Source organism: Sebastes fasciatus, chromosome 5 (assembly GCF_043250625.1).
Source record: "Sebastes fasciatus isolate fSebFas1 chromosome 5, fSebFas1.pri, whole genome shotgun sequence".
Taxonomy (NCBI): domain Eukaryota; kingdom Metazoa; phylum Chordata; class Actinopteri; order Perciformes; family Sebastidae; genus Sebastes; species Sebastes fasciatus.
This window is the reverse complement of record NC_133799.1, coordinates 12,613,195-12,684,861: the sequence shown is the minus strand read 5'-3', so window position 1 is coordinate 12,684,861 and position 71,667 is coordinate 12,613,195. Positions and strand designations below refer to the sequence as shown.

General features: G+C 39.1%; 4 protein-coding genes and 1 long non-coding RNA gene across 10 annotated transcripts in view; 4 read left to right on the top strand and 1 right to left on the bottom strand.

Annotated features, from left to right (window-relative positions):
* The first annotated feature begins 11,288 nt into the window (after window positions 1–11,288).
* Window positions 11,289–18,264, top strand: LOC141767634 (uncharacterized). Of its 2 annotated transcripts, none has more exons than XR_012593902.1 (3): window positions 11,289–11,580; window positions 16,006–16,172; window positions 17,254–18,264. It is a non-coding gene; the product is annotated as an uncharacterized LOC141767634 (long non-coding RNA). The 2 variants fall into 2 exon arrangements; XR_012593903.1 differs by lacking the exon at window positions 11,289–11,580 and adding an exon at window positions 14,934–15,346.
* A 16,218-nt stretch (window positions 18,265–34,482) lies between these two features.
* LOC141767633 (regulator of G-protein signaling 21) lies at window positions 34,483–39,487 on the top strand. Of its 2 annotated transcripts, XR_012593901.1 has the most exons (6): window positions 34,483–34,637; window positions 34,772–34,870; window positions 34,961–35,016; window positions 35,199–35,365; window positions 36,520–37,763; window positions 37,810–39,487. XR_012593901.1 is itself a non-coding variant. In XM_074635128.1 (5 exons), the coding sequence occupies exons 1-5, from the start codon at window positions 34,561–34,563 to the stop codon at window positions 36,703–36,705; spliced, it is 585 nt and encodes a 194-aa protein (XP_074491229.1). In that variant the 5' UTR covers window positions 34,483–34,560; the 3' UTR covers window positions 36,706–39,487. The 2 variants fall into 2 exon arrangements, 1 of the variants encoding a protein (XP_074491229.1); XM_074635128.1 differs by having other exon boundaries at window positions 36,520–39,487.
* Window positions 39,488–42,540: 3,053 nt separating this feature from the next.
* LOC141767631 (regulator of G-protein signaling 21-like) lies at window positions 42,541–45,701 on the top strand. 4 transcript variants are annotated; one of them, XM_074635125.1, is made up of 5 exons: window positions 42,542–42,860; window positions 43,216–43,275; window positions 43,587–43,648; window positions 43,812–43,978; window positions 44,121–45,701. In XM_074635125.1, exons 1-5 carry the CDS (start codon window positions 42,781–42,783, stop codon window positions 44,307–44,309), a joined length of 558 nt encoding a protein of 185 aa, XP_074491226.1. In that variant the 5' UTR covers window positions 42,542–42,780; the 3' UTR covers window positions 44,310–45,701. The 4 variants fall into 4 exon arrangements, with proteins under 4 accessions (XP_074491228.1, XP_074491227.1, XP_074491226.1 ...); XM_074635124.1 differs by having other exon boundaries at window positions 42,549–42,860; window positions 43,584–43,648; XM_074635127.1 differs by lacking the exon at window positions 43,216–43,275 and having other exon boundaries at window positions 42,541–42,860.
* A 12,119-nt stretch (window positions 45,702–57,820) lies between these two features.
* On the top strand, window positions 57,821–59,967 carry rgs2 (regulator of G protein signaling 2). The gene is made up of 5 exons (XM_074635123.1): window positions 57,821–57,971; window positions 58,089–58,178; window positions 58,543–58,604; window positions 58,796–58,962; window positions 59,068–59,967. The coding sequence occupies exons 1-5, from the start codon at window positions 57,877–57,879 to the stop codon at window positions 59,260–59,262; spliced, it is 609 nt and encodes a 202-aa protein (XP_074491224.1). The 5' UTR covers window positions 57,821–57,876; the 3' UTR covers window positions 59,263–59,967.
* A 5,752-nt stretch (window positions 59,968–65,719) lies between these two features.
* Window positions 65,720–71,667, bottom strand: part of uchl5 (ubiquitin carboxyl-terminal hydrolase L5) — a 7,616-nt gene continuing 1,668 nt past the window's right edge. Inside the window, exons 4-11 of the mRNA XM_074635122.1 lie at window positions 71,083–71,208; window positions 70,356–70,417; window positions 69,767–69,897; window positions 69,458–69,521; window positions 69,014–69,116; window positions 67,759–67,872; window positions 67,449–67,547; window positions 65,720–66,110 (exon numbers count right to left, since the gene is read on the bottom strand). Of these exons, the coding sequence (XP_074491223.1) occupies window positions 66,066–66,110; window positions 67,449–67,547; window positions 67,759–67,872; window positions 69,014–69,116; window positions 69,458–69,521; window positions 69,767–69,897; window positions 70,356–70,417; window positions 71,083–71,208 (744 nt within the window). The 3' untranslated portion in view covers window positions 65,720–66,065. The remainder of the gene's footprint in view (window positions 66,111–67,448; window positions 67,548–67,758; window positions 67,873–69,013; window positions 69,117–69,457; window positions 69,522–69,766; window positions 69,898–70,355; window positions 70,418–71,082; window positions 71,209–71,667) is intronic.

Sequence of the window (71,667 nt, the reverse complement as noted above, 5' to 3'; positions counted from 1 at the left end):
CCAGAGAGAGAGACGGACAAAGAGAAAGACAGAGAGACAGAAAGGAAGTCAGGGCAAGAGAGAGAGAGAGCAGACACAGAGACACAGCTCCCCACAGTGGAGCTACATTGTACAGTCTACAAAACGCTAAAGGAAACATTAAAAAAAGAGATGTAAAAGCTTCAACACAGAGCTTTATTTATGTCACCGACAATCCAGGTTTTCACTCCTGCTCCTCACAGCGGCGGCTATAGTTCAGTTAGATTCATCTATAATGCCCCACATAGGTATTATTTATTGAATTCCAACAGAATGACATTGCAGCTCAAGGAAGAAGAAAAAAAGCTTTTGTAGGACACTATGGGCCCCCGAGATGCATTTTCAGAGTCTGCGGCATCAAGATTTTCCACACAAAAGTACATTATTAAATTATAATGTTTTTTGTTTTTGTTTTTTTGCTTCCTGTTTTTGTTATTGTCTTGACTTTTTATATCAAATCACATACTGTTTGCATGGGGTGGCACATTTGCAATTCAGCTAGGAACAGGGCATGCCCTGTAAGCTTTCACTGAAACTTAATGAAATTAGAGAATACGCAGCCAAACAGAGGTGAGGAAGGCTAATCAACTGTCTGAGTCGCTCTCCAACTATAATCAGAGGGAGAACTGAGCAAGAGAGGGAGATTAAATTGATTAAACATTGAAATCCCAGACCAAATATTTCTCTAAGAGAAGTTAATTACAATTAAATTGATCATTTTATTTAAATTTTTGCATTAATTTCCCCAAGCTCTGCATCCACTTTCTCCTTGACCTCAGCTATAAGCAAACTGTGAGCAAAAAGTGTGTGGGCAGCCCAAAGCTGGAGGCACATAGAAGCAATGATGCACACAATAAATATGTTCTTTTCACAGTTCTTACAGTCACACCAGAGTTACATGCATGTCAGTAAATTATTAAAATTGATGACCATAAAATGGTTAGTTGTTATTTAAACTCAACACGTTTTGCTTATTATTTATGATTTGGCACATGGCACAATAGTTAAAGGTCCCATATTGTTAAAAAACAATATTTTCATGTCTTTTTTTATTATAAAGCAGGTTTAAATGCTATATAAATACTGTGAAAGTATAGAAATGCTCAATCCATGGAGAAGTACACACAACCTGTATTCAGAAAGTGACTTTGAAACATGTTTTCAGGATTTCTGTAATTTTGTGATGTCACAAATACACAATATTTAGACCAATTCACAGTTTTAAATGTAAACATTCTAAATGTGTCCCAGTTTATTTCTGATTGCAGTGTATGTAACTGACATCAGCTGACAGGAAGTAAACATGGACATAAATTGTTGCCTAGCAACGCAAGTCTGTTGCAATTCCATTGAAATGCACTCAAACTGAGCATTTCAGAGGGTGAATACAGGTATATTCAGGCAAACAGTATGAGGAAAATAAAGATTTTTTTAACATTACAGCATGTAAACATGTTCTATTAGAAACCCCAAATACAAGGATGAACCTGAAAATCTGCATAATATGGGACCTTTAACGTGTGCTTTCTGATTAATATAATGATATAGCAGCACATCTAGTTATATTCAAAATGGACATTATTATCATTCTTACTATGCAATATAAATCCTTATTAGCATTTTAGGTATAGTGTTACCATTATTACTTGTTTTATGTCTCATATTAATCATTGTCAGTCATGCATTTCCCCAAAGACAACATTAACATCGATCTTTATGGATCCCACCGGCATCAGATTGCTAAACTGTTGTATATTTTCAAATAAACAGCCATTATTTATGCTGGGACATTGCTAAACACTTTGAGTTACCACAAGTACTATAGCAGTCACCGTGGGTCTGCTATATGTAAAGGTGCGTATTTAATCCCACAGAGGGGACAAGCAAAGTCAGACCAATGTGTGGAGAATAGTCAATCATCTACTAAGTATGCATGAGCTGCAATGGCATTATTCAAATAAGAAGTGACCGTGGTGAAAATGCAGGGAGCTAACCTGTTTCTGGGAGTCTCTGTCGCCAGTTCAAATATTTGTTAATGGCTCTTTTGTAATCCCTTGGCTATACACTGGACCTTTGGATTTGTTCTTTTTTTCTCTGGGGTTGAGGGAATGTGGGGTCACTGGTGTTAGATGGCTTGTAACGTAGAACAGTGAACAGTATTGTGCCTTGCATTGATTTTTAGTATCTGTCTGATTGTGTGCAGACATCGTTTTAAAATACATTTTTGAAAATACTTCAAAAGACTTACTTTTGCTGCTTGGATAGCAAGTCCCAGTGTACAATATGTGTTTCACACAAGTGAAAGTAAACATACAGCAATGCACTTAATAATGAGAAAGCATAGCCAGCTGCATTCCCATTGTCAACAGTACTGTCAATGCATAAATAATAAAGTCAAACTGCTTTTATGGGCAGCTTTTAATAGCTTGTTGTGAACCAAGGTTGTCATTATGCTGTGTATGGCCCTCCCACGGCCTTCACCAACCAAATCATTGGCATCTTACAATAATGGTTTATGTAAATGAACATTTTGTATGTACAGTGTAATTATCAAGGACTCATAAGCAAAGGTGGGTTATTTAGGACAGACCTTGATTCATACTTTATAAACAGATGTTCTCCCCATCCGCAACTGCTATATCACGTCCCCACTGCACAGTGTGTCTCATAAACAGGGTCCTTCAGCAGCTCTCACAGTAAAAACTCTCATTTGAATGCTTTGGGAATGGAAGGCATCCAAACAATTTAAATATCTACACAATAAAAAGACATTTAAAGTCCTTGGTTGTATCAGAAATTTGAAATGTACCATTAATGTACTATATTTTAATGTAGATGAAAATTGTTGTGAATACATTTCACGAAGCTGCCCTCGTCCATTCACTTAACCCAAGGTCAGGTGCTTTACTGTAACTTGAATTAAGCTTATAATATATTTCATTAGTTGCTCTTAAGTGTCATTATATGTGATTTTCACTAATGCCTGGACTTGGGGACAGCGGAACAAGCTGTAAATACAACACTCACGTATTATCATCTTATAATGATGAGCACAATAGCAAATGATTGCCTATTTACACATCCAGCAGACACAGGCCAACATTAGCATTCATTAGGAGTCATCTTTCTAGTGAATTTATGAATTTAAGTCCAATTTTCACTCTCTTCGTTGTTCAGTTTTAACCTCCACAAACTCATGGGAGAAATATCTGGCTCTTTGACTGCTAAATGCTCCACTGTGTTCACCAGCTAGCCGCCCACTTTGTTAGTCTGTCTTTTGATGCTGGGAAGGGAGTGTAAAGTGGGGTAATCAGAGCTTTTTTTGCTGAAAACAGCTGCCTCTTGCTGCTGGGAATTAGGAAACAAATTATCAACTGCACTATACTGTGGCTGCTTATGTTGAGGCAACATAGACTGTATATAAGAAATGGATGTAATCACCGTGACGTCACCCAGTGGCTTGTAGACTGCTGCTTTCAGCTGTGTGACATCTTGATTTGAGAGGTGACGCGAGCAGGTGGAGCTAAGTAAAACCGAAGACCATAAACTCATGCTTACAATGTTTACTGAGGTAATAACTCAAGTGAGAAGTAGGGTCATTTTCTCATAGACTTGAGAAAATCCAAGAATCCAAGTTTAAGGCACTTCCGCATTGGCTTCACTTCTCAAAGCCAGAGGTTGCCACCTGTGAGGCAATGGTACCGAATTGGACGCCAAGTCTGTTATAACATGGGGTGCGTTATTGGAGTTTTAAAATAGCTGCTTAGCACAGACTAAAAGGGAAGTTGTATTAAAATTGGCAACATTTCGTGTTTGTTTCTAGTCCATTTAACCCATGGTTAGGGCCGTTTCACCAGTGAGAGTGAGATTAGCAGAAAGCAGAAGTACTGTTGCCATGGTTACCTGCAGTTTAATTTACTTTGATTACAGTGTCCTGCTATATTTTTTTTGGACACCAACAGTATTAGTCATTAGTAATACACCAATATTCATCTAAACTAAAATGTTGCCCGTGAACATTAAGCAATTAACATGCAGTTCATAATATTAATGTTTTATCTGATATGTAATTCAGGCAACATCATGTTTCCCAAATCCAAATAACTGAGTATGATATATTTTTTTTTTATGTGAACAATTTACTGTACAGTAGGTTACCCCTCTGATGTGACCCACAGATTGGGACCATTATAACAATATTACATAAGAACAGTACAAAACACATAACAGCAGGGATGCTCATGCACAAGAATACAAATGACATGGAGACCACACTGACCCAAGTTGCCATAGAGATAACATACACTACAGCCTGTCTGTGTCTGTGTATGCCTCGTCAGACAATAATATTTGATCTTATATGTAACAATCTCACTTCCTCTCATGGTTACCTGGGCTTTCATTGGCTATCTATTGCTCTTGAGCTGAATCTGTAATCTCCACACATTGGAGGGACTTGTTCAGTACCCTGCAGATGTCTGGTCATAAATATGAAACATATTTGATGGTATCAGGGAAGCTCAGATGTGTGAGTCCCTCAATCTGGAAGTGATTGAATTTCTAAACCCCTCACGCTCAGCAGTCATGAAATCTTTTCAAACTATACATGTCCGGAGTGTATTAAAGCTAGGGTTGGTAGTCTGGAGAAACCAGCAAAAGTGCTGTATGCTAGATTTAAAAAATGATCCAAGATCCAAATGAACCCAGTTGCTAAATCTAGCAAAGAAAGTTGCCAAGTCGGCAAAACTGAAAACCCGTCCCTTCAGGCCTCCCTCCAAAGCCATTCCCCCAAAATTATCAAACAAAACAAAACAACAAAAATGTTTTTTTGAAGACGACTACCAATAGCTTTCACCAGGTGTTTTATATAAAATCATTATTCAAAATCATTAAACAGTCTGATTCTGCCAACAAATGAACTCAAAGTTGAGGACATTGAGGAAAAACACTAAGACAAACAACACGTTATTGTGTTGAGAAGACAAAAAAAGCTGTTTTCCATCATCGTTAAGTGATAGGACGGCAGATAGGTTGCAGCTGAGTTGGTGATGAATACCGCTCGGAGTGCGTATCTGACAGGTTTTTGTTGCGAACATCATACTCTCAGCATTTCCAGTGGGGTCATTACAGATGCAAATCCCAGTCGCAGCGGTGTTTTATGACACCTGTTCTTGTTTTCTAGGCCAGCCCCGGCAAGTGTCCCGTCGAGGACTTGCAAATCAAGACGGAAAACGAGAGATAGGCGGACAGGTAGGCCCCTTCAGCTGTCAGCGTTGTCCCTCGTCTCCCTTCACTCCCCACCTCCCCTTTCCTCCCGATCACAGCGCTGCCATTTGTGCTCCCATCAGTCATTTTCATAGCCTCATCCCTCTCCCCTTCCCTCTCTCTCGGTGTTAGACGAGGACATTGCACCCCACCTCTGCCTGATACTTGAGCATCTGCTTCTTTCTGCCACCGGTTGTCTCCCGAGAGTTTGATGTTCATGGGGGTTCTGTGTGAACTGTGTCAAAGAGCTTCTTCATTCCTGTAGAGTGCAGATGTCTGGATTCATGCAAAAGAAAACCGGTCCCAATAACATGTTGAGGAAATATAGTGCCACAACTAGAGGTGAGTAGTGCAACCATGAAATGCTGAAGAATCCTGCAATACCTGCCAAGCACTGCATGTCTGAAAGACAGAAATGATATGTAAAAATGGTCCCAGACCATTGTTATGTCCCTGAATCACAAAGTGAGGTAGCAAAAACAAGGTCCAATATCCCATAGTTGAGATGACATAGCATTACCCTACTTATAGACACTGGTGGGAAAAAACTTTATAAAGTAGAATTCAGAACAGTAAACTTATAAATTGCATCTGTTTATTGGACAATTCTGCACCTCCCGATACGTCCACTGACAATATTGAGTGTCAATTCCAGAAGTAGTGTGTGCATTATGTAGCATGGCAGAAAGGAAAGGTGTGAAGGTCTGCACGTTCGATGGGTTGGATTTTTCGCGTCATGAAAGAAGCAACACTGTCAAAGACCAGCAGTTAACTTTTGCCTTTTTATTAACTTAATGTACTTTATCCTGGTGTTTTAGTTGCCTAACCCTTCTCATAACTGTATCATAGTTTATTTTCCATAAACATTTTTCCCAACCATCTACTAATATCATAGAACAGTGGGAATTTGAAAAATGCTGGCATTTGACACACGCATACAAAAACGCTTTGAACATAATCAGGGTTTTGCAAAATTGTCCACTATCAATGTTCTTGTCAACATAATCCCCAACATCCCCATATTGTTTATTGACATCTCATGCTCAAATGTCTATGTAATGGCCGGACACTACCCGAGGCTTTGTATATACCTGTACTGGCAGGTGTAACTAAAAGCATCCAACCAATAAGGTCATCATAACAAATGTTTTCAGCAATCAAATAATCCCTAAAGAACTAAAAATAACGTAGTAACCTGCAGTAACCTGCACCAAACTTGTGACCAAAAAGATGATTTGTGAGAATAATAAATTCGGAACTAATTTAAAAACTATTTTACGCCTAGCAAAGTGGAATCTTACTTAACTTACTCGGAAATTGAAGTGTTGTTGATGTTACAGAGCTGTCCGCCATTGTCTGTTACGAACGTTGTCGTTACTACCACATTGCATTGTGGGATATTTATGCAGCTGTAGTGTCCAGTGTTTGCAGACTATAATATTTCACCGGAAATAGAATTACTATTGGTTTCATACTAAGGTTTTGGACATACAACAAAATCTCACGTTAGTTAAAATTTCGGACACAACCAAATTGTCCCCAAATGTTCTTGTTGAGAATGATCTGTACTCTTTTTTATTACAGCTGTTTTATAATTGCTGATTTGCAATTTAGTTGAATTTATTTTTTCTATGATCAGTTTACTGCTGAGCTAGCCACAATAGTTTCACTAGCAGCTTGGAGCTAAAGTGCTGCTAATGCAACCTTCAAATAACTGTTGAATTACTGTTGGGTGAATGAAATGTAATTTGGTCTTTTTACCTCTCTACTCTTGTAGACTCTCTATGTACGTTTGTTAGACGGATTACTGTGTTGTACTGACTATGGGTGTAATAAATGTTGCTTACACTAAATTTAACAGTGACCTTGCCACCTCATTGTAAAATATGCACACTTTTCTGAGAACTGCACACATCCAAAGTGATAAATGAATATCTCCAGGAGCCAAAATCCAAATCCAAGCCAAACAAATGTTCAGGCCTACAGCAGTGTTATCAGGGCAGGGTTAGTCGCAGCCCTGTTTCCTACTACTTTGCATTGTAAACTAATGATTTGCTTATAGTTTTGTCTTTTTTAAATTTCCATGAGGTTTGTGCGGTCACTGGCTTCAGAACACACAATCTTCCAACCACAGAAAGCAACAAATTTGGATTTCTACAGTCAAAATGCTGAGGTAAAACTTATTTTCGGTGGAGGGAGTTTGAGGTTAATAAGTGAAGAGTTGACATTTCTGTAAACCCTGAGCCTGCCTGTGCTACAACTCAACATGCATGGGCTTGTACCTGCAGGGTAAGTCAAGTATGGGAAAAGAAGCCTGGGCAGCTAAGGATCAGTGTGTGTTGTTGAGGGCATATTCGATCAACATTTTGGCAACAGAAAACGCATGTTGTAAGTATGAGCTCCAAATTGGCTTTAAGCTTCGAATCTTTGGACAAACTGTTAGTCTGGCACTGAGGATTTTGAGACTGTTGAGCATTTTGAATGTTTTACTTCCCCTCCAGTCTGCCTTGTTCTTCGGTAATGACAGACTTTCTCTGATCTTGCCCAGGCAAAAAAAAGCATGTTGCTAAAATAAAACTGGGATGTGTTTTGCGGATGGCTCTCTCTTGTCTCCGAGTTTATGAGCAAGTGTTTCTGATGGGGCTCCTGTGATCTGTGCAGTTTTTATTGGAAGTTTCTCCCTCTGTGCTTCTCTGTACTTCTCAGTATGCCTCCAGCTCTCTTTGCCTTCCTTCCTCTCCACCCTACGAAAACATGAAAAAAGTCCAGAGATGAGTGAGAATTCTTTGAGCTGGATGTGCTCAGCGCTCCATATGATGCAATTCAAAAAATATGTGGCTGCATTAGGATACTAGCCTTTTCCTCTGATGCCTTGTCCCTTACTTCTGAGAGACTTTTTGATAACACATCTCTTAAAAGTACAGCTCAAAGCGGTGCAGTTAAAGCTGTCAGAAATTTGTAGCATTTTCGTAGAACTTCGTTGGATGAACTAATTTTAAGCAATTACATTTTTCTTATGAAGAGGGACATCAAACTCTTTTTTTTTTTTTTTTTTTAGGAAGATTGTGATTTAGGAGGACAGTATTCTGGCAAGTGAGCTAAATCTCTTCAAAGCCAAGGAACTAGAGCACTAAACATTTAGATCGCTGCTTCTCTGACTATGAACTATATCTATAATATGTTACCAATCTATTTCAAGAAAGCAGCTCAGAGTTTGTGCACCTATACAGACAGTTGTATTGTGTTTTACATATTCATCTAAAACAGGAATTGTACCAATATGCCTAGAATATGCCAACGTGTGTAAACGTCAATAAAAACACGTGATAATTGTAACTTACAAAAAAAAACACTGGTAAACAACAGTCTCAAACAGGGGTCTCCTACTTAAAAGTCTTGTATTTGTTGGACACATCCACCAATCCCCAACCGCCCACCATATGTGGACTTTCTCGCTTTTTATTCTATGTCACCAACTCTTACCGTAGCATTTATAGGCAGATGCATTTACATTGCAGTTAGTACAGGATACATGGCGTACAAATGACACGCGGAAATCAAGAAAGGCGTATTTATTGCACGCCAAACGCCTTGAGCATTATCGTGGCATTTATATGCCTTTTCGTGCGAACGGGCTGCTCATGCACACCCCCTAATGTTCTATTAGGCACATTTAGCAACCAAGCATTGTGGACCATATTATTTACGAACATGTAATTTCATTGAAAGAAAAGCCAAGTCAATGTGTGTCTTATTGCTTATCTTTATCTTTCAGGGACATTTCAAGCCACCTTGTTCCACACAAATCCCCACTGAATGAGCAACAGAATTGGACAAAAATTGAATGGGATTCTGTTCACCAGAATCAGTTTGAAAAATAACTGTATCTCTGTAAACTCTCCAAAGATTGTATCATTAAAAGATGTGTGTAGTCACAAACACACACACACACACACACACACACACACACACACACATCAGCTCTAGTCAGTTCTTCTTAGTTAGTTGGACAGCTGTCACACAGCAGAAAGAGCTGTGTGACATTCAGTCAGCAGTGTTCATTTGATAAGGCAGGCTGCTGGACTGTGGTTTTCTGGAGCAGTCTTGTTCCAGGTACCGGTGCTGACGACTAGCCGGAGAGGTCAGCCCGGTGCTGCTGGCTCCTGACTGTGTGTATACCTGTCTGAACATGTAGCAGGGTGTTACCCAAGATAAATAAAGGTTAGAAAAGCATGCTAAAATATCAGCAATAACATTACTTCCGTGTTGACAAGTGGCGCGCAGCTGCACCCACAGCCAGCCCTCACTGCTGGTTTTGGCTTGGCTTTTAGGGAAAATGATGCAGTCTTTCATGCTCATTACCTAAGATAAGACAAAAATGTGCATTCCTTAAAAATGCCTGTCTTGTGATTAGTGATAAAATTCATCCATAAAGTAGGCCTGCTTAAAATACTTCAGCAGAATTATGGCATGTTGCCACAAATTTGAGATAAAAATGGCATACCTCTCTACATACAGAAGCTGCTAGATCTGCCTGCTTACAATGCATGTTTATATACAGTATGTCACAGACATATTCTGTACAGTAGTTGTTATCCCATCCACACATCAGATTTTGTGAATAGCTCTTGCACATCCACTCCACCCTGTCTCTCAGTGCAGATGCTGGTTCTCAAATAAGCTCCGCTTTCCAGCATGTTCACTTGCTGTAGTTCCTTGTATTACATCCACTGCTCTGACTTTATTCTTATCTGATTCTCTGCTTCTGCTGCAACGACCCAGTTCACCCACAGGGATCATTAAAATTTCATCTAATTTAGGATTTCCGAACAAGCAAACGAATGACAAGGGGATACTGATAGTTTGGCTGTTAGCTGCCAACAGAAATGGGATTTTCAGTAAAGGTTAGTGAACCCAATCCACACAGGGCTTAAGTGATTCCCACAGAATATTATAATAATATAATTTTATTAAATCATCAAGGTAGACCGTAATGTGCCTATTGAAACACAGAAAAAAATTTTTTTATTAAAGCCTAATGTGTAATTATGGAGAGTAACCATTTACTCATGTGCTAATTATGTTAAATTTTGATTTCTTGCTACATTATACTTCTACCTCACTGTATTTCAAAGGAAATTATGGCACTTTTTTTTACCACTACATTAATTTTAAAGCTATAATTTATAACTTCACCCACCTCAACCAAGTATGACATCAAATGCTGCTTAATGTGTCCATAATAATAATAACCCAGTAATATATTGCATATAGTAATAAAGCACTGCAAAGAGAAATTCAATATAATGAGTACTTTTTTTGAAAGTCAAGTAAATTAAACTTCTGTATGTTTGCTGAAATTAAATTTAGGATACAGGACTTTTAATTGTAATGTGTAATTATTTTACATTGTGATATTAATTTGACTTTGGCAGGTTCACACCTAAAAGGTCCGGTTCCTGAATCGAACCAATGCGATTGCATTGTTTAAATTTTCCAACTGGTCCAGTAAACAAGGCTGGTGTTAACACACCATTAAAGTTTGTTTATTTCGGCCACTTGGGAGCAGCAAAACAAGCTATAAACACAGCATTGACATATTATTAACTTCTAAAGTTGATGTGGACACTGAGCAACACTAGCATTTATTTGGAGTTGTGTTTCTGGCCTGATAGATGTCACCCTTCTTTTATCTCTGCTTTTGAGGAAAATAGGCTCTTTAGCTGCTTAATGTTCCACTATGTTCACCACTAACCTGTCGCTGACAACACTTTAAAAAAAATGACGTGTGCTAAAAGCTCTGAATACTTCCTTCACCAAACATAAAGTGAAAGAAAATAACTTTTAATTGCTATTTGTATGATCTATTTCCATGTAACCGTGTGTTCAGGAGGGAACCCACCTTCAGTGGACAGCACTGACTATCTGATACCTGGTACTCAATTAAGAGCCAATATGTGAGTTGTTATCAGTATCATCCTCTAGAATTTGAAATATGACAAAATGGAGGTGGCCATCCATATTTTTTAATAAACCCATAATGTCAGTTAATTAAAAAATGTAATTTAACTAAAACATTAACAGATTCTAACATTAAACATCAATTACTCTGATGTGATAAATAAATAGATACACGTTTGGGTTTTAAAATGACTCACTGACAGGATATGCACCTCTGTCCTTTACACAATATGTACGTCACCTCTTTGACAAGATGCTCGTTTTTGCTTTGCAGGGCTCCTGTTGATGATGTTGTGTCATGGGGAGAGTCAATCGACCATCTTCTGGAGTGTAAAAGTAAGCTCACTTGTGGATTCAGTCCTCTCACTCTTTTGTCGAAAGGCCACTCCCTCAATTCTCCATCCTCTCTTTTCACCCTCGCAATTCTCTGCCGCTCGGCCCCACATATCATCCTGAATTGCCCTCGGGCTTCTTTTTAGAGGATCGGGGATATATTCTTCCTTCAAGTTTATCAAATCCATTTGGAGATATATGTAAGGAGGATGAGACTGGCGGAGATAAGAGGCCTAATCTGAGCTGCCAGGGTAGATAGGGTGATTCCAGCCAGCCCTTATTCATTTATAAAGCCGGCACTCACTGATGGCTTTCACCTGACCATATTCCCGGCCTCTATTCGAAAATGACTAAACGGGCAGATGGGCTCTTTCTCTCTCTTTCTGCTGTCTCTCCCCTCTCATTACTTCACTGAAATGAATTCAGCTGATCTGTAATATTTCAGCCTGTTGTCTCCTGAGTGAAGATTAACTGTCCTCCAGAAGATAAATTTTGTCTTGCGTCCCAGTTGCATCCATTTCCCCCGTGAAGAAATGCAGTGACACGTACAGTGTGAGAAATCGGTAAACAATAGCAAAAAAAATAAATAAATAGCTGTGGATGTGGCAGTTGCAATTTGATGGCATTCATATGCCTTTACGTCTGATTTTAAAGGGTCGCCGCTGCTATGATTGAAAGCTCAGATATGGGGCGAGAGTGATTTGTATACGGGAACAATTGGCCCCCGGACACATTTTGTTTCCTGTCAATTACTGTCAGAGCACCGGCTGTGATTTATGCAAAGCAATTTGTGTGAATAACTCCGGTGCTCCCAGTTAGCTCTTTGTTTGTGCTACCGGAAGACGTGCTAAGTATTTTACACCTGCGTTAGAATCACAGCTCCATGAATACTCGTCCCCCTAACAAAGGTATTGGAGAAAATAACAAGAAATATATGGTAGGTGTGTGCAATTATATGATGCTGAGGCAGTGCACTTCGGGAAGCAGGGTTTGGTTTTGAAGGTTTTGAAGTTTAAAGCGCCTCCAGACATCCACCACAATACCGTTTGCGGCGCCGTCTTCTTTGTTCACTGACTTCTTTGAGCTAACAAGGACTATGTTGAGGATGAGAGAATGTGAGTGAAAGATAAGAGAATGGCTTAACCTTTAGCTACAGCTCATTGCTCTCATGTTTTTCTCCTAAAATGCTAAGAATTATTTTCTTTTTAAAAGCAGGTTATTTTGAATCTATTTTCACCTGATTTTAAAACTGTGCGCACAAATGTGCGATGCTTCCTGCTGCAGGAAGACCTTGATCAAGGTAGTTTACAGTAAACAGGGTCCCTCTTGCAAAAAGCACAAGGTCAGGAATCTTCTGGTAATACAAAGTGGAGACAAAATGGGGAAACCACAAAGCTGCTGATTCTGAGAAAAAAAACTGTGTAGCATGGAAGTTCTTTAAAGTGCAATGTGTAAGATCTGGCCAGAATTTTTGTTTAAAACCTTAAACAAATGAATAAACATTATCATCAGAATTGGAAGAAGTTGCAGTGTTGACGTTATGTCAAAGACGTCTGTGTATTGTGTTGCAGAGATCTACTGATATGAGCATGCTAAGCAGCTAGCCCCGGCCCATCATGTCTTGTAATACCACTTGTAGAGAGGCGATAGTGAGTCACTGTGGCATCCAGTCTGCCCTCGTTTTGTCACATTATTTAAGTTACGAACATAATTTAAACAAACCGACGTTGACTTTTGGTTTCACACGGGACACAAACAGCAGTCTCCTGGGTGAAAGTCCTGTGTTGACCAACCCATCTGACCCAACCAACTGCCTACGTGAACCTCCGCGGACTATCATTTGTTATACGTCAAAAACAAACGTAAATCTGGAAGAAAATATGCTTCCCTTGAAATGCTGACAATGCAGTCTTGTTGTATAGGAACGTTTTTTTTAGGAGACCATGTTATGTCAGTGGACTTTGATGTATTTTTGTTTTTGTCAAATGTAAAATGTCATATCAACAATATTAGTTAAATCCAATTGTCACTCAATATTTTCTATTTTTAATGAGACTTTCTACAGAACCTCCAAAGTCCTGAAAAAATATATTTTTTACAACCCTGTGTCTTACAAAATTATGTTCTCATACAACTGAACTGCATTCTCAAATACGTTTCAAGGGAAAAGTATTTTCTCCTGGATTACGGCTGCAGTTTTAAACACTTTTAAACACATGGTTAACATAAATTGTTAAATTGACTTTTAAATTCACACAGGACAAAAAACAGCGGTCTTCTGGTTGAAAGTCCTGTATTTGTTTGACCCATCCACCAACCCTCCTCCCTATGCAGACTTCCATGGACTAGTATTACTTATAAACATATTTGTGATACATCAAAAACAAACATAATATGCGACCAACTATGTTTCCCTTGAAACATAATTGTCAATGCAGTTTTGTTGTTTGGGAATGTAATTTTTAGAAGATGGGGCTGTTTTTTTTATATCTTGTGCGCACAAGTGAATTGGGCTCATACAAGAACTACTCAGACAACAGATTAATTCTTAATCGGCATGTATGAGTGATTTGAGAGAAATCTGTGACATTCATCAATGTTCTCGTATCAGACCTGTTATACAGATAGTTTGCCTTTTTTTTCATAAGCGAAAAAAACAACTCTTGTTTGATTTAGTAATCATGATTCCTTAATCTGAATGCATTTGGAGGTTAAATATGATACCGAAATTAACTTACATAAAATCTATAACTAAAACAGACTTAAAGGAGCAGTGTGGGTCTGGCGGTTTCGAACAGTGAGGTTGCATATTGTAGCTGTAACTGAAGCCTCTACTGTGTGCCACGTGTGTAGGTGGTAAGTGAGTGGTGAAGCAAGAGAGAGAGTGCGACGGTGACAGCAGCAAGTAATGTTATCGACTCCGGCCCAAACAGGAAAGATAAGTGTTTGTCCGTTCTGGGCTACTGTAGAAACATGGCGGTGCATTCAAATTGATCATTCTTGTTGACATATCTCAGCAGAACAACTTGTAGAAGTTGATAGTGGTTTGAAAATTCTCTGACAGCTGCTTCAGGCACTTAATGCAGGTCTCTGTCCTGTCCTCCTTTGCACTATAATATTCGCCAGTCTGATATCTGCAGGACTGTCACGTCCCCCTTGACCCACCTCTCACATTAGTCATTATTTAGTATCTAACTTCATGTCAAACCATTCCCTGACTGTCACAGTGCAGCACTGCTCGTATAATTGTTCTGGGTCATCTTTTATCACAACTGGAACAGCTGAATGTGTCTGCTGATATCAGTCCAGTGTTAAAAACCCCCACACAGGTGTTTTCAGTTATTCTGGCTGATTACACCTCTGCTCAGGTTGAAGGTAGGTGGAGCTATGATGATAATCTTTTCAGTCAAAAATCTTCATCTATCAATAAGAATGATAAAGGAGATACTGGAGACTCGGGAAGCTGTAAATCACTTAGTCTAAACACGTCCACACAGTCCTGAGCAGAGGTCGGATCGACCAGATTAACTGAAAACACCTGTGTGGGTGTTCAGAGGCTGTAAAGTCTTTTTACTCTTTGGTAAAAAAATTTTGTGAGTGAAACTTTCCCACAAATGAAACAAGTGGCCTTATATGGCAATTTTAGGGGCGTCAGTTATGCAAATGACTAAAATCTGATCAGGTTTGATCATCAAATCTCACAAACACCTCCTCATGAACAGCTGCCTTTCATCAGGCGGAAACAAGCAATTTACGGCAAGTTCACGCAGTTAAGTTGAATCTAACTTGGAACACTCATACGAAGAAAACTTTGAATTTTGGGATAGCAATACAAAAATGTTCTTACATGAGGACCAATATCTTGACATCACAAGATTGAGCACACGAGATTAAAAAAAATATTGTCCTTCAGGACTTCAGGGGCTCTGTAGCTTTTTACTCAAAATGGAAATCATGAGCACAGTTATGAACAATAGCCATAATAGTACAGAGCTTGGGTAAATAATAGGCTGGTAAATGTCCTATATTACATAGGATATTGTGATATGCGACAGCGTGTGGCTGGTATTGCTTTCACCTTGTGAGTCTTGTCAGCCTGATCTCATTCCCAGGGTGTCAAATACCGAGGCTTCGTCACGGCCGCCCCTATCCCATCGCATTAATCCATATGTATAGTGGATTTGGTTACACTACTATAATGCTCTGTAAACCAGTTCCAGCCTATGTCTTCCACTGTAGTATTTGTAATTACTGCATATTTTGTTGCAGGCTAGACACCCTGTAATTAAGGTAAAAAAAAAAAAAAGAAAAAGAAAAGAAAAAAGGGATGATTGTGGAAGACGAGCCAAGTCCCTCGTAATTCAACTTCACTTGAATGTTTGAAATGAAACTGTTGTGGTTTCAAAGTGTTTTGCTCCCTCTGTGCAGCAGGCCAGCTGATGTTTGAGGACTTCTTGAGAACAGAATACAGTGAGGAGAACCTTTTATTTTGGTTGGCCTGTGAGGACTACAAGAAAATTACCGGTGAGACTAAAATGACGGTTGCTGCCAAAAGGATCTACACAGAGTTTGTCCAAGTTGATGCGCCGAGACAGGTACGGTTTTGTAAAGTGAGGCATGAATGAAGTCAAACCTGTGTAACTTCAACTCTGCCTCAATTGCCAGCTTGCTTGTTGTCACTGTTATGCCTCTACAGTCACTTTTACTATGAAATACAATGATAGGCCTTTCTTCCAGCAGACATTTTGACTTGTCACTGTAGGAGAAACACAGGTGTTATGAATAACACCAACGATTAGGGCTTACTATAGGTCAGACTGTTCTCAGAAACACTGGACTTTTGCAATGTTGATTTATTTGTCACGTAACTTCCGTTCTTAAGTTACGCCACTTCCAGTGTTATATTAACCCAAACCACGATCTTTTCCTAAACCTAACTAAGTCATTTTTGTCAAGTAATGTCCGTACTTAAGTTATGCCACTTCCAGTGTTATTTGAACACAAACCACGATCTTTTCCTAAACCTAACCAAGTAGTTTTGTTGCCTAAACCTAACCAAGTTAATATTTTCCTAAACCTTTTGTTGCCTAAACCTAACCAAGTCGATATTTTCCTATACCTGTTGTTGCCTAAACCTAACCAAGTTGTTTCCTGTGAAGACGGAAGTTTATTTCGAAAAGACTGGAGCAGAAATTGACACATGCGTCACAAGTTGTTGGACGTTCATGGGAAAATGCACAAAAAATGTGCAATAACTTTTCGTAAGTTATCATACAACCGATGTATGAGGAAACATTGTATTGGTACTCAATATCTTTAAGGTAGTATCAAAACTTGGTACCATTATATTCAAGTGTTCCAAGTGAGAGTGATGTTAGGCAGCCTGCACGATACCAGGAACCTGAAATCAAAGCAGCTAAATGGAATTCAGCCATGATTAGTTTAATTATTTAAAACAGTGTTTTTTTCCTACTGTGGCAAGTCTAAATGTCTTCCAGGAAAAACGCCTATCATAGGCCACCTTTACTTTCTTTGTTGCTTAGTTCTACATGTTTTTTCTTTGTCTTACTATTTGAACATGCACTTAACTTTCTCAACAAGAATAATAATGTAAAAAATATCTCCAAATAGAAAGAACTCATGAGTGAAATAAAAGTTGCTGTTTTCTGAACACAGATAAACATTGACTGTGTGACGAGAAAAGGAATCAGTGAAAATCTCTCTCAGCCGGAGCCAAATTGCTTCGACAGGGCGCAGAGACTGATATACGGCCTGATGGAAAACGACTGTTATCCGCGATTTCTGAAATCAGAAATGTACCAAGCCGTCCTGGAACAGGCTGAACAGCAATGAAAGCAGCGTGAGGGGAAAAAAGCCCGTCCGACACCTCTCCGAGTGATTGATTCTGCACTTCAGCCGACTCTCCTTAGAATCTCAGTTTAAACAAAAAAGGGCTTGTCTGTCAGAGGAAGCAGAAGTGAAAGGAGATACAGAGCTGTCGGTATAAGGATTGACAGGATCTAAAAGCCATACATGATCTAAATAATGCATTAAGCAGTTTTTTGAAGTCATTTTTTGTTTGAATTGTTTTATATTGCACAAAAAAAGGCCTTTAAATCAAGAAAAGGCTGACATTGAGTTCTGGAAGGTTGAATTTTGTTTGGAAAGGCAAGTATCAAGAGTAAAATGTTTATAATTTTTTTTTCCCAAATTAATAATTTGTACCATTAAATTCATTCTAATCAAGAAGGGCTTATGTAATTTATGAAGAATTCAATTTCAAAGCCACACAATATCCCGTGAACAAAAACTCAACTGTCCAATATGAACCTCAATCCCAATGACATCATCAGTTAAAATTCATTATATTTAATTATTATAATTGATCTCATATGAAACATTAACAAACAACATTCTATGTGCTTGTATGTAATCCAAACCTGTTATTATATTGTTGGATATATGAATAATCAGTACTGTTTTTAATCTGTGATCTATCACTTTTGTAATTTTGTTTTTGTTTAATCCACATCCCATAATGGCAACTTCAAAACATTTCATACTCCCTGCTCTTCAATAAGTTATTTTTGACAGTAAATATTGTGTTTGAACTAAAACTTTGCTGTGTTGTTTTTGTTGGACAAGTCCTGCAGCTGTTGTAGCTGATTAGTATGATTGAGGACACACAGATTACAAGGTACACACATCCAAGAAACATCTACAGGTCCTGGATCAAAGAGCAAACTGAAGGTGAAATAAACAGACAAAAGTTCTGCACAGTGCACTGATGGCTTCCAGCTATTTTTATTTAAAAGAGCAACATTGTGATCGAGCAGAGATCTCCGTCAGGCATTGTTAAACTACCATCATAAAGGAGAACAAGCAAGACAACAAACACACTCATCACTCAGGTGGTTGTGATATGCATGATTGAGGACCAATCAAACCGGACCAATCAGAGCAGAGCTGGACAACACTGTCTGATACCTCCACATAAGGGACAAGGCAAGCCTTCAAGGGCAAAAACACCAAGATGAGTATACAGGCACAAATCAAAAAAATCAGTCAAATGTATAACATGAATCACATAAATCATCCAGATGAAATAATTATAATAGAAACTACTATATAGAAAAATAAAAGAGATTAATATATTACTCCCCCAAAAGGATTAAAACAATAAAAGCAAGTACATCCTAGCAATTGGCCAGAATTTGTAACAGGAAAACCTGGTTTTGTCTGAATATGATGATTAACAAATGGTTGTATCTACGAGTATGTGTGTATGCAAATGTTTTGCACACATGAGTGTGTGTGTGTGTGGGTGTGTGTACTTGTATATCTATCTTAGTGAGGACCAATATGAGTTTTAGGCCTTCAAAGTGAGGACATTATTGGAAAGTGAGGGCATACTAGCGGGTCCTCACTTCTTCAAAGGACTGTTTGAGGGTTCAGAATTGGTTTAAGTTTCAGCTTAGAATTAAGTTTAGGTTAGGGTAAGGGTTAGGGTTACGCATTTAGTTGCAATGGTTAAAATGTTGGGTTGAGATTGAGAATGTAAGAGCCACAAAAGAAAAAAAAAATATATATATATATATATATGCTAAGGCAGTGGTAACGAAGTAATAATACTTTGTTGTTTGTTTGTAACGAAGTAATAATACTTAAGTATTTTTTGGGAGTACTCTTCTTCTACTTTTCTTGAGATTTTATATTTCTGTCAACTTTCACTTTTACTCCACTACATTTCCTAAATAAAATGTATACTTTTACTCCGATATTTCCCCTAACCATCTTTGTTACTATTGCAAGCAAGCAGGTTTGGCAAGTCAGTGGTCTTAGCTTGCAAGTTGGATCATTCACGTGATGAGTAAGTGCAAACAAAGTGCTCGTAGTTAAGTTTTGATTTCCGCTCAAGTCCAGGCAGGCTGCATGTCAGATCATGCTACATGCAACTATGAGGGAAGGAAAAACTGGATTTTGTTCTTTAAATCCTTTAAGTTTTGAAGACCTTGTTTTTCTTCATGTTTAATGTAGCCTCCATTCTTTTAAGTGGTGTACATGTTAAGAGGAATAAGCTTCATAAATCTCAGTTTTTTTATTAACAGCATTTACTTGTACTTGAGTATGTTTAATATCAGAAAATTACTTTATACTTAAGTACAGTAAATATCAGATACTTTAAGACTTTTCTCAAGTAATATTCTAATAGGTGACTTCTACTAAAGTCATTTTCTGTTTAGATATCTGTACTTTTACTTGAGTGCACTTTCAGGTACTTCATCCACCACTGTGCTAAGGTGCTCCTTAATGTTATTGATTTAGCTGTTAAACCCTCCTCTAACCACTGCACCACAGCCTGCCATGAAAAGTAATAACATTTTAAGTTATTAACACAAAAAGAGAAGTTAAGTCTCCAGGGGGTGTTTTCACAAACAGTCTAAAAATAAAATATGTTACTCAGCCTAAAAAAGTCCCAGCAAGGATTCCCAGTTTATGAGTGAATTATAGTTCCATGGACAAGTATAATATTATGTTTCTTAAGATTTTTCTGTAGAGTGACTCATCGGCATGATTTCTCATCTGTAAACGACAGTGAATCGCTGTTAAAGTAGACAGCCCATTAGTGACCCCAAAAACATTGGAGGGTCCAATTTTGTTGGCTCACAATGAGGAAACATCCAGTGGGAATTAAGTCAACTGATGTTATCAAGCAGCATCTATGACACAGTGTTGAGATCAAGATCAACCACGCACATCATATCTACGTCTACACTAATCTCGATAACTAACTTCCTGTTGTTCAGCATTTGAAGAACAATCCTTCAGTTTGTATCCTAAAGCCATTTTAGTTTGATGCCTACATGCTTTATATTTCAAGTAATAGTAATGCATTTTGGGGCAATATGTTTATTTGCTTTCTTGAGACGCCACTCTCACATCTTTCTGTTAAATATGAATATGAGCCTTTGCTACACTACAGCCAACGAGGAAAATTGTGAGTCACCACAAAGTCACAAAGTATGCAGATTTAGGATGGTTCGATTTTGGATTCCATTTATGATGGAAACTACCTCAAAGAAAATAAAATGCAGCTACAACAAAATACAGTACTGGGAAATTACTTATAACTGGGTGAAGCCGGTGGAAGGTGAATCTAAGAGAAATTTTTAGCGAAATTTGTTGGGGGGGAATACATCATGAAGCGACAGATATACATGTGAGTCTTAATCAGAGGGCAAAGCAGATGTTACGAGTTAAAGGGCAGAATAGAAATGTTTAATTTTGTATTTTTTTTAAGTTAAAGACATTATATAAAAATGTTAGACTATACCGCTCAGCAATAGTAACCTGTCCCACATACTCTTTGTCCTAAATTTGGTTTGTTGGGATCTGGTCACCTTAATCCAATCAGCCATTTAACAACCAGGGTGAAAGTAGTCAAATTTTGGGAACATATTATTGTGACTGAGGCAAAGCCAAAATATGTGCTTTGATACCCACAGACATTACCCACTGTGACATTAACATAAAACCTCCCTGAAAGCTGGGTGATATGGGAATTAAGACTTTTTACGTTTTCAGTGCCAGTGCATTTGATGGAAAACACATATTCATACAATTCTCCTTCAGGGGAGATATAACAATGTTAATTTCTTTCTGCCAATAAAAAATGAACTCCCTGTATAGCCTGAATTTTTTTTTCTCGCTCTCTCTCTCCATATTTCACTGTGCACCTTGAACAATTATGATGTTAATAGCAAAGAGTGTTATTACATTTCTTTGCCAAATTTTTTTTCTGTGTGCATGCTCCTCATGTTATGCTGTTGACCTTGTGTGTGGGTTTGAGTGTGCTAGAAACCTTTCCTGGACCTTACACAGACAGTTTGTGTGTGCGTCTGCAGAGTGTACTACTCTGTGCAAGCGATTGTGCCGAGAACTAACTTCTGCTAGTCTGATTGGAGGTCCGGCATTATCTGATTGTATTTCTGGCCCTGCTGGAACTCAGCAGGGGCTTAATACTCAGGATAGGATAGGATAGGATAGGATAGGATAGGATAGGATAGGATAGGATAGGATGGGATGGGATAGGATAGGAAGGGTTCGGTGGGGAAGGTCAAAAAGCGGGAAGCACAGAAGGACGGAAAATAAGGAATCTGTCATTAGAAAAAGCAGTGCAGAGGCTTGATGGAAAGAACTGGGGGAGGGAAGGAACAAATAAAAGCGAGGGAGGTAAGAGTATTAGAAGAAGGGAGAAAAAAAGGAAAGGATGGAGTCAGTAATGAGATAAAGAAGGATTCGTAGAGAGGGGACAATGAGAAATATGAGGGGAGAGGGTATTAGGAGAGGCAGAGGAAGGAGTAAAGCAGGAATTTAAGTCAAACATTTGGGGACAGGTTTGAAAGGACAGGGGGAAGAAGGAAGGCAGGGAGTGATTGAAGAAAGAAGCACAGCAGGGTGAGAAGAAGGATGGAAAGATGGACGGATGGATGGATAGATGGATGGGGAGAGAGAGGGGAGTACTCGGAGGCAGCGAAGCCCCAGCAGGTAAACGTAATGTGAGCAGCAGAGGCTGAGATAATGCCCCCGGGGACTTCGGGCTCGTGGGAGACGCGAGTGGCAGAGTTCGCAGTGGGTGGGAGATAAGGCAACCGAGTCTGCTGACTGCCACAAACTGTTTTTTCTTCCGGAGAGGAGAAAACTTTACACTGTCTCAATGCAGAAACTCCCAGAGATTAACTCCTCCTGTGGCCAACTTCAAGTGCTTTAATACCGGGCCTTCAAAGGTATAGGAGGAGTGATGAAAGAGTGAGAGTTGTTTTTTTTCCCCCTCTACTATCTTATAATCTTAGGTTTTTCTCTTCCAGCTTCCTCCCAGCCAGTGTGCTGCCAGTGTGTTTGTGTGAGAAACAAAGTGAAAGACCCTGCAGCCTTAGGGTACCATTCTGTAATCAATATTTCACATTGTTTTCATCAAGTCAAAGCGCAACACTGAAAAGTTAGATGCACACTGATTATCACATAGACAACTTATTTTTCTCACAACAGGGTCAGTTTCCCTCTCGGGATTAAAGGTACCCAGTGTAGTGTTTTTTACCACTACTAGTGCTATGGAGCTATGGGTCCCCCGTAGCAACTCATAACGTAAGAACTGCACATAACGTAATAACTATGCTCATAATGTAATAATCAGCACATGAGCGCATAACATAATAACAGTTTTGTTCATAATGTAATACGTTATTACATTATGAGAACATTATTGCATTATAAACGTAACAAAACAAAAGTTGAATAATGTAATAAATTCAGCGCATAATGTAATCATTTAAAAAAAGAGTTCTCTCCTTGTCTTGTTAAAGCACAGGAACCCTATAGTTTTACATGACACAAGTGTAAGTAGTTCATTTAAAGCAACTGGACTTTGTCTGTTTGGTCAAAAGGACATTTTCACCAATCAGTTCCATATTGATGAAGCCTCTTGGATGTAAGACTACTACATATCTAGTGACCTGGACAAATGAGAATCTTTATAGAGATGATGCTGAATTTGATATACTGGTGATTCTTAGCATGTGAAATAATTCAGTGGTCAGTAATTCAGCTTTGCATCACACTGAAACTGCTCTACTCACTCACTCTTTGCAGTGCATATAATCTTTATAAATCAGTGTGTACACATGACCACTAGATGGAGACAAATAACTGGTCTTATCAAATGTACAGTAATAGCCTCATTTGAAAAAACAGCTTAACTGTACAGGAGGTTTAACTACAGGTGTAAGTGTCAATGTGTCAAATGAAACTAGCATAGGGAACTGTATTTTACAGGTTTGACATTGTTTGTATCTTTGATATATTTGACATATGTGAACCTACACCGTATATGACTTATATGAACAATGTACAGTAGGCTACTGTAATTACTGTAATTATAGCTTATTAAGTCAGTCAATTATATATGCTGTCACTCAAAAGTAAAAATGGGCCAAGCTTGAGTTGAGCTCTGGATATAGGATTTCCATATTTGCTCAGGCTTTTTATCCATATTCATTCTGCTGTATGAATTGTTGACAAATTATGAGAAATGGCATCCTTTATTACACTACAGTATAAAAAAATAGGAAAATGTGGTCAGTGCAGTGTGTTGAATATTCCTGCTGACACTCAAACAGAGCAGGAATTGAAGTGTGACGCTTGAAGCAGAGACTTCTGTCTGGGGACAGTGGAAGGCATAATAGGAACCTGTCAGTCTGACTTCCCCCTGAATCTGCCCGGCCTCATATCCCTCGGCTACCGAAAGCTGTTTCACTTCCACACAGTCTTCTGGTGAAACGCTTGCGACACTGATACCTCGCCCTGTCAGTCAGTGTGGACAGCGCTGGTTCTCAACAATAGATATCCGAGAGAATCACTTCGGAGAAAAGAAGCACAGATTGCATCTTGGAAGAAGGTGCTATACTTTCAAAAGGCAACAACTTCTACACACAGCAGCTGATAAATTTGCTGATCACTCTTGTTTCACTTGCTTGCGATGCAATTTTTGTTTGGTTTTTGCTTTGGCTGCTTTGTATTGTCTTGAACAACCACATAAAAATGGAAACTCCAAAATACAAATGTCTTAGTGTGAAATTAGGAGAGGAAAACATGCACATTCTCAAAATTGTTTGTGGTGATGGGAGTAGATACCCTCCAATATGTACTTTTTCAAAAAAATGACTTGCTCCCGCACACACTTTTCTCTGCTTTATTAGTCAACGTTTCGGTCAACAAGGACCTTCATCGGGACATTAAGAAGATAAAATGGTGGTGTGTGTTCTTTTAAACACCAACAAATCAATGTGATTGGATGATTAGAAGTGTCTGCCATCCCTATTGGTTGAGGAAGTGACATCATCACATATCCATTGCACCATGAAAAAAACAGGAAGAGAAGAACAATACATGTCAAACAAAGAACATCAAATATACATCACTATTGATCATTAGTGTAGAATTAGGCCACCACAATAGCTTCAAGATTCTGAAACTCTACTGGAGCAATCGCAAGAAATCCACCATTTGGTGCTAAACTGGATTAATAGTAGGGGACTGGGATAGCATGTTATTTTTTTTTGCACATAAAACCATTCTCTGTAGCTCAATTGTCAAGCAGAGTGTATTTATGAGCATTTACCTGACACTTCAAGGGGTTCAATAGACCTAAACCATGTGACAACAAAACACTTCATATTGTAACACAGCCATCCTTCATCAGACTTCTCATCCGTGAGAAACAAAAACCTAGACAAGGACTTCCTTTGGCATATGATTCATCGGACTGAATGACATTTTCCTACCAGACACTTGTTTTCTGCACGACAGGATATCACTCACAAAATGATTTTTTTAGGTCTAAGAAGGAGAACTAGGGAACTTTACTACAATAACATATAAGTCCTTTCTGTTCATTTTAGCAGAAATATAATGCTTTGATGTAGAAAAGAGTAGTGGGAGTCCTCGCTTCCTCCCCTTCAGCTCAGCTGGTCACTCTCTTGCACTTGTCACTCATACTGATGATTTAGCCCAGCGTGATCGAAAAGCTCGTTTCAGGCACCAGAGGGATTCAGGCATGAACACACAGGGTCACACCGACGCAGACTAATTACTGTAGCTAGTATTCCTCGTGAAACCTCAGCAAGATCAACAGAATTTGCTCTGTGTGCTCTCCCCCCACCTCCCACTACAACTGTAGCACTTCAATGCGTGACCCTGAGCATGATGGGATGTCAAGTGCTTAATTATTCCGGGGACCAAATTTGTTTTGGGTTTATCGGCATTCATCGTGGTTTGCAGAAACAATTTCCATAAGTAAACACAGACGCTGGAACTAGAGTTAAGTGTCCTTCAGAGAGAATACTACTTATACAGTATTTCATGTGGCTTTTTAAAAGGCCTCTCCCTGATAATAAGCTTGTGTGTATGATGACTCAGATAGCAGAAAGTCTCCATTTACCTGACTCACACACACAATCATCGGTGCCAATTTTAGTTTAGTCTAAACGTGGTTCGATAAAAGTTAATAGGCTGCCCTTCCCAGACCAACAAGTACAGAACACACACATATGGAATACAGTGTGCAGTACATGGAAAGCTATAATTATTAATTAAGCTTGCCAAGATGTGATCACAGTGATTATTTTTTTTTTATTGGATAACCATATTGTGTTTCTACAGTGGAGCTAAGCAGTACACTAGTCACAAATCAAACAAAAGTGAAAGTGCTACACTTCTCCATGGTCTTCAGTTGCATTGCAGTACATTATTGCTGCTGTAAGCATTCATATCTCACGAAGCATACTTCCTGTCGATCAGCCAGGCCTAGTCTGATGAAATAGCTCATGACTTTTTCCATTATTTTGTAATGTTAATGTCACAACAGAGCATCAGAAAACGTCCAGAACTTGGTGTTATACATGTAGCCTGATGAAACTGGGGTATTACGGACAATCAGGGGGAATTCTGGTGTTGTGAACACCCACTGCAAAATCGTACGAAAGAGATATTGCCAGAAGACAAACAGCTGAATTTTGAGTATGTAATAGTTGGTTGGATAGTTTGCTGTCAGTGTTTGTTCTCATAGTGAAATGAGAATGAAAAGACTGGTCCTCCTGTTAAAGGAAAGTTCACTGGCAGGTCATTTCATTCTTGACATTGGGAAAAGCAGTTGAGCAAACTAAGGTCCACTTAATCGCTTGTTCTGGACCTTTCAACCATATCACACTTCATCAGCAGTTGAAGTCAACACGGACAAGGAGTTGTAAACAAATAATAGTTTGACCATCTACAGTTTTAAGACAACTGTTCAAACTTTACAACCCATTCTCACAGGAAAGCGTATAAATAGCAAGACATTACACAGACATTCTGTGTGTCATTAGTCACGTGTCATTTGTACACCACGCAAACTTCCGCAGTTAGGTTTAGGCAAGAAAACCACTTAGTTAGGTTTAGAACATAGTTACGGAATACACATTGCAAACATCACCGTAAAACACGTGACAATCGTCACATGACTAATGTCACTAACTTTACTTACAAAACATGTTAAAAGTCTGGTGTTTGTTGGACACATCCACCTCCCCACCCACCCACCACAAGTGGTCTTTTTTGCTTTTTATTCTATGTCACTAACTCTTACCGTAGCATTTATACGCGGATGTGGCTACATTTCAGTCAATGCAGACTATGTGGCATACAAATGACACGCAGAAATCAAGAAAGGTGTTCTTATTGCACAATAAATGCCTTGCGCATTATTGTGGCATTCATACGCCTTTTCTTATGAATGGGCTGATCTTTAACTGCAATTGAAGAGAGTGTGATACAGCCAAAAGATCCAGAACATGAAGCAAGTAAATACAACTTGAATAGAGAGTTAACATAGAACAAAACGTAAGGATGCTAAAGAGTATTTTTGTATTCACTTTAAGTAGCGTCATCTATCTGGACATTAGCTCTTTTGCAAAAGCTAACGCCACTGAAGTTAACTTTGTGCTCCCTGAACAACTAGTTAGCTTTGTGTGCTTATTGGGTATAAGTCATCTTGGATACTTAAGCCCATTGGTTTCTACTCCAGAAAACTCACTAAGAAGACTGAGAAGAAAAATGATTTTTCTACATCTAAAGCAGCTTTCATTGTGGCTGTATGAGAAAAACACTTATTTGTAAAATCACATAAGTATGAATTCTAAATGGTAGACACTACATAATTCACTGGACAAGTTATAACAATGAACCCATCAGACACTGCATAGGCCTAAGATCAGCCGCTGATGGTGCATTATAACTCGAACAGATGATGAGACATCCTGAACATACACAACATAAACATGGCCCTTTGCAACGCAGGTAGGTGTGTATGATCCTTCTTTGGTGTGTCTACCTGAAATAAAATGTAATATAAAACCATCAAAGTGTAATCCAGAGGGGCAGGGAAGAGGGTATGGAGTTCAATAGAAAAGTCTGCAACATGATAAGCATATATATGTGGCTTAAATAATAACTAATATCTGTGCATGAACTGGAGCACGTCTGAGGACTATCTTTATATTTTTTTAACCACAGCGTCAGTGGAATGTTCAATCTAATTTCAACCACTCAGATGACTCATTTGGTTTTGTCTTCTTCATGAACGTCACCAGAGAACAGAGTCTGGTATTCATACTGTAACTACATCTTTTATGAATGGCATTAGACCGGAACAAAGCTGGCAAATGTGGTCAGTGCACTTCTAATATATCATCTGAAAAAAACTAGAAATGGGACAGAAAATTAAACTTTTGAATAATAGAAACTTTTTGATGCAAAAGAGTAATGGACTACCAGAGTTTCCCTCTAATTCATATGATACAGAGGCAAAAGTTAATGGGGGCTAAACTTGGGCCATTCTTTTTTTCTACACATAATTAAAGGTACATTAAAGCAAGAAACATAAATCCACAGGTATTTTAGATCATTACTAAACCAGGTCTAAACAAATACAATATAGTTTAGTTTTGTTAAGATTGCATGATGTTATTGTCAGCCACCATTGGACTGGTAGGTAAGTATTCTGTAATGTTAACATTTATAAACTACTGGATGTCACCAGAGTTGCGCAAAAAGGAATAAATTGTAGATACAAATGACATTTAGTAGAACATGTTCAAATAAAATGCCAACAAATGGCTAATAATTGACACATATGACTTTGTTTTTACAGAGAATATCACATAAACTGTTTACTCTATGTAGGCTTGTTCTGCAATTGAACCATGACCATTCAAATGCAGTCATCCACAACGTTACGCCAAGTTCACCTGAGTGTCACCTGATAAAATATAAAGGTAGCATTGATAAAAAGCACACTGTGCTGTTAACTGATACTTGTTGTGCTCTCAGCAGTTTGCTATCAGTGGTAGTCATCAACTTGTTTCCACTTCTGTGTCAGTCATACAAAAGGAAATCAACCCATGCGAGGTGATGATTCATCTTTGATTCAGTGTCTGTTTAGTTAAGCCACCAAGTATCTGCCACTTGCAGCATATCTGCTGTGTTGCAACCAGAAGCACAACTATGATCAATAGGCCACCGTTTCCTGTGCCAGCTTGGTTGAGTTCCTTCAGCACTGGGTGGTGGATGCTGTAGATTGTCATAACTAATTCCTTTCTGAAGACAATAGAGTAGAAGCGCTGCTGGGTCTTTATGGTAATCACATACAGGTGCTCTTTGGATCCTTCAGGTGTATTGGGCTCATTCAGCCTTGTGAAGGGATCATTGCATGGGTGGAATATGGTCTCAAAAAAGTACAAAATGCAAGTCTTCCTCAAAAATAGTCCAAGGCACCCTGTAGTGTTTGAACAAAATTAAAATGTATTTTACATGGCAATAATTGTTTAAAATGACCAAGGCGTTGCAACCAACATAGGTCTTCATCAGGGTCACTGTGAGCATTCAGCAGGAGCTTGCACACCTATATTGTGTTACACTGATCAGTAGAGTGGGAGGGTGGTTCTCCATCAATGTGCAAGCCTATTGGTGGAAAAACAAGGAAATAGAGAGGAGAAAAAAAGAAAAAAAGGGGAGGGGAAAAAAAGGGAAAGAAGGGGAGGGAGGGGGAATTAAAAGGAAATGAAGGAAAGAGGAGATGAGAGGTAAACATAAATGACTAAAACAAAGACAAATATGATAAAATGTGACTACTAAGTCAAGTTGGACCCAATACTTTCTTATGTAGGTCTACACATGATGAGTTCTTCAATATATAACTATAGTCTCATCCACATTTGTCTGCCTACAAACACACATTGACTACAAAATTACCTTACCCTTCAATAGTTCAATATATTAAAACATAATTTTATATTATTCCTGAAGTGATATTTCACAAATATTTCTGCTCATGGCTACAAACACATATTATCTACAAATCACCTTTACTTTCAATAGTCCAATATATTAAAATGCAATTTTTATATTATTCCTGAAGTGATAATTCACAGAAAAGGAGAAAAGTCTATCTCATGATTGAGGCCGGGGTATTTTGCTGATTTTAGTTGTACAATCCAAAAGGTCTCTCGTTGGAGTAGTCTTTTTAGGCGGTCGCCTCCTTTGATGTCCTTTTCAACAACTTCTAACACTATGACTTTCAGTGTGTTAGGGTTGCCTTATTCCTTTCTTTTTTTAATGTTTTTAGTTCAAGATCAAGTTGTACTGTCATCTGCATAGAAACCATCAGGAATATATCCAATGCAATGCTTGTTCTTGTTTACATTTCAATGGAAAATAATTGATCTTAATGGTGCATCGTTATAGGCCCACATCTAGACTAAAACTAAATTGTTGCACACCAAAAAGCACCAGACCTCAGAAGTAGTGGTGCCAACCTTGAGGTCAAGTGTATGAATACCACAACATTACACGGACATTCCGCATGTCATGAGTATGTATTTTAGCTTTTTCGCGTGTCATTTCTACGCCATGCAAACTTCCACAGTTAGGTTCAAGCAAGAAAATCACTTAGGGTAAGGGAAAATGTCATGGTTGGGCTTAAAATAAGTAAAACACGCACGGAAACAACGTAAAAACTACAGAAAACACGTCACGTGACAAACGTCACTGACGTAACTTACAATCACAAAGCGCCATTGAGAAACAACATCAGGTAGTTGACCTACAGTAATTCACAGGCTGCATTATGGAAAAATGTTGGCAACAACTATAGAATATTTCATGAGGCAGGTGACAGGCCTCTTGCAACATGCAGGTCAGGAATAATGGAACTGAGAGAGCACAAATACACCTTAGTACAGTGGAACAATGGGTTGCAAGACATACCTCACTGTGAGCTATAGTCTGCTTAATATAGAATCCCAACTGGGGTAACTGAAATACTGTCATCAACTAAATTACAAATTTACAATTACATTACCATTTTAGATGTACTTGTGTTTATATGTATTTAAACTGCACTATTGTATGCCTCAAATTCTCATTTTTATTTTACATTTACTTGTGTGATTTCCCCTTTAATATACACATATTTTATGAGCATTGTTGGAGGAACCTGAGACCAAAGATTTCCATTGCCAATGACTACTTTGCTGGAATTGACATATGACAAATAAAAAACCTTGAACCTTGATAATTGGGTAAATGAGGAAAAAATATGCTTTGTTTGTTCATAAGGTGGAGTTTTCAGAATTTCTGGCAAAGGTTAAAAATGTTTTAGTTCTTCAATAAAACCAATGAAAAATAAATCTATATGAAGTGAGAGACATAGTAGAAAGGTTTGTGGGAAATGTGTTCCTAATCTTCAGAATCACAGCGGCTATAAGTAACCCAAACCGCAGTCTCGCATTGGTAATTCACTGTTCGGTAAGTCCCGTCAGTTATGGTTGTTACTGTCAAGCTTTCTATTTTGTATGGCAAATGCAGTTTCCATTAATAACGGTGGCAGATTTACCACTAAACTTTTAAACTAATTTTTGAAACAACAGGTATTTGACTTCAGACAAAGATGAGACTGTAGCTAGGTAAGATAATGCTAGTTCCATGAGTTGGTTTAAAATGCAGTATCCCGCTGTTGTTGTTTTAATGTTTGGTGGTGAGAGTGAACCAAAACTGTGAAATTTAGGGCAGATAGCTAAATAATTAGCTGAAACTGGCTAGAAAGCTCCGTATATTTTCCCAAGGGAATGAATAAAGTATCATCTATCTATCTAAAGCTGAGGGAGCTGCAGATTATGTACTGTAGGTTTGTCAATACAAGTGACCCTTTTCATATCGTCATTTGACACATTGTTATTATAAAAATATAAATTATAGCCGCTTCAAGGAATAAACATTGTCAATAAATCAATCACAATTACCACTTTTTGTAATAGGCCATGCATGTAAGTATTAAACAACACCTTCTTTTCACAAGCTCAATGGAGTGATCATGATCACGCTGTGAACGCTGAATAACCCCAGGTGGTTTCATTTGCATTCTTGTAACTGTCCCACGTCCCTGATAAAAGTCACATTCAGCCAAGCATGCAATATTAAAGGCGTCGCCTCGCACGTGCATCGACTGCAGCTCCTGTAGTTCTTGTGTGGAAAGTTTGAAATAAACCCACTTCAGCATTCTCTTAACCACAAACATACCCCTATACACAATGGTGAGTCCCCTGAGGAATCCTGAAAAGCACCACACACACACAAGCATTGTCTTTGTATGTTGTAAAAATCCCATTACTGTTTAAATCTGTGTCATAGGGCATCGGACAAGAGGAACAATGTTACGTGTATTTACATAATTAGGGTTTGCATGTAGAAACTTCCCAACTAACTTCCTGTCTCCTTTAATGATATTACATGCACTGTCCTTCATAAGTCAGAGGATATTTCAACTTCTACATATTTTCTGGCCTTTTTTACATTTTTAGATTGTTGATCATGAGTTTTTCTGTAAACGGGTGACTCTGCAAATGTTGTCTAACACTTGAGCTGTCTTTCTGATCTTTACAACTAGATGGCACGGCAACTGAATCAATCCAAATTTTAAAGTCTTTTATTTGGCTCCTATTCCTCGACAGCTCCTTCCCTCCTTTTCCTACCGCAGTCATGTTGCTCCCGTGGTGTACCCTCGTTTTCACTGTTCTGCAAGTTTTGCAAAACTGTTTTCTTCAAGCCCATTGGACACAACCACTGTTTGGTTTGTGCACAATGCTCAAAGCTGACCATAAACGGGCAAGAGACCATGTGTTGCAAACTGTGGTAAAATCCCCAATTGAGACGCATATTCTGAATGTGCTGTAGCCCATACATGTCTAAAGAATGGTCCTAAAATAATATCATCATATCCCACACGTTTTAATCGGAAAATGATACATTCGGAATAAGGCCTAATTCTGAATATCCAAATGAAATATGCTGTTTATTAGCCAATAGAAAATTCCGAATCCTACCATTGCTGATATTCTTACCCTAAACCTAAATCTCACTCCTCATGCCTAAACCTAAGCAACCCAATCAACAAAAGCAACAAGTAATAAGAGGCAGAGTGGTGGGTCATGCCTTCGGCAGTAAGGAAAGAACAACGTTTGTTCTTTGGATAAGGGGCTTTCGGAACAATGGGCAGTCCCCGCCCCAAGCTCATTTGTTTCCACATAAATCTTTGAAAACAGCACAAAAGTATAAACTTTCATTTTCAAAAAAGGCTGAATAATTCCCTAAATTAGCTGTGCACTGTAGTTTTTAGCAAAAATTACTCGAACAGGAGTAAATATATTATAGTTTTTAAATGGAGAACGATGGAGATACCGCACTTGTTATTGGGACATTTTTTTTTTTTTTTTTTTCATGGGATTTGTTGACAAGAAGAAAAATATCGAAAATTAACTGGCTTCTCTTTTAGATCAATAATCAAGAATTTTAGCGGAAAGCATTTTCTTACTTTTAACGAGGTTGTTTGTTGTTTACTTGGGTAATTTTAACTTTGTTTTAACTGGTTTCGTTTTTTTAATGTTCTCCATTGTTTTAATTTCTATTGTTTTATACTGTGTTCTATTGATAGATTTCTAATTGTAAACTGTATAGAAACTTTATTCCAAATGTGAGATTGTAAAACACCCACTAGAGTAGTTTGCAGTGGTGCGTTTCTGGCATAAAAGCTCTCCAGCATTCTGGCGCGGGCCAGTTTAGATTCGAAACCGCTGTAGATAATTATATGTCTATGGAAAATATTCTTGCCTATTTTTTTTTTATTGTTGTATATCAAGAATATGGCTGTATATAGCAAAAACCTTTGTTTACACTGAGACTCAGCGAAGTGTCAGCTCAATAATGCATGTGAAGGCTCTACTTTGTTTTGTTTTCATATAATTGTCAAAATCTTTTGGACTAATTTGGCAACAGTAGGCCGATTATGCTGCGTTGAAAAGTTTAAAAAGATAGGCATATTGGAAATTCTTTATGCTTTGAAAGTTGCTTGGATACAGTTAGACTATCATTTTGCACAATTTGCTATTGTACAATTATTGTTTGTTATTTGTATCAGTTGTTTTAATAAACATGTTAGTTTTCAATGATTTCCCCATTTCATGAACCCCCCTTCCCTCCTTTCATTCTCCTAACCTCCAAACACATTTCATGGAACATAAACGTATCTTGCTTTCAGCCCTGCCATTGACAACTTTAAATGTCACTCGATGGCAGTCCAACTCTGCTTTAGAACAGTGGCGCCTGGAGTGGACCGCACAGAGAAAACCCAGAAGAAAGAGGGCGAGCATGCTGGATGTGGCATAAGTGCAGAGGAGTGGAGGCACACTCAGACACACCATGCCTCCAATCAGGACCTGAGTCATAGCCATTGGCTCACAGCTAATGTGAAGTCCCACTATACCCCACACCCATACGAAACCATACCCAATCAGTGTCAATTAGAGTGCAGGTGATGATAGAGGTTTTCCCCTTGTTACAAGATGAATGTCTGTTGTTGAGTAATTCAGTGAATGAAATACCGGAAAAATCAAGGTATCTCTTCAATTTGATGCAAAAATCTATATCATTACAAACGGAGATATTAAAGGGATCGCTACCTCAGTGGAAATTGAATGAATAGTTAAGGAATTTCTTTTGTCTCACGTTACATATATGGTCATGCTCACCCAAAATTGACGGGATGTTTTCAGGCCCCTAGCTGTCCTTCATTCAGAGTTTTCCCCTTCATTCATTGTCCCTACATATTCCATATACACATTACAAACCTAAACAAATCCTGTCTCACTGGAACTTTACAGCTGTGAGTCAGTGATAACAGTAACTGAAGCAGCTGCATAAGGATGGCATTTAACTTACCTGTACCAGCAGGCCCTCAGCGTCATAGGTATGACACTTTCCCTGCCAGGTTAAAGGAGGGAACAGGAGCTGTTTACAGACTACTCTAACTCCTTTACAGGAGTTACCAGCGATGTAAAAATGACAAAACGTTTGTTTTCAAGGATCCAGTTCTATGACATTAAGGATCTGATTCAAAATGTGAAGCGGCCCAGAAGGTAAGCCAGACAGACTAATGATATTGAGTAATAGTTTGAGTAAGGCGGATAGGCTTACTTTTTTTTTTTTTACACTGTTAAATTGTGAAACTTTACATTAACTAACACAAAGTTGAACTTCATTTGTTTTACAGAATCGATGTTCTTAGCCGAAAGAGGCGTAAGAAGGACATCCAGGGCCTCAAGGTTCAAAAAATAAATGATGAGACATATCCTTCAAAACAACAAAAAAGGTAGTGTATACGTGGCAATAATATAGATATCTCAATGTTCCGGCTGTTTACCACGATGAAAATGAATACTCAAATCTCTGTTTATTACAGTGGGCAGACTGATCATAAACTCCACATGACTCTGGAAATGTTGCTACAGGATAAAAGTAAGAGACCTTTTTTTTTTTAATTGGGTGCTTATTTTTGGATAATAAAATACCGCAAAATAAATAATAAACATTATTATCTGTTGGAAAACCTATTAAAATGTGTGTGCGCAGAAGTTATCCCCATGAGCTTTCTAATGAGATTTAAACAGTGAATAACTTAAATTTCTCATTCTTTACAGAGTATTTAGCAGCGTTCCGCAGCTTCCTGCAGTCTGAGTTCAGTGAAGAAAACATGGAGTTCTGGCTCGCATGTGAAGACTTTAGGTCGACTGCCTCACCGGACGACCTTCAGTGGAAAGCAGAGGGGATCTACCAGGAGTTCATCCAGCCTACAGCCTGCAGAGAGGTCAGTTTGGCAATGTTTGATGGTTCATGGTGGAAAGAGACAATGTCTGCTGGCTATTCATCCAGCTCTATTATTTGTTCCATTTGGCATGCTTAACTATGATTATTAACTATAATTATATAATTATACTTAACTATAATTATGAGTATTATTGCATTAGCACAGGAAGTGGCACCTCATATTAGCAACAAGAATGATTAACCCATTTGTGCCTGCAACTTGTTTTATTTTATTTTTGGCAGAAGTGTTCTCTGGGTTTGCATAAGCACAAATGTGAAGAAATTTTCAAAATTGGTCAGACCTGAAAAGTGAGTTTTTCTCATCATACTAAATATTTGGGCACATGGGACTACTGTTTTTGCAATAAACTCCATTTTATTTTAGGAGAAAAAAAAGTCGTCCCATGTCCTATGTGCCCAAATACTAGATATAGTATGATAATAAAATGTCTGTATCTCAGAAAATACAATGAGCACAATCAAGTCTTTGGTATCTATGAACTCACAAGAAGTTGATTATCAAAGATATATGCACATATGCAGTGTAAAAAAAAAACACATTTCATATGGAAAACTATTAAAAAACATAATGTTAGTGTTTTTCCTTATTTTTCAAAAATCCTGACTTTAACTATTAATAAAAGTGTGATTATTTTGTGTGATTTAAAAATTTCAAAGTTATACTGTTAGATACTTGCCCATAGTATGTCAATACCAAAGCCTTTTGACCAATCACAACAAATGTTGTGGCATTTTTTTTAGTTCCTCCAACCACCAAAACATGTAATCCCCTCCCCTGTGAATGGGGAGGTTGCATCAGGAAGGGCATCAGGCTATGCCAAATCAAATATGTGGATCATAAAATTAGATCACAGCTGATCCGCTGTGGCATCCATCTAATAGGAGCAGTCGAAAGATGAACCAACAAACAAAAACCAGTGAAAAAAGAAAGTTAGAAAGTGAAAGTTAAGAAAAGGAATACCTTAAAATGAAGCATTATCAGATGCCAAAATATGCCTACTTACAGCAATGAACTCTTGTGTTTAGAGGGTCTAGTTTTCTAGCACCGCACAGTTTTCTGGGAGATATATTTGGTGCAAATGCCTCTGTATTCAACACAATTTACATTGTGTTTCGTCTTTGCTTCTTCTCTAGATCAATGTTGACCACCACATCAAGGAGAAGATCAAGAAGTCTTTGGAGAAGGCGAGCCCCTCCTGCTTCGATGAGGCCCAGAAACAGGTTTACCTGCTGATGGAAAGAGATTCTTGCCCCAGATTCCTGCTCTCAGATGCCTACCTGAGTCTAAAGCACAAGTCCAGGAGTCTTTGGTACATTTAGCTCAAAACACTGTATCAAAACTGCTTTTCTAATCCTCACTCTTTTGCCTTTTTTTCTATTTGACTGAATTGAAAAGTTATTTCACACTGTATGAGAAGCTTGGATCAAAACCGTTCTTTTTGCTTATTGCTTTAAACCCAAACAGAAATAATGTTTTCAACCATGTGCAACATCAACCTGTTATATGACGGTATGTTGATGAAATATTGTGGAAAATAATAAAGCAGGAAAAGAGAAAGTGGAAAAAAGTATATGTAAGTAGGGGAGAAAGAATGCTATTGGTACGTTTACTTTAGATGATTGTGCAGAGTTTGAAGTTGTTTGAAGGAATGTGTTGAGGGAAAGTAAGTTAAGGAGCAGAGTACAGTAGGATAAATGGTTTCTGACATGTAGAATGAAATGACCTAGTTTTCATAAATGAGCATTAAATTCTGAGCTATTCAAAATCATGACTTCTTGACCATCTTTGGATACATTTCATGAGATGAGTAGTTCTCACTCATCGTCTATAACTACCCTACTTTTATGACTATTTTCCATGTTGTCAGAATTTTGAGACAACGATTTATATTTATCTGACTGGCAGTCTAACTGGACGTGTGGGGATGGGCATGAGTCAAAAATGAAAAAAAAAAAGGAGAACAGTTTCCACAGCTCACCCAGCAAGGAGATTCAGTCTCTGGTCACATGTCTGATATCTCCTCTAATTAGGTGCAGAGATGACTCCACACAGCAGCAATAGGGTTTACCAAACTGGAAAAAAGTAACCCCGGGGTAACCCTTGATCTCACTCCGTTCTGTAAATGGCCTTATTCCTAAAAATTGTGCCTTAAAAAGGAGTACTGAGGCAGCTAATAATAACTCGGGGGGCTTAAACGACAACACTGGAGTCATCAGACAACCTGATGCGTAGCAGATCTGGCTGAATGTGCTGCCTTGTTAGGGGAATAATCTCATCACCCACAAGACAATGATGGCAGAGATACACAAGAGCTTTACTTGGAGAAATAACCGTAAAGAAGTGTACTTTGAGAAACGATGATATTGTTCAAATAAAAGTATTAAAAGTGGAGAATAAGCTTTTCATCTTTCACCTAAATAAAGATTTATGTTTTATGGGGGAAAGTTTGGAAGCTTTTTTTGTTTCCTCCAAGTTTAGTCTATCCAGGTGTAATAAATGGCATGGAGCAAAAAGACAGTGTGAAATATGAAGCTCAACTTGCTTTCATTCTCATATTGTGCCCATAAAACACTCGCTGCATCACTCCAGACTTTGGTGAAATAGGAATATAGTGATATTTTGAGCATAAGTGCGCACTGCACACTGTTATTCAAGACATTTTTGAGCTTGATCTGGTGGTGGGACAAAAGCCAATGGATGTGGGACAAATGGAAATCCTAGTTTTAGTTACATTTTATGTATAAATGTGTTACTGCTCTTTGATTAGTTTTTGCTTTATAACTTTACCATCTCCCCTCTCTGTTAAGCTCAAACTAGAACTCAAAGTACACCTGCTGTATCTTTAAGCAATGCACTATATACATTTAAGTATTTCATGAAAGATTGTCATTAATTTTGATTTTCAAATTATTTGTGAAAAAATTAACTTTACTCATTCAGTAACTCCTGGCAATGAAAAAACATCTTATGTTAATCTCAACTCCAAGGTCCACTTACTAGCTCCAGAGTTTTCAACCATGTGTAATGGTTCTCATCAGTGAATGGAATTATCTTTACATTGGAAGCCCTGTCCCAAGGATGGTCTTTGCCGCTCGATTTTTTTTTTCCAAGACGGCGTTAACATGAGCCGCCGAGTGCAAAACCGCAGTAACATCGTTCGCCTAGCTCAGACGCCATCCTTACCATAATAACACTACTTTAGGAGCAATGGAAGTCAGACGATGGCTGGCGGCACGATTGTTTTGCACTCTGCAGCTCACATTAGGCCTATTGCAGTTTCACAAGCATGTCGGAGAACTACAGTGGCCAGTGTTTGGTTTGTCCATTCTGAGCTACTGTAGAAACATGCCGGTGCAACATGGTGGACTGAGTGAAGAGGACCCGCTCCCTAGATAAAACGGCTCACTCTAAGGTGACGAAAACACAATAATTCTTAGTTTCAGGTGATTATACACTAATGAAAATATAGTTATTAATAGGATATTCCATTCCTGCTAATAGATCCCCCAAAGTGTTACACACTGTTCCTTTAAATCTGACACTATTTTCCCCTACCTTGTGTTTTTAGAGGTATAGACCCTGGCTACTACTAAGTTGTTTTGCCTAATAAGTTTTAAGAGGAAATGTACTCAATGGACTTTGACATCAGAGACTGGGGATTGCATCCTGAATACTGCATGTGGTTAGATTTTTAGGCAACAAAAGGATTTTGGTTAACGTTGTGGAAAGACCGTGGTTGTGTGAAACACGTCATATTGGCTTTTTCAATATCTAACCAAGACAACCATCACCATCTTTCCTAATCTTAACAAAGTGCTTTTAGTGCCTATACATAATCATGAAAAAGTTTAATGATGTTATAGTTGCTTCGATCACATATTGTATATGTTGACATTGAACATTTTGCTGATACATTCAGTATTGTGACATGGCAGATGACTTTTTAAACAAAATATTCTCATTGTGTTGATAAAAAAACACAATGAAGACATCCTAACATGTATTTGCTGTTGTATATTAGTAGTATATAAATGTAATTTATTGGGCTGCAGGCTGAAACCATTTCCAGGAATCACAATAAACAGTTATTTCAATGTCAAATGACAGTAACTCTCAGTACTTTGGGATGTCAGGGGTTGTTCCTGATACATGACAAAGGTCTCACATCTCCTGCATCACATGGCACACTATTGTTCACACACAATCTGTCACTGTTTTGCTCATAGCCCAGCACAGTTGCCATGGTAGCAAAAAGGAAGTGAGTACTGTCAATGGCACAGTGTTAGTCAAGACAGTCACACTTGGGGAACTTCACAACCAGATCTGGATGCTATGCAGGCTAATAATGTATTGCATTGTACAGCAAACTGCTGTGTTCCTCCTTATAGTAACTGTAGACACACAATCAAATATAAAGGGAAAGCTCTCAGTTCACAGTGTTTGGTGATTCTTCGTAACGCCTCAGTACTCAGAACCGTGTTTGGGCAAAAGAGGGAGAGCAGCATCAGTGAAGCCGAGCCAAAGGGCAGATTGTAACAGAATAGCCTGGGGCATCAGATGGTGAGCAGGAGCGACTGGCAAAGATACATTCAGTCAGGTTTCTGGTATTTTTAATTACCTTCTGAATCCGACTTATTTTCCTTTCAGAATCTGCTCCCTATTATAACTTGTATAGGCAGGGAAATTAAACATAACAGAGCCGAGGCTGGTGATTACATTTACTCTTCTTGGTTTGTCAAGCTAAGGAGCTCTTTGAGTGTAAGAAAGAACCATTTTTTAAATCAGTATCAGTATTTATCTTACTACAACTTTAAATCAGATCTACTAAAAAGTGGATCTCTGAGCATTGGCCTAGAAACAAGCTGGGATTGAATTACATGTGTGTTGGACCTGCACAGCTCTGATGGTAAATGTTCAAATGTATTACCAATGGAAGCCAAACAGTACCGATCCAACTGTAATCCCCTAGTCAATCTACAGCTGCTTTTATTGACTGACATTTATTTGGGAAAAAGAAGATACATTGCTGTGTTAAGGATGCCAAGTCTGAGCAGAATAATGCATCTCTAATGAAAATGTCCATCTGACCGATGTGAAGTCAGCAGCAGATGGTGCGAATCTGTCCTGTCACATTTCTAGCCAAGGCTTTGAGTGGAGCGAGGACACGTGGTTACATTTGCAAGTCTTTCCCTCCAAACTTACCATAGGGACTGTATCTCTGTTGGAGGAGTATGTTGTGGTACTCCTGAGTAGAAAGAAACAAAAAACTAACAGCACAGCTTTGGTTTCTCAGGCCTCTAATCGATCAGGCCAACAAAACTATCAAGATTTCTTGACAAAAACACTGACATTTTGCAACCAGGGCTAACGTTACTAACATAATTGCTACTGGACTAAAATGGCTTATTTTGTGGTGCTATTAATTCGTGGGTTGGGGTTTTTCAATACACGCACCGACCCGATCCGTTATGAGAGCCAATCTGCACGACCCAACCTGCAAACCGCCCAACTTTAAGCATTAGTAGCACAATTGTCAGGACTGACTTCTGGAAGTTATTAATAACTTACTCGGAACACTGCTTTGTCACTTTTTGACCCATTGCCCGACCCGCGGGTTGTGGGTCGACCCATGCATCACCCGTGGGTGCCATGTTGGCTCAGTAGTATTTGTATTACTATTGTTAGCATCTCCACTACCTATATTCATCACCTAACCCTAAGCCTTAACATTAGTCCTCTAAATGATACCATATATTACATACAAGAACTGTGTTTCCATCAAAGTCAGAATTGGGGGGACTGTTTTGGACAATTTCTTATATTTTCTGAAACTAACAATTTGACATTCTCACCCACTTAATGCAGCGATTGACTAGGTGTGCGGAGGTGTGAAAGTTGGTTGGATTTTAACTCGTCTCACATATCTACTTCCGTAACTTTTTGTGTATAAAACTAAGTGCAACACCAAGTTCGGGATCGGATGTTGAAACCTATAAATTCCCACAGCTCGTTCTTCTGCTCCAAATTCCTACATCCAACGCCAGGCAAAATATGTCAAAGGGCAGCACTGATTTGAGGGAAACATAAAATGTCAAGGGTTAGTGGTACTAACGCTGATTTCAGCTAGTCACTCGCCAAGAAGCTGTCTAGTTCACTACAAATTCTCACACCACAACTCGATTTCTGGCCAAGGCCGGATATTTCTCTTCACCCCTGTCTGTTCCCGGTCCCTTGAACAACTCACAGGCTCAGATATAAAAAGGCTGTGGTCCATCAAATGTGTACGAGTCAGTTTTGACATTGGCATATCAATGGGTACCCATGTTCATTATTGTAGTAGTTGAACCTTGTTGGCCATCCCTCCCTTATGTCGCAATTTCACACAATTTCTTAAATTTGACATGAATTGACATGAATTGAGTCTAAATATAACTGTGTATACAGATATATTTTTCATTTTCACATATTAACTCCATAGTGTTGTCAATCTAAAAACCTTAGTCTGGTTGGCAACATGTCCTCCCCTTTTAAGGGTTTCCAAAGCTTTTCTACACTTTTTACAGTAAGATATATTATATAATCATTAGAATAAAAATACAACACACACTTGCATATTGTGCCCTCCATATAAAAAATTCCAGTCTACAGTTTTACCATGTAGGAAGGTTTCGACAGTAAAGCAATAACTCTGTGGCTGAAACAAGAGAGTGGTCATGACGTTCTGACAATTTTTCGGACTTCCTGTTGCCTCTCTGTTGCAATCAATTTGCTGTTTCCTCTTTCTCGCATATGACTGTGGCCTCGTGTTGCATGACTATACAGCACATTTTTTTAATTTCCCTTTGAGCTGTCGATAAATGTATAAGTTGATATTTTCTCACAAAGAGAAATCCAAAGTTGTACGAGACAGAAACAAAACAATCCTTCCATCTGTCTTCGACAGGCTTCAGTCTCATTTCAGTGAGGCTACCAAAAAAACACACAGCGTGCAAAGGTCACGATTTGCCTATCACAGCACACTGTTACTGTCATTTGCATCTGTGCTGCCGGACTAAAAATAATGTGAACACAGCACGCTTTCAGCCTGGTCCAGTCGGGAGGAGGGAAGGGAAGGAAGCGCAGAGACATAATAGGGAGTAAGGCGTCAAGAGGGGGGGGGGGAGGCATACATGCAGTACAGTGTGAGTAGGAGGTAGGAGGAGAGGAGGAACATGAGAAGGAGGAGGAAAGGGGTGCTTCCTCTTCAGTCTGGGCTGAGCTGCTGATGTAGCCCAGCAGTCCCCGGCAGGAAACCTTGGTATAAAAAGCTGCGTCGCAGGGGGAACCCTCCTAAGTGTCTCTAAGCCGCAGCATGACCAGGACCGAGAGCCCGAGAGTGTGGACTTAACAAGACAATGCCCAGCCTAATCGTCGAACCACTCAACACACAGCATTTCATCATGGACAGAGATGACAGGAAGAGAAACAAGAACATGTGAGTGAAACGCTTACTTTTAACGCTGAGCTGGGGTTTCCTGTAAATATGCTGACTTGGGGCGCTTTGGAAATTAATTTATTTAATAGTCAATGTATTTTGCAAAAGTTTTGCTTTTTCATTTCTCACGTCAAAACCTCTCAGACACAAGAGCACACTCAGGAATATTATGGATGCTTCATGGTATCTCCTGAAAATAGCTTAACTTAATAATGTGATCTAACTTTACTACACCACATGCTCTCTTTTCTAATTACTAACATGCCCGACATGCTTTGACAGATTCACTGGAAACTAATTTAAACAGCAGTAAATCCAGTCGGGATATATTCATGTATTTCTTATCTCCACACAGCGGAAAGAACTTTATGTGCCGACTCCAGTGCATGTTCTCACACTCATCAAGCTCCGAGAGGTAAGGAGACTTATGGAGTGTTTTGCATACATTTCAGTTCTAAAATAGCCGGCCTGCTCCTATCACTTCCATCTATGGCATCATGAAAGGATTCAAATGAACTGGAGACACCATGTTTGCTTTGGCACGGCCCGCACGCACGCCAACATATCCCATGGTTTGACATTTTTTTGTATGAATTAGATAAGCACATCTGCTATGCTTTCTTGATTAAGCTGCTTCTGTGTCCTTGCCAGCCCCCTCACAATTATTTTTATTTTACCCAAATTTGATTCTGGTTAAGTAATCTAACTTGCATTCTCTCCCAGCAGGCTAAGTTTAGAAGATACCCAACAATGGTCACAGTCACTGGAAAGGCTTCTCGAGTCTAAATGTAGGTTGCTTTTCCCCGGAGGACGAGAACACTGCTAGAACAGTAAATCATATTTTTGAGAATGAGAGTTTGAAGAGAATATTTGTTTCTTTTAAAAAAATAAAAGCTGAACAGGGGTGTTATCTGTGCTTCATGCTTGCTGTGTTTTCTGTGCTTTCCTCAGATGGACTGGCCACTTTTCGTAACTTTCTCAAATCTGAATACAGCGATGAGAACATTGAATTCTGGCTCACCTGTGAGGACTACAAGAAGATCAAGTCTTCATTCAGAATGTCCTCAAGAGCCAAGAAGATTTATGAGCAATTCATCAAAGCAGAATCTCCTAAAGAGGTAAACTTAAAAAAAATATTAATATATTATATATTCACATATTGAGCACTGACAGAGTATCAAATAGGAAAAGTGCCTGAGCCTAAAATCTCTCGCTCTTGGCTCAAATCCCCCTCATTCCTATCCATCTGCCTCATTCCAGATCAACATCGACTATCACACCCGAGAGCAGATCAAAAGGAACGTCAAGAATCCCACCATGCACTGCTTTGACGACGCTCAGAAGATAGTTTACGGGCTGATGGAAAGAGACTCGTACCCGCGGTTCCTCCGCTCAGACATTTATAGAACTCTCCTGGAAAACCTCGCCGCCGACGCCACGAAGGGATGAGAGCTCGGTCAAGGGCGGAGAGAGAGAGAGTGAAAGGACATAAAACCCATAACTGGAATGTTTGAGCTCCTTCAGGAGGAAGGGCCGACGACAAAGAAGGAAGGAGGGTCGATCCGCATGCCACACGGACACATACTACAGAGACCTCGGCGTCGCCACTAGATCCAGAAGCAAACTGCCATAGTCCCGTCATGGGAGGATCCCAACACTGAGGTCTGTGTAACAAGAAGAAGAACAAACACGACCAGCCTTAATGATAATGACCCTGTAGCATGTGTTTGCACTGGATGACTCTATGTACGCAAGCCAATTGGCCACTTTTGGCGATGAATGAATCAGCGAGGCGACTGCTTTGACTGTGGATCTGCGTAAGCAAACTGTGCAGCGAACCTCCTTTGGCCTTCTTTGCAGAGGTGTTTCCTGTGCAGATTGAGATAGAGGATGTAAGATGCAACGGTCACACTCAATTAGTTGTGTGTGTGTGTGTGTGTGTGTGTGTGCGTGTGTGTGTGTGTGTGTGTGTGAGAGAGAGAGTGTAAGTGAGTATTTAGTTGTAGCTTTTAACTGCCACTGACACAGAATAAGCTGTCACAAAAAGAGTTGGCCAATTATCTAATGACAGCGCTAAGGAAGAAAACAAATCCATAGTGGATAGAGGACTCAATAGTGATATGTCATCTTTAGTAAAAGGTTGCAAAAGGCCACTTAGTTCTGCAAGAGGCATTCTGGGACACTTTAAAAGGAGATTTTTCTTCTTCTTTTTTTAGATTGGACCGATAATGGGTTTTAAAAAAATTATATTAGATTGAAGCTGCCTCTGGGTTAAATATCTTCATCATTTTCAAACAAAAAAAAGTAGCTGGTAGATTTTATTTCAATAAAAATCCAGAATAAATGTTTTTTTTAATAATAACAAAACATAATCATGCACATTTTTTGTGTGGGACCTGAACCAAATTCTGCACTTTACAGCAACTACGAAGTTCCCTTTTTTTTTACGGCTGATGGCGTCTAATTTAATTCCTCAGCACACAACTACTGGCCATCATTTTAGTCTAAAACAAATTCTTAAAAAGCACTTAAGTGTCAAGAGTTGTGATTTTATGTAATAAACTATTTGAGTGGAATTATTATAGAGATAGGATGTTTCACCTTGCATGGTAGGATGTTAAAACCTCCTTGAGAATATGCCTTATTATTGCTTTCCAAAGCATGTGGTTTGACTGTATTCTTAGGGGTTAATAGTTAAGTTGACTTAAAAGTTAAACAGTGTAATATTTATTGTTAATTGTCACCATTTGAGTACAATGTGTGTTGCAGTGTTGAAGTGATTGTTAAAATGTTAGTTATTTGAATGACATTAAATTATTTGAATTGCCTTCTTGGAACAAAGTGAACTTTTTTAGTACACACACACACAGAGTCATGTTTTCATGATTTTTGAGGACATTACATTGACTTACATTCATTGCCTGGAGACTTACCCTAACCCTACCTGTAACTGCTACTTGCCTAACCATAACCTAAACCTAACCTTACCCTAACCCTAAACCAAGTCCTCACCCTAAAATATAACGACTTACGTTATGGGGACTTGCATTTTGTCTCCATTTGGAAGGTGAGTCCCCACAATGTGACTGTGTTAACAGGTTTATGTCCCCACAACATTGGTAATACAAACACACACACACACACACACACTAGAGTCTCTGCTCTCTCATTTTTCACATTATGGCTTTTAGTGCTTTGTGCTCTGCAATTTAGTTTTGTGGTCTGTTTAAAGAAGACAGCCATACACTTCCAGTGAAATAGATCTTAAAACATTGCATTACAAAATTAATGGCATGTTTGCATAATGATTGTCTGTTATATGTTTAAAGCAATACTCCACAGCATAAGCATGGAAACATAAAGGTTGTGCCAAGTTCTGGTGGGCCCAAGACTTATTTTCACTGTTGTGTGGAGAAGCGACTACAGTGCAGTTGGCAAGACGTAACACTTCACCCTACTCAGTGACAAAGTCTATACTGTATACAGTATAGTTTTATATATAAATAGTGCTCCTGGTCTCTCATATCATTCAAACATTTTCAGCATTTTAATTTTGAAGAATGGTGGACAAATTACTTAAATGAAAATCCAGCATTAGCTTGCTTTGAATTTTCAGTTATCGTTTTATAGGAAATTACATCAAAGTCAAAATGATCCTTGAGATATCCGACAAAGGATATTAGGTGCTTGCAGTTTCCTGTTATCTATTTTTTTTCTATTATCACTGAGAAGCATCTGTTAACTTGAAAATTGATATGCGCTGTTTTAGAAACAGGAAGGCACGGACTTCCAGTTTCTTAATCAGTAGGTGTGAGAATTGAGATTTTCTCTGAAATGTAGCCACACGACGTAATAAAACATTGTACTATTCAGCAGGATTATTCATTCTTTCAAAAGTTGGAAAAAAAAAGTAACGTTATTGATTTGTTTCGGGCAGAGATTCAGCGTAATCATTGCCATCAAACACGTGAGTGAGAGTCTGTCTTTGGGCCAAAAATACTGGAAGAAATTGTACTTGTGATTAGTCAAAATGCACATGGCTCCAAACTGTAGGATTGGCACAGAATAGGAAACCCAAAAGTTGTGTTTCACTCTGCATGCCATGTGAAGCAAGAAAAAATAGATAATATAATGTGTGTTTTCCTCAACCCCCAATATTTTTTTGATACAGTACAGGTTGCACTGTTTCTATATTTTACTTATCCACACTACCAAGTAGAACATGTGTAAGGTAAGGTGGAGCCAACAAATGAAACTAGCAGCAAGAGAAGTTAGCATTGCTTTTGTCACAAACTGGGTCAAGGAATGTGACAAGAAGGAAGTCCATGCAGGGTTATACTTAGTAAGTAATTTAGTAGTAATTTATTAAATACCTCTTCCACTCCTTGAGGGTGCAGGCGCCCTCGGCTGACTTTACTGTCTTTCAGAGATTGTAGCAGGCTCAGGTTTAGAGCTGGAGTAAATGTACTGGCATGATATGAAACTTGAAAACCTATGGAATCCATTGCTACCAGTCATGTTTGCATGTCAGGAAGGAGGCTAAATAGCACTCCAAAGTAAAATTTTGGCAAGGAAAAAGCTGACTAGGCCATTTTCAAAGGGATCCTTTATCCTCACAACTTAAGATATGTGAATGAAAATGGGTTCTATGGGTACCCATGAGTCCACCCCTTACAGACATGCCTACTTTATGATAATCCCATGCAGTTAAGGGCAAATGCAGTATAAATGTGTTGATTTTGCCTATTCTAAAAATGGTTTTTGCATACTGGGGTCCCTAAACAGTCTTGGCATTGCATAAATTGGGTATGATTGGAAAGCTGAGACTCTTGTCGATCCAATGAACACATGGGCAAGCTTTTATAGCCTAAAGAGATCAGGTGAGCTTAATGAGCGGATGACCCTCCCATGTCAGCCAATTGATTGCTGAGGTAAAATACACACAGCAATGCATTGGTGAGTTGACCTAAGCTGCCATGACATCAGCTTATGTGGAAACCTGTTCTCACTCCCAACACGTCAAGTCCCACCGTTTGGTAAGTGCCCCTTGGCCCTACAGCTTCCGCGACTGTATGCAATGCACCGGACTTTCAACTAACTCCAATGTAAACCCACCCTCAGCATTATTTGACAGTCAGAGCAAGTGACGTAGTTTTAAGAGCATGCTGCTGCAGGTGTTTTACTGTAGTGCAGGTACAATTTGTTATTGATTCAGCTTAATTATGTGCTTGTTTTGTAAGTAGCCTATTTGGCTCGGCTCTGTTGGCAAGGTAGGCCAAAATAGGGAAATATGTGGGTGTAGCCTCTTGTGTAAAGTCTTTGTAGAGCCAACATCTTGCAAAACAAACCTTGTCATGCAGTGTAATAATTGCTGGGTCAATGATAATCACATAATTACAAGTTCAATGACATTAGGACACTATTAGAGGACTGATGTTTTTAATTTTATTTATTTAGCGAATGCAAAGTCCTTGAGCCATGCAGTTGCCTCCTGGTCTGCTGTATGGAGGGTGTCTAACCCTCCTTTTAGACTGTGGAGCGGGCAAGCTTCAATGATGTGTTCCATTGTTTGCACCTCTCCACAGGCACACAATGGGCTTGGGCTGCTGCCCCATTTGTGAAGGCTGGCCAAGCAGGGGCCATGTCCGGACCTGAATCTATTAAGAGTTGACCACTGTATCCTTGGCAGGTTGGTGCCAGGGACCTGTTGGGTGGGGGCTGACACCAGATGTTTGTTTGGGACATCCTTGGACTCCCATTCCTTTTCCCAAGCTGATTGGGTGGTGAAGTCGGCTGGTGGGGTATTCTTCCATATCGGTCGTCTAGATGGAAGACGGGCAGTGGGTGGGTTGAAGATGTCTGCATGGATTGGTAGATGGGGAGAGTCTTCGACCTTTTGAAGCATCCTTTGAGTAGATGCTACTCGCCGGATATGTGGGGGGGTTATATTGGATAGGACAGGGAGCCAGGGGAGTGGTGTTGAACGAATATGTTTTTAATAGTAAGTGACAATAGAAAATAAGCAATTGATTAATTTGACACTCTGCAGATTGTTGTTGGAGAGAGGCCAGCAAAATTAAAGACAATGTTATCGGTCAATCATGTTTCTCTCTGCCTCAAGTGGACAGGAAAGGCAAAAGTATGAATAATGCTGCCTATTTTCAAAATGTCCATCCCATTTTATATAACTGTAGCAGCGGACAGTTTTGTTGCTAATTAAGGATTCAACTGGCCGGAGCCACCAGGAGGGAAGCCAAAGATAAGGCCACAAAATGACTTCATAGCCCTTAACTAAATGAACAACTGTCGTCACCACATGATAAATGCCATTTGGCAATCAATTTACTTACTTCAATTTGCTTAACCCACATAATGACCCACATCATTTATGATATTGACAAAATAGATCCATTTGAAATGTCAACATGGAGCCAGAACAAATTTGAAGAGATTCATGAACCAAAATATTAAAAAAAATTAATCATTAAATGTATTTGATGTGAGGGTGTTGCGGTGTCTCGTTGTCCTCCTCCTGGCCCTGCTGTCTTTCTGATGCCAGTTTCTTGTCCCAGTCCAGCCCCGGGGGCTTTTTTAATTTTAATTTGATTGAATTTTGGATAACAAAAGTGGGTATTATTAAAGGTAATCAAGATGAGATTTGTTTCTGTCTTTTCTTTGAAAAAAAAACAGCATTTTGGCAAGTGTTGTAGCTCAACACCTTGGGAAAAAATTTTTTTTTTTAAAGATTGATACGATTAAATGTTTTTAACTGTCCAGCAATAAGCTACATAGGAGACAGTTAGCTTAACTTAGCTTAGCATGACAACTGTAAACAGAGAAAAAGCTAGCTTTGCTCTGTACAAAGCAAAGACTCTATATAAGAAGTTGACGTAGTCAACGTGACCTAACTCATTGGTTTGTAGACTGCCGTTTTGAAGCTTTGAATTCGCCATTTTGGCTGTCGGCATCTTGGTTTTTGGCCATTGACATCTTGGTTTTTTGCAACAAGAAGTGATACGAGAGGGTGGAGCTAAGTACAACCGAAAGACATTTTAGGCGACCAAACGAGTTATAATGAACTTTCATGAACTGAAAACACACTGTGAAAGGGTTAAAGTTCTAAGACGAAAACAGGACAACTCCCAGACAGACCAGACAACACCATGGTAGCAACCTGTCAACCACAAGGTCAACCACACCCTAAAGCATAGCCTGCTTTATAATCTATCTCACTCTAAATGGGACCATAATTTACTAAATTAACATCATGCTATATTGAAGAAAACTTTAAACTAGCGATTCAGACCATAAACTCCTGTTTACAAAGTTTACTGAGGTAATAAATTGAGATAAAGTGAGAAGAAGGGTCATTTTTGCATAGACTTCTATACAACCAGACTTCCTTTTGCAACCAGAGGAGTCGCCTTCTGCTGGCTATCAGAAAAAAATGCAAGTTTACATACAATTCCGCATTGGCTTCACTTTTCAGAGTGAAGTTTAAAAGTTTAAAAAGTTTAAAAACTCTCCCTAATCTAGACATTATATCTAGATTAATGCATTATATCTTGTTTGTTTAATTCCTACACAAACAGAAATGTAAAAATATGACAACCGCGTAACGTACTGTAACTAACAATCACTGTCACTGTCATGACAAAGACTTCTGTTTCTTTTTCCAGTCTATGCTAGGCTATCTTAACATCTTCTCTCTCTGCCTTCTTACTTAGAAGACAAATATAAGTGTGTGGTATCAATCTTCTCGTGTAAGTCTTTTTCAAGAAAGCGAGTAACTGGATTTCCCAAAATGTCAAGCTAACCGCATTACAGTTAATGATAAAAATAGGATTGACTGCACAGTTAAAGATGCTGCACAGAACAGTGAGTCTTTTGTGCCCTCAGCTGACTTCACCTTGTATGTATGAGTGGGTGTTTTTTTTACATTTCTGAACTGGCTATGTACTGGCTTGTGTTGTATTAACTTCGGGAATGTTTCTGTGTTTATTGGTATTTTATTGGTGTCACACAGTGAACTTTTACTGGCTTTGGCTGGCCCCAGAGCAATATAATATCCTCTTGTATTTCCTTTTCTGTATGTTTTTATGGGCGTGATCTGTCCTTTATGTGTTGTTGACTGAGCAGATTTCCCCCTGTAGATCAATAAAGTTTATGTTTTACCACTGTTGGTAGCATTATGATTTTTATCATTCCAAGAAGATAGAAATATGATGGAATGAAGAAATAAATAAATAATAAATGATGTGTAGTGTGACCACAGGATGGATAACTTACCTCCTGTAACACCAAAACAACCCAACATAACAGAACAAGTATCAGTCACTATGGAGATGTTATGCCATCACAGGACCTAGCATTGCCTGGGGCAAGAAGGCATCTACTGCTCCTGTCTTAACCTGCCTGACACTGTAAAATACTGGAAAGGGAGGTCGCAGTCAAGTCACAACATAAAACCTTTCACCACTGCTGTACTCAGTATACACCGATCAGCCATAACATTAAGACCACTGACAGGTGAAGTGAATAACATTGATTATCTCGTTACAATGGCCCCTGGCAGTGGGTGGGATATATTAGAAAGCAAGCGAACATTTTGAACTTTGAACTTTGTGTTGGAAGCAGAAAAAAATGGTCTAGCGTAAGGATGTGAGCGACTTTAACAAGGGCCAAATTGTGATGGCTAGACGACTGGGTCAGAGCATCTCCAAAACTGCAGCTCTTTTGGGATGTTCCCGGTCTGCAGTGGTCAGGACCTACTAAAAGTGGCCCAAGGAAGGAAAACTGGTGAACCGCTGACAGGGTCAGACCCAAGGCTCATTGATGCACATTGGGAGCGAAGGCTGGCCCGTGTTGTCCGATCAGATAGAAGAGCTACTGCAGTTCAAATTGCTGAAAAAGTTAATGCTGGTTCCGATAGAAAGGTGTCAGAACACAGTGCATCGCAGTTTGTTGCGTATGGGGGTCAGGGTGCCCATGCTGTGATAATGTTATGGCTGATCGGTGTAAATGTACACAGGAGGAAGCAAGAAGGAAATAGGCCTTCTAGGTATCAACCTTCACATTACCATTACAAAGACTGACCCTCACAGACTGGTCAGTAGGTGAAAAACTCCGTCGGCCATACTTATGAGGACGCAGGTGCTGGCAGAATGCTCTATTGATTAGCACAAACACATGCAACTGGGTTGCATTGTTAAGGTTGGGACAGTGCTACAGGTAATTTACTGTACAATCTGTGATTAATTCAAAATGTTGTCAGTTTATTTATTTGCGTAGAGCAGGTTGTCCACCAATCGGAAGGTCGGTGGTTCGATCCCCGGCTGCTCCGGGTCACATGTCGATGTGTCCTTGAGCAAGACACTTAACCCCAAAAAATTGCTCCCGGAGGCATAGCCATCGGTGTGTGAATGAGTATTTAGATTAAATCCTGATGGGCAAAGTTGGCACCTTAGTAGCCTCTGCCATCAGTGTATGAATGTGTGTGTGAATGGGTGAATACTGACATGTAGTGTAAAGCGCTTTGAGTGGTCGGAAGACTAGAAAAGCGCTATATAAGTCCAAGTCCAAGTCCAAGTCCATATGTAGGCTAATTTGTCTGGGCTCTGTTGGCAAAGTAGGACAAAATAGAGACAGCAACTCTTTGTAGTGCCAACATCGTGCAACAACAGCCTTGTTATGCAGTGTATTATTATAATTGCTGGGTTATACATTTGTGATTGTGGCAGAATGCTCTATTGATACTTCAGTACAAGCTACACACTTTCTTTAATGTAGCTGAGACACGTGAGATACATACTTACAATACAATTACATACCAATTGCATACATAAGGAAGATACAAAACCTGTGCCAACAGACATCAAACGAACAACTTTGCAATGACATAGTCCTTGTTTGTCTTCTGTGGTCTCCTTGGAGCGGTCTCTTCACCCTCTATAATTAATTTGAATTTGTTTTCATTTAATGTGCATTGTAGTATGGGACAACAGGGTCAATCAAAAACACACCTTGAGCAGATTTTGCCCACACAATGATTACATACTTAAAAACCTGCTTCGAATTGTTCTATGGAAGTGAGACACGCCTGGTCAGGTCACCCAGCTGCTCCTCTGATACAATGACCTATATTTTGGCAGCTATGTAAACAACATGGGAAGTTCGTGGAGCACAGGTGACTTAAAGGTCCCATATTATACTCATTTTCAGGTTCATACTTGTATTTTGGGTTTCTACTAGAACATGTTTACATGCTGTAATATTAAAAAAACGCTTTACTTTCATCATACTGTCTGCCTGAATATACCGGCATTCATTCTCTGTCTGAAACGCTACATTTTAGTGCTTTTCAACAGAACTGCAACCGGATTGCATTGCCAGGCAAAAGTTTGGGTCCAGGTTTACTTCCTGTGAGCTGATGTCATTCACATACACTGCAATCGGAAATAGACTGGGACACATTTAGAATGCTTACATTTAAAACTGTGAAACGGTCTAAATATTTGTGACATAATCCTGACTGCATGTTTCACCTCTAAAGATGTAAAAAAAAAAACACTCTTTAATTCACTATCTTTTTTTTTCTTTCTTCTCTCAAGTTAAAGTAAACACAAACATGTTTGTTAAAAGCATATACTGTATTGAATCATTATAAATATGCCAAAACTATCAGGCTTATTCGTGGAAAAACATTTCATAACAATTCAGATAAAAATCCCTTCAGTCAGTCCTAATAAATAAGTGAGGTTTAACAAGAAGCAACTTTCAGAGCAACCCAGGCGCTGCTGATCCTGTTGGGGATTTATCCCATGTCCATTAGTTGAACTTTAATCATGAGTTACTGACTTTGCAGCCAAATTGGAAAGTCAATTTCGGAGTAGTTGCCACCCTTTGCTTTTCTTTCATTTCTTTTCAACCTCCTGATTGTTTTGGGCTGAGTGCAGCAGCCATAGTGGTTCATATGGGGCTGTAGTAAACACACACACACTAGCTGTGTTGGTGTTCCACTCCACTCCTTGCAGACATGTCTTCCTTGCTGGTGGCCTCGCTTATGATGTTGTGCACATCTTTCTTTAAGCACTTGAAGCTTCATGCAAGCTTTAGGCACTTGGTTGAGCAAAAAAACAAAATCCCAAAGACAGGTTAAGAGTGCAGCCGGGCTTTCTGAGTACCACAGCTCCAGAACACAAAGAGGACAAACTCTGCAAGCCAGTGCTGGGAATCACCTTCTGCGTAAGGCCCTCTGGACAGACCTCGTGCCTTAGTGGAAACTTGGCTCTGCTCTCCATCCACTTCTAAACAGACGGCTGCTGACACACAGTCTGCACATCATAATAAACACACGAGGTGTACGCAGTGTTTTCACCCCGCAGAGAGAGGGAGGCCAGTGATATTCACAACACAACACAGCAGGTGACGCAGATGCATTATGGCATAGGTAATCTAGAACAAGTTGTGATTATTCTTTACATATGTTTGTCCTGTTCCTCAATAGAAATGCCCTTTTAGCATTTCTGGGATATGATGTTGATGTCAAACTACACTATTACTGGAATAAGGGGTTCACAGAGCTTAAATGGTAAGTTTTCTCAAGCAGAGAATGATAGGAAATTACTTTAAAACTGTTTTCAATTAGATGGTATTCAGATTGTTAGAGTGGGCATTCATCATGTGTTGCAATTTATTTTTGCACTTCTGTTACTGAATTGCTGCTAAATTATACATCACAACATTGACTGTATTTATGCATTTTGAATCATTAGGAGTACTTTGGATTTGTGTTTACTTTTGCACTGAAGTGTCATGCGGACAAATTGTACCTGTAACGGAATGAAAACATTTTGCAATGACTGAATGGAAACATGGCAGGGATGGTGCAAAGGGAAGATGGTGTGGGATACTAACTCTTTCATGGGAAGGCGCATAAATAGCACGACATTTAAAGGACATTCCACGTGTCATGATAACGCATTTTAGGGTTTTCGCAAGTCTTTTATGCGCCACATTGTTACCGTGAATTGGTTTAGGCTTGATAGGTTAGGAAAAACATCATGGTCGGCCTTGAAATAACTACGTAAATGAAGTAAAATACGTAGGCCTCGTACGGAAACACTACAAACGTAACTTCAAAATAAGTCAGCAACACTTTGGGACACGGACAACGGTCTCCTGGTTGAAAGTCCTGTGTTTGTTGGACCCATCTACCTTCCCTCCTGCCCACCATAAGCAGTCTCTCTCACTTTTTATTCTACGTCACTAGCTCTGAAAGCAGCATATTCACACGGATGTGTTTTCATTGCTGTCACTACAGACTACATGGCATGCCATGCCAAAAGCCACTAAGGCGTTGTGCGTAATGAATTCCAAATACGCTTCATTCCTACGCCATTTGGTGTGGCTGGGTTACTCATGTACCTGGCACGAAAACTGGACCTGCATGTCTTAGCTTATCAACGGTTATTTGACACCCTGTGAAATGTGTACCAAATGGAAAACAACAGTGCTTGCGTATTTTACATACAAGGACATACAGATCTGTAAGCTAGATGACATTTGACATGTCTAGTTAATTAAACTGATCACCTGTGCTTTAACTGGTCAATGATCTATCAGAGAATATATTCTAGACAGCTGACAGTTATTTAGTTGCTGAAGACCTGGGATAACTAACATTTACAACCCAAGATTGGTTTTAGATATGTAATATTATGGTAACACAACATTTATTATATTGATTTATTACATGACTGTGTTGAATACTCAATTCTGATTGGTCAATCACAGCATTCTACGGTCTGTTATTTCTTTATAGCAGACCGTTGCTATGTATAGCAGATATTTGGGTCCATTAAACAGTATTTTTATATTAGAAATAGATCAAATATAAAGTGATGTATGAACCCACGGAGAATCATCAAATCTTCTAACTCATTGTTTTGGTTTCTCTCCTGCAAATTGAGTTCATTCCATTTCCAGCAGCATTGGGCAGCTGTTTTAAGCAACAACAACAACAAAAAAAAATTAGTTCAGACAAGCCAAGCAAACACTACTAGTACACTAGTACACAAATCAAATCACAATTTGTTGGCATCTAGTGGTGTGGTTGCAGATTGCAACCAACTGAGTACCCCTCCGCTGTTATCATGAGTCGCCGAGTGCAAAACCGTGGCAACGCCATTCACCTCGCTCAGAGTCTATTCTTACCATAATAACACTACTTTAGGAGCAACAGAATTCAGACGGTGAGTGGCGGTAACGCGGTGTTGGACTCTACGGCTCACGTTAGCGCAGTTTCACAAGCGTGTCGGAGAACTATGGTGGCCTTCAGGTAACGTAAAAAAGGCCAGTGTTTGGTTTGTCTGTTCTGGGCTACTGTAGAAACATGGCGGTGCAACTTGGCGGACTCTGTGAAGAGGACCCGCTCTCTATGTAATTATGAAGGGCTCATTCTAAGCTAACAAACACACAATGATTCTTAGTTTCAGGTGATTATACACTAAAGAAAGCATAGTAATGAATATTACTTATTCCATTTCGGTCAATAGATCAAACTGTTCCTTTAAGAGACCCAACAACCAAAAGGAGTTTGAATATTGGACATTTGTCACTTGGACGAAAAAAGCAAACTCTACAGACAGCCGACAGATTTTTACACGCCGAGGTTGAAACTAGAACTGGTTGACAGTTACATGTTTTACATGTCTAGGTTAAGTAAAACTACCTGGCAACATTCTGTCAGTGACTGGAACATTTTCAGACATGGCACTGAACTTGCACTTGCGTCATCTGATGAGTAGCAGCTATTTCCTTCATACTTAACAATCTTAGTCATATTCATACAGGTGATAACCTGACACCTGACACTTCTCCCGTCGACCGTTGATAGCCTTGTGTGCCAACGCAGCTCCCTCTAACCTCCTCCTATGGTGTTGGAGCTTTTGGTATTGTTGACTTTAATAAGATCTCATTTTCATGCATGTGTTTGTTGATGGGGGATCAGTTCTCCTAGCAGCAACTTGAGCTCCCAAAGCTTTTTACACCAATTCTAACTGTAGGCTATAACTCTTTGCTATAAATGGTCAATTCCCTGACTGAAGCGTTGCTGACTGACTGAACTACATTTCGTGGTTTCAGGTTTTACGCTGAGATGCTATTGAAACAAAAATTCAACCCAGTTTCAGCCCAGAATATAGACATCTGTTAGCCTAAAAATCACCAGTGGACTTAACTACCAATGACGAACAATGATTCTATCAAAGTTTTTATAAACTGAAGTTAATTATGAGAAGAGTGTAAAACAATGCGTTCAGCAGCTACCACAAGAGGATATTGCCTCATCATCTATGTACCAAGCTGTCATATTTCGACATGCCATCATGACAGAACGGATCCACACCCTGGTGTGAGTAATTTATTAAATGTGAACACTGCAGGTAGTGTTGCAAGGTACAATGAATCAGTGTGATGTACACATCAGAGATTGTGGCATCCACATCTCCTGGAAAAAGGGTGTATGCGGTGGGTGCTGTGTAGTTCTTTCATTAAGAGTATCCTTTGTTTTTCAAATTGTAAAATAGGTGGAAAGTTAAATTATTAATGCCTCGAATGCTTTGTGAATGTGTCTGGATGCAAACCACAGAGTAGCTGCAATGCTCTCAAAATGTAATAGAAGAAAGAAAAACACCAAAAAAGAAGCGAAAAGTTCCATAACATCCCGACATGACTTTATTTTAGGAATAAGCGCATAGAGTCTGTCATGTACGTCACATTTTGACCTTAAAATTGGAAGCCCGCAGGATATTCAGGGAGGGAATGCTTATGCAGTGACAGCCTATCATTGCCTCGGGCCCTTAGAGTCATACCGGGGCCAGTCACTGTTTACACAGCAACAGCCAATCACGTCGAAGGCCCGCCTCTCGCCTTGTCACACTACGGAGCGTGGCTGGAGAGAGAAACTATAAAGTTGCCCGACAAGTCAAGAGTGAGAAGGAGAGGATTTAGAACCATGAGAGAGAACCTTGCCATTGTCTCATCCCAAAACATGGCGCTCATTGACTCTATGAAACCCACTGACCTGTCCGCAGAGAGGAAGGGGATAAAGTAAGTTCATGTGGTGTTTAATAAGAAGGATTCGGGTTATGGTGAAAAAAGATATTACTCAGAATTACACTGCTATAAAACACTGATGATTGATTTTTTGTATTGTTTTGTTTCCAGGAGGAAAAACTGGAGGAACAGAATAGGATTACTCTTGAAGACAAACTCTCCCAAGTCGATATTACATCTGATGAAAAACAGACCTTACAGGTAAGACTGACTTTTTATTTTGTTTTGTTGTGTCATAATTCTGCGTAACATCTTTGTTTGTGCTTCGTGCTAGTAAGAGTTTATTTAGTTTTAAATATATATTGTATTTTACTTTTTAATTAACTTTTATATTTTAATCTAATTTCTAATATTTTACTCAACTTTATTTGTTTTCCTTGCATATCCACACCGTATTGAATGTATTTATTTTTTTATTTTATTTTGTATTTTTTTTTGTCACTATGATTTTATGTCTAATTTTTTAATAATTAGCTATTTGAGTGTTTTTCAATATATAAAGTTTTCATAAATGTCAGGATTTTGCCTCCTCTGTAATTATCTAATCCATATCCTCTACCCTCAGGCCGACTGCTGATGACGTGCACCAGTGGGCGCAGTCGCTTGACAAACTGCTCAGTCATAAATGTAAGTATCATTCAGCGCGCTATTGGTGGGTGCATGATTACATGAAAGAGTCTCAAAGGTCACACGGTAACTGTGTGCTAAATGAAGGCACTATATTGGCCTCAGTTAAACAAAGGTTGTAATGGCTTTTCAGGGTGTGGATGTGTCCCCTTGTCTTTAACACATCTTCTTCTTCTCTTCCCGAACCCCAGATGGAAAAGCTGCCTTTTGTATCTTCCTGAAGTCTGAGTTCTGCGAAGAGAACATTGAGTTTTGGACAGCATGTGAGGATTTCAGTGCTCTCACGTCGCAGAAAGAGCTGGCGTCCAAGGCCAACAGCATTTACGAAGAGTTCATTAAAAATGAAGCTCCCAAAGAGGTAACGGCTGAATTTCAGCATCAGAATTTATGTACTTCAAGTTTTATAAATACACAAAATATTCTTTATGTCAAAGGCTCATATTGGTTGTTTCTTTGGTCACAGATAAACCTGGATTACCAAACTAAAAACGCCATCATCCAGAGCCTCCACGAGCCCACTGTGACCAGCTTCCTGGCAGCACAGATGAAAGCCTACAGCCTGATGGAGAACAACTCGTACCCCAGATTTATCTACTCCGACCTCTACAAAGAACTGTGTGCGGCTGCCAGGGTAGAGGGCAAGCACATTAAGTCTTAGTCAAACCAGACACCCACTGCTGGAGTCATTTGATTACCACTGTGACTGTGCGAATAGACCGCTGATGATGGTTAATTCCGGGCACTGCCGCCTCGGAATAATGCAAATCCTGAGCATAAACAATAACGTCGAGTGTGGAAAATGCAAAAACATGGAGACATTTTTAGTCCGTCCTGCTGAGAGCTCTGATGTTGGGATGATTAGGCAGGATGCTATATGCTGCTGCAGGCAGTGCACAGAGCATTTCTACCAGATGGGATTATGGTTACATTTTCTTCACTGGGCCATTACCTGCACTTTCTTTATACTACACTGTTAGAATTTGATATTTTGGGCGATGATGCGTTAAAGAAAATGCTGTTCAAGTGCAACTGCACTCAAAGCTGAGATGAGTGTCTCACACTTAACTCTCTCTTACCGACGATGCTGTTTGAATGTATTTCTGTGCTGATATCCACTTGAAGACTTTGCACAGCTGTCATATACACAGGACTTTCTAATTCCGCTGCTCTTCTGGATTTACTTCAGATCTGTTTACACAAAAAAGTGAATTTTTTTTAACTTATATAATAATATTCACAAGTTCCACCAAAGCCTGCATTTGGCCTGAAGATACTGTGACAATGTTATCTATTGTAAATATGTCATGTGTTGAATGTGAATTTAAGGCAGCTGGACTGTTTGAGAAATAAAATATGTTTGTTCTATAATTCTGAAATGTCTCCGATGCGTTTATTTCTGAATTCAGTGCAAAAATGTCAGAACTTTTTAAGCATGGAAGTTTGTTGTTGGGAACAGTGTATGTAAACAAAATAATTTAAGCTCAAAAGGCCTTAATCGATTTTGAAACTTTCACCAACATCTCACGGTCAATTTTACTCCTAATTCGTTGTTCAACTGTCTACATTACTGCTGAAGTGAATACTGAACTGGTCCTTTACTTAAAACCTGCGTCAACTGACTTTTTGGCCACTTGGAGGCAGCAGATAAGCTGTAAACACAAAATTTACATATCGTTACCTTTAAAAGGACAATGCATCCTCAGCAACAAAGTTATCCCTCATATTTTGGTGGGTTTTCCTACGACTGTCCAGAAATACGTGAGGCGCCTGTCAATTTCCGCTCCCGTCTTTCACAAATACACTTCTGTCTACACAGGAAACAGCTCGGTTAGGTTTAGGAAAAGATTGAGGTTTGGGTTGAAATAACACCGGAGGTTGCTAACTTAAGTATGGAAGATACGTGAAAAAATAAATCAACGTTGACTTCTGTTTTTTGACCCATCCATCTATCGCAATCTCCTCACTACGCGGCATTTGTCGCTCTTTATACTTTTAGTGGGATATACGAATTACAGTGCATTACTTTACTGTAGGTATAGCTACAAACGATGTATGAGAACAGATGAACATACACATACATTTGGTTATCTGGACTGCCTACCAACCCACAAACTGTGAAATAAGACAATCCAGTCAGTTTTTTGTGCCACATGTGATTCAACAAGCTATTCTGCAGGCTAATTAGAATATACCACCCATGGCTTGAGAATTTTGCAAAGGTGCGCCACATTTTTCTCGCAAGCCAATCAGAGCAGACTGGGCTTTTTCGGACGGGGTCTTAAAGGGACAGGCGCTAAAACGAAGCGTTTCAGACAGAGGGTGAATACAGGTATATTCAGACAGACAGTATGAGAAAAATAATGTGTTTTTTTGGACATTAAAGCATTGAAAACATGTTTTAGTAGAATCCCAAAATACAAGTATGAACCTGGAAATGAGCATGATATGTCCCCTTTAAAGTCAATATGGCTAACATGTTAGCAGGTACAAACAGTTGCATATTTACACATCCGGCAGATACGGAACAACATTTATTTGGAGTCGTGTGTCCAGGCTACCTGGTAAACCTAGGTCTAATATTCACTCTCTTTTTTAACTCTGTTCTCCACCAGGAAGAAGGCTGCTAAATGCTCCACTGGGTTCCCCAGCTGGTAGCTATATTTGTCTGTCTGTCTTTTGGTGCTAAGGAGAGGGTTTATCAGAGCATTTATGCTGAAAATTGCTGCCTGCTGCAGCTGGAAACAATGTTCATGAAAGCCATGAAAGTGCATCCAAAACAGTTAAGGGCTGTAAAACTAAAATAATGACATATAAGACACAAAAGGCAAAAAAGAAAAAAAGGGGGAATTGGTCGAGGGAAACTATTTTAGCCATCTCCAGATCTGTGCCTCGACACAATTGTGTCTCTGAGCTATACAGGCGGGTCTTTGACAGTATTGATTAAATAGATACCACTAAAATCCTACCTCCTTGTTACTAGAACCGCTAGGGGTAGCTGTATACCTAAAATTGCCAACCGGTAAAATGTATCCACTATTAGAATGCATTGAATTTCAAGGTGTGATGTTCATTTATTTATCATCCTACAACACAGGGTTGTATAACGAAATGCTATAGTTGAAGTCCCTTTCTGCTACTCACAACAACAGTCACAATCAACCCACCGCTCAGTCCTTAAAACCTCCCACCATCACACGCTTCTTCACTCAACACATCGAGCAAGTCTAATGCCCGATGTACATAATTAGCCTATGACTTATGACACAGCTCTTTTACGCACAGTAGTAGACTAAAGGTGTTGCCATAGCAACACATAATGTTTATTTAAACAAACAGTGCGAAAAATGACCGTATTAGGTATAAATTATAAATAATAATAAAATAAAGCTTTATCTTGACAATTTTTGACACACTTTTAGGAAAAGTCCCAGACTGGCGGACTTGAATATGTTAGCGAAACAAAGTTATATACATTTGAAAAACTGCCTCGGGTAAATATTGGCTCTAATGTGGCTCTGACAGTCCTAAAATATCTTGTTAAGCCTATTCTTAAAGCAAAGTGAAGCAATATTTTGCTACTCATAAAGTTTTTTTTTTTCCACTGACAGTGAATTACTAAAACTTGAAATGGTTTAATGTGCGCGTCATGCACTTTGGGTGTTTGGTTTAACAAAGGTCAGACACATCCACATACCATACACTGACATATTTTCAGAGACAATGTGCGGGATGTTCGGTTGCACAACAAAAACAAAATTTTTCATCTTTTCGGAACATTTCATTCCTCTTTGTGCAGCTGATGGGGGGGGGGGGGGCATGTCATGGCAGCTGAGTTCCCGTACTGTAACAATGTGTAAAGAGCCCCTTGACTGACAGCAGAGAGAGTCCTCCCCCGCCTGCTGTGTGTCTGCTCTCTGATACAGAGGTTGTTTCCCGCCATGAAACCGTAGTAGAGGCTGACAGTGGCCAGATACCCGGACGGTGGTCCTGACAGGCTGACAGCTCCTGCATCTCTCTCCTCAGACCTGGTGGTGTAATAGGTCAGCTTTTACACCAGCAGCTCTCCACAACCGTATGCTCTGCTGGCTTTCAGGTTAGAGGAGTAGATCTGTGATTTGAAACTCTGGGAGCTGGGGGAAATTACGTGTGTGTGTAATGGGTTATTTTCTTTAGTATTGGAATGATAATAATCCCACTTTTATAAACGCTACCAGAATGTCTCTAGGGATGGCACTATCAGTTGGTCTGTCAGTCCACCTCTTTGGTCCAGACTGAAATAACTATTACATATTAAATGCCATGACATTTTGTACAGACATGATGAGTTATGATCCCAAAAGGATTAAGACAACTGACTCTATTGAACCCCTGAATTTTCGTCTAGCACTACCACGAGGTTGACATTTGTGGTTATAAAGGAACAGTGTGTAACATGTAGGGGTCTCTATTGGCAGAAATGGAATAGGATATTAATAAGTATGTTTTCTTTAGTGTATAATCACCCAAAAATAAGAATTTCATATCTACATATAGGGAGCGGGAACTCTTCATGGAGCTGGCGGTTTCTACAATAGCCCAAAATGGACAAACCAAACACTGGCTCTAAAGAGGGCCATTCACGTTTTCGCGTCAGCCACCATAGTTCTCCTAAACGCTTGACACACTTGCTGCCAAATCCTACACACTGCACCTTTAAGTGTAACAATTATTGGATGGTTTGCCATTAAATCTAGTACATCAGGAGGAACTGTAATAACTTTTGTGAACCCTCAACATTTCACATAGTGCCATTATCACATCAAAATGTGTCCAATACTTTGGTTTATGACCACAGACAAGAAGTGGACGTAGTCGCCGTGATGTCACCCATTGGTTTGTGAACTGCTGTTTTGAAGCCTCGAGTTCGCCATCTTGTTTTTTTACAACCATAAGTGACACAAGAAGGTGGAGCTGAGTACAAACGAACGCTGAATAAGACATTTGTAGGTGACCAAAATGTTCAATTCATTAACTTTCATGAACTGAAAACTGTGAAAGGGTTAAAGTTGTAAGAAAAAAACACGGACAACTCCCAGACCGGACAACGCCGTGGTCAATCACAAAGTAGCCACGTTATTTGACTCTAAATGGGACCATAATTTACTAAATGAACTTCATGCTGTATTGAAGAAGACTTGAAACTAGCGGTTTAGACCATAAACTCCTGTTTACAATGTTTACTGAGGTAATAAATCAAGTGAGAAGTAGGGTCATTTCCTCATTGACTTCTATACAATCAGACTTCTATTTGCAACCAGAGGAGTCGCCCCCTGCTGGCTGTTAGAAAGAATGCAAGTTTAAGGCACTTCCGCATTGGCTTCACTTTTCAGACCCAAAGGTTGCCCACTGTTTATGAACAAATATCTGCAAAACTAATGACATTGCCATATAAGCCTCAGCTGTACTTTGTATTTAGTGCTAATTAGCAAATGTTAGCATTGCTAACATGGTAAACTACGATGGTGCACCAGCACCCCTGTGCCTTAGTACAGCCAGAGCTAGTACGGCTAGACTCTTGGTTTTGTTGGTATTGTAAACTGATTTTATGTTTTCATTTCATTCTTTTTATTTCTGTAAATGTTTGTTTTTCACACCTATTGCACATCAGGGAGTTGAAGGAGAGGGTATTTCTCTTTTGATCGTCTCTCCCAAGGTTTATTTGCTTTTTTTCCCTGTAATTGTTAATTATGAAAATCTATTAAAATCTATTAATCATCTTTATCAACAACAAAAAATGACAAACATTTGCCGGCTCCAGCTTCTCAACTTTGCTGCTTTTCTATTTTATATCATTGTAACATTGAATACTTTTGGGGTTTGGACTGTTGGTCAAACAAAAAACAAGCATCTTGGGTTATTCTCTTGACATTTTAATATCATGGAACGATTTATCAGAAAACAGCTAACAAAATTATTAGATGCAGCCTTAATGTTCAATTTGCGAAGGACTTTTTCCTTGTCTGGTATGGAACCGCGGCTTTTATGAGCCTCTAAAGCCCTTTGAGACACTGGATGTGATAATGAGCTGTACAAATAAACTTCCCTTGACCTTCAAAGTAGGCCTACGCAGCACACATTGTTACGCAGCAGTCTTTGGCTATTTTTAAGACTCAATTATTGTTGTAGTATTTGCATCTACGTCTGCATGCCACACCAGTCATTCTGTTATAGGATAAAATAGCAATGTAAAGACATGTTAATTGCTATGTTGGTTGACAAGGCACGTATTGTGATAGTGAAGGCATTCACCCTGCAGAACTGGAACAGTCACCATGAATACGTTCTGTCCGCTCATCCATGTGGCCTGATCTGTGATAATAGGTAATAAAACAGACACACTGTTCTCTCTCTCTCTGAGCTGGTAGTAAAACCTGTAGGTTTCCATTCCATCCCAGTAGTCTGTTGCCATGACTGATCTTGGCAACAGACTACTGGGATCCGATCCAAGGAGTACTTAAGGTGTGTATGTAAACACTGGAGCTAAAAATAGAAAAGGGCTACGTTCTACTTTGGTCGTCAGACTGCGCAGGCCTTCAGACGTACGCTGTGTTCAAGCGCGACCCGTAAGTCAGTGCAGAGTGTAGTACAGCTGATTTATAGGACAAATCACAGAGGCCACTACAGACTCCCATGTTCAAAACATCAACATGCTGCTATGGGAAGCTAGCCAAAACATGGGTCACTTAACTTGTACCACTCATATCTTAATGATGCACTTATAAGGACTTGGCAGCTTGTCAGTGTACTCTAATCAGGTCAAATGGTTGAACACAGATTTGAATCCAATATTGTTTTTAATAGGTTAAGTAATCATCTTACCAAATACATACACTAATTTATTTACACTGGACAAAAAAAAAAGGTTTAGCAGATGGCTTTTTGTAATGTACTTTAAATACAATCCTTGTTTTTCCTCTCCTTTACCAGCGGGTGGTGACAAAGATCTACCACCAAGTCTGACCACTGAATCTGTGAGGAGTATTTAGATAAAAAAAAAGGTATCTGCAGAAGTCAATAATTGACAGATATGTTGAAAATAATCAGTTTTGGAAATCTGTCCACGAAAAAAACACCAATTCACAAACATCTAGACATTTTATTATGAAAATAAGACGGAACATAATTTTGAGCACATCTTTTCCTTCTATCATGCGTTAGAGCTGATGGGACACACATGGAGAGAGTATTTTTTTCGCCGGTGGACAGTCTCTCTGCTACACCTGCAGTGCAGTTCTTTATTGTCTGGATGGTTCATAGGATGCCACAGTAGAGGAAGTGCTGCAGACCATCCGTGGTCATTATTATGAATATGACAGATGATGGAACAGTATCTGTATGTGGCTCAGTGATTTAAAGGGTGACTGGATGCATGTATGTGTGTGTAATTAGAGGCTTCGCTGTTGAAGTGTGTGTTGTTGTTGTTCACTTGGCCTCCTGGGCTTTTTTGGCACTCTGTTTCTCCTTCGCCTGGTGAGAAAAAAAAATGTATGCAGGAATTAGTAAAGAGTACTGTTTTTGTGACTCTAATCACCAAATCTGGGCACAGACATTTAATTTGAATTACTGCAGTTGATTGAAACATACTTAAAGCATTGTAAAAACATTAACTTCAATGTCTTATTCATGAACAAGGCATGGCATGCTTTATGAGGCATTACGTTTGCCCTCTAGTGGACAGAATAAACAGTGACGCTTAGCAATTTCATTATGTTTGTTTGATTATTTTTTCTATCTGAGGCCCTTGGCATTGACCAAAGTCATTCATTATTTATCAATGAGAGTCCCTATAAACTACAAGATATCCCATACAAATAATAAGGAGGAATACCCAATGATGTTTCAAAATGTCAAAGCTCCAAACTAACTATTTTCACCATCCTCCTAGAACTGTCACAAAATATAACGTCCTGAAATGAATGTGGACCATCCCAAATTTAAAATCTTGTTTGTTCGTTTTTTATTATCTTAAAAAGTAATTTTATTGGTTTGTTATTTATAATTTGCATGTTTGTTTGGATTTTGATTTTAACAATGCAGCTTAATTAAATTAAATAATTGTTTTATGTGTAAAAAGTAGCATTTGGTCAAAAAACTAATTTTGCAGAGGGCCACCAAAAAGCTAGAACCAGCCCTGTGAGCTGGTGAAAAGTTGGAAGGACAAGAAGCACCTGTCATGGGGAGAGGAGCAGCATGTGGCCGCGGACAAAAGCTGAGCTGTTGAAGAGTTTTGACTCCTCATAGTTAGCGTAACGTCATCAGCTCACTCACTGTTAATGCAAATGTTGGCTGCTGACTGGTTAGCAAGCGTTAACCGTAACTTTACCGTCAGACAGTCTAATGTTAGCTAACTGGTAACGTTAATATTAATACCATCAAGCAGTCCTCATTGACTTGGGTTGAATAATTCCCCGTTTGCCGCTGCCGTGAGGTCAGAGGCTGGAGGTACGTGCCGTACGTTTGTCAGTGCGGGACGGATCTGGCACTGACAGTGTGTGTGTGTGTGTGTGTGTGTGTGTGTGTGTTTATGCTGTCAAAGAGGTTTAATAAAAACTGTGTGCTACATAAAACGTGCCGTCATTTTCATCGCCGTTCATTGTAACGTTAGCAGGGTATTTTTCATTCAACTCTCGTCCCAAATTCGTCCTAAAATAAATTTTCATCCTCCCCGATACTATTTTTTTTCGGCCCCGGAATTCCAGGACGTCCTTCAGCTCGAGCTTTGGTCAAAGTACTTAAGTCTTCCCAGACACGCATGCCTAGGAAGCAAGTAGTGTTTAAGAAAGCCACGGAAACAAAAGAAAATACCTTCTCCACCAAAGGTATTAACTGTTGGTACTCCGCCAGTGTCTTCAGCAGCTCCATGATGAAAGGAAGGTAGTTGTGCTTTCGCCGAATGTTTTCAATCTGGGGATGAAAACACAAAAATCCATCAAGTGAGGGAAAACTCTTGCATTCGGAGATGGATGCAGTCAACAAACCCAGCCTCTACATTTATTGTTTGCTCATGGTTATTACTGTAGCCTTTTGGGCCATTTCCCTGCATTTATATCACGGTGGATGTCACACAAAATACAGCATATAATAGTAGGGAATGAGGTGTTGAGGAGAAACCCACTTTATATCTTTTAAGTTTCTGATTCTCCTCTTCAATAAGGAGCTGGTACTTGGCGATCTCGGACTGGATGGAGCTGAGAAATGTGCTGCTCTGGTCTGTGTCCATTGGTTCATCCTGGGAACAGAAAGGAGAAAAAAAAGTTTCTATTATAACCAAGATGTATCCTGGTAAGTCTGGATGGGGAAAAAAAACAGCACTCTGAAGATGGGACAGTTGGTGATGAGGATTGTTATGTCGATTAAACTCTAGCAACTTGCATAATTCCAATATTGTTTTAATTGTTGGGTTTGTTACACCAAGCCATGGTAAGGATTTGTGCATAGTAGGGATGGGTTTTAGATTTTTCGAATAGCCATTCAATTATAAAAAATAAAATAGTTTATGCGACTATCATGTCTTAAAAAGTATATTTAACCTTGTTTTAACCATCGCATGTGTTGTCTGATAGTAACGTTACTACCGATAAAAATGCGTGGCACGTTCAGTTCGGATCTTTTCCGCCGGCGCATGTGTGTTTGTGTGGGTGTGTGTGCGGCACTGCACCTCCCGTAGTTTCAGCTGGTAGATCAGCTGTTTGAGCTGCGGAACATGTGTGATGGGAAACTCTAGTATACACTGCATGTCTGTAGTATATATGTTGTTTCATTAGTAATAACTAAATAAGGCAATAGTGGATATAATGCAGAGGAAATACCCAACTCCTTAAATATTTTTACATGAGGGTTTTAACTGTTGAAGTTAAACCTTGTGTTTGCTGACCTCCGGTGGTTGAATGCTTCACCTTGCTGCAGTAATGCTGATGTGTCATCAGGGTGTGATCAGTGTATCTTGTCAACACTGATTAGGTGTGGTTGATTACAGGTGCAACAGAGCACATTTCCGACAACACCCAATATGACGCTGGGTGTGACGCTGGGTGTGGCGTTGGGTGAAACAGACTACACCTTCCAACCAAAATAAAACATGGTCAGTGGAAAAATATTTTTTAGCTTGGGGTGACATTGCAAATAATTGTTGGTTGCAGCCCTAATCATTACACTAGATTTCATTAACTGACACATTATGTGTGGTGGTGAACATGATGATGAAATATGACATGATGAACATTTGTTGGGGGATTTGTTTAGTTATGATCTCTAACTTTTGAAAGTCGACATCTGATGCATTTCTTATGCGGCCTCACAGGGAGAAAGTAAAAGAATACATTACTCTTTGTCATGTCTGCCCTTGATTCAGCTCTTTTGCTGCCACTCACCTCAGTAAGCTGGGTCTGGAGCTCTGCGATTTTTCTCTCATATATCATCTTTCTGTCCGACACAATGGCCATTAGGTTGAATCGGATCTCTCCTTCACTGTACCTGAAGAGGGAAACGATACAATTTTACTAAGTATAGAATGATGCGCTGTCAAGAAAAATCAAGGTAGTGCAGTTTTTTGGCAGAACAAGAGAACACTATGATTGCTTTGTAAGATTATAAACTATGAAAAATGCATAAAATAAATCAAATGAGATGGGATTAAAGAGCTCGTCTGCAAAATCATATCTACAAAATGCTTTTTCATTAATTCTCTTTTGGTGTCTCACTACTCATTTTCTTTAAAGAAAGTGAAAGAGATTCATGAAAGCATTATAATTCCACACCAACTGTGATAGAAAGCATTTAGATTAATCTAAAATGAAATGTATAAAGATATTCACTTCTGTATTCTTTTCTCGATCACTGGGCGAACTGCGCTGATCCAGTCGTCCTGGTTGCATGCACCTGGTGAAAAAAAAACACAGACTAGAACAAATAATACCGCAGGTGTCGGTATATACAGTAACTGCACTGTACATCATCATAAAACAGACAGTTTTAGGGGAAATGGGCCTTGGCCAACGAGACGAAATTCAGCTGTGCACAGCAGGACCTCACACCGAGGGACTTTAAACATTAAACTGCCAATTTTGGTGCTGAAACCATAAAGCAATAAAAGAAAAATAACAAATGACTTTTTTTCTGCTTACCCAGGTCAATTGGTCCCTCTCTGAGTCCATCCAGCTCGTATAGTCTGCCGTTTACAGGAACGTAGCTCACAAAGTGAAAGGCGTCCTCGTCCTTTGCTGTCGACTTGGCATCAAATTCAAACATTTGCTGTCTGCAAATATAAAAAAACGCACAATTATGTAAGCAATATCAAAGATAATTAGCATGCATCACACACAACAAATGTAGATGCTATGGTTTTGTCTATTAAACAAGTAGGGATGTAGAAAATGTTCGAAGAAAACTCCAATCTAAGTCAGTAAATCAATGTGATGCACAGAAAGTTAAACATGTTTGCCCTCAATTAAAAATGTTATTACCGAGAAAGTTGTGAAAGTGCTTCACGTGACAAAAAAGGTGTTTCAAGAAAGAGAATCAGTACTGACAAAGGATTGGGGTAACCAACAAATGACCCCAACCTCACATTTTCCTTTTTCACAAAAGCAGACAGGTGCATTAGCAACAAATGGGCCAATCACTTTTCACCGAGTTAGAACGAGAAGCTAAAAATAACATGAAGCCAATCAAACTGACTTTCTCCAGCTGTATGTGATATGAGCGGGAGCTTACCTTGCAAAGCTGTTGTGAACTTGTCGGATCACTTCAGAGTTGCTGAGAGCCAAACCTTTCATCTGAGGAGAGCGGGAGGTGCAGGATTATAATGCTGACTGTATAACCCTGGCCTTAAAGATGCAGCGGGCGTTATGAAAGGCTGTATGGGACACATTATACATTCCTTTTTTTAAGTAACAAGGCATGCATCCAATTAGTGGTTCAATGTTTCTTCTATTCAGCGATTCTAGTCCTGCTTGTTTTCTAAACTGGTTTAGACTAAAATAAATGAATTTAAATATCACAAAGTAACTTTATCAAGGCAGAAGAATTATCTCTAAATCAAAGGAGAAGTTGAGCATCAAAAATCACTTCAGCCTGGTTCTTTTGAACATTTGTGGGACAGACAACTGAGTCATCCCGGTTTTGAAGGTAAGAGGATGAAACTGTCAGTGTTAAAGATGGAAGGGGAAATTACAGCTAGTTGTGTAACAAATTACTGCTCCCAGAGGGAAAGCTCTTTTAACAGTTTTTGAATGAATGAATAACTTATTATTTGAGTTACAAAACCAAATGCTGATGTCACTTAAGTTAAAGGGGATGTTCATAGTTTTCAACAAATACACCAGCAGAAAAGTTATTGTGAATGGTTAGACAAGTACATTCCTGAATGAATGCATGCCATTCAAAATAGAGATTAAAAAAACAGTTTTTTGGATTCAAGAGAAAAATACCATGAACGTACAGCAGCGTCGAAACTCTGTGAAAACTCTCTGAACTCTGTCAGCGTGTCTCCGAGCAACATGTCAGAATGGGAGCAGTTGAGCAGAACGCTGACTATGGCCTGGGTTGCACAGGCGTTGTTAATGACCTGAAAAGACACAGATAAAATACACAATATTTTATTTATTATATATAAGTATGTAATAATAATGTATAAATCTCAAAATATCCCATGGAATAAGGAATAATCATTAACATAATTCATTATTCAATTATTATTAGTTATTCTAAGATGTATATTGCTGTTTGTTGTGTGTAGAAGTGTGTGTGTGTGTGTGTGTGTGTGTGTGTGTCCCGTGCACTGAAACAGGGGAGATGGAGACAGACAGACAGAAAGAAGAACATGTCAGCCTATTTCTCACTGAAGCTTTGAAGCCCAAAAAACGGCATTCGGGACTGCCTTAATGCATAGGAATTTAAAAGCGCCCACATTACACCAATTGGAATTTGAATCATCAACCCTTAAAAGGTGCAACAGATGCCAATTTTAAGAATCAGTAATTTTCTGCAAATATGTGATGAAAAAAAAAGTGAGGAGAAGCCTCCT

Bases quoted from the DNA above. Each gene is read 5' to 3' on its own strand.
- LOC141767631 (XM_074635124.1), top strand. From the start codon at position 42,781: ATGCCCAGCCTAATCGTCGAACCACTCAACACACAGCATTTCATCATG. The intron at 42,861-43,215 runs GTGAGTGAAACG...ATCTCCACACAG, and splicing joins AGGAAGAGAAACAAGAACAT to CGGAAAGAACTTTATGTGCC. The intron at 43,276-43,583 runs GTAAGGAGACTT...ATTCTCTCCCAG, and splicing joins CACTCATCAAGCTCCGAGAG to CAGGCTAAGTTTAGAAGATA.
- LOC141767633 (XM_074635128.1), top strand. From the start codon at position 34,561: ATGACAAAACGTTTGTTTTCAAGGATCCAGTTCTATGACATTAAGGAT. The intron at 34,871-34,960 runs GTAGTGTATACG...TGTTTATTACAG, and splicing joins CCTTCAAAACAACAAAAAAG to TGGGCAGACTGATCATAAAC. The intron at 35,017-35,198 runs GTAAGAGACCTT...CATTCTTTACAG, and splicing joins AATGTTGCTACAGGATAAAA to AGTATTTAGCAGCGTTCCGC.
- rgs2 (XM_074635123.1), top strand. From the start codon at position 57,877: ATGAGAGAGAACCTTGCCATTGTCTCATCCCAAAACATGGCGCTCATT. The intron at 58,179-58,542 runs GTAAGACTGACT...CTCTACCCTCAG, and splicing joins ATGAAAAACAGACCTTACAG to GCCGACTGCTGATGACGTGC. The intron at 58,963-59,067 runs GTAACGGCTGAA...CTTTGGTCACAG, and splicing joins AAAATGAAGCTCCCAAAGAG to ATAAACCTGGATTACCAAAC.